The 71,791-nt window shown below is 41.1% G+C and overlaps 3 protein-coding genes across 4 annotated transcripts; 1 reads left to right on the top strand and 2 right to left on the bottom strand.

The window, feature by feature from the left end:
- Positions 1-15,473: 15,473 nt before the first annotated feature.
- Positions 15,474-36,361, top strand: sppl3 (signal peptide peptidase 3). Of its 2 annotated transcripts, none has more exons than XM_061067935.1 (11): positions 15,474-15,977; positions 26,287-26,364; positions 27,933-28,021; positions 28,183-28,302; positions 28,512-28,590; positions 29,461-29,573; positions 30,183-30,289; positions 30,973-31,136; positions 32,278-32,468; positions 32,662-32,771; positions 33,344-36,361. In XM_061067935.1, the coding sequence occupies exons 1-11, from the start codon at positions 15,952-15,954 to the stop codon at positions 33,413-33,415; spliced, it is 1,149 nt and encodes a 382-aa protein (XP_060923918.1). In that variant the 5' UTR covers positions 15,474-15,951; the 3' UTR covers positions 33,416-36,361. The 2 variants fall into 2 exon arrangements, with proteins under 2 accessions (XP_060923918.1, XP_060923909.1); XM_061067926.1 differs by having other exon boundaries at positions 27,933-28,027.
- A 14,966-nt stretch (positions 36,362-51,327) lies between these two features.
- nt5c2l1 (5'-nucleotidase, cytosolic II, like 1) lies at positions 51,328-58,134 on the bottom strand. The gene is made up of 18 exons (XM_061079830.1): positions 57,858-58,134; positions 56,719-56,792; positions 56,451-56,568; positions 56,034-56,129; positions 54,843-54,934; positions 54,570-54,627; positions 54,334-54,427; positions 54,199-54,252; positions 54,032-54,115; positions 53,912-53,947; positions 53,728-53,835; positions 53,573-53,639; positions 53,078-53,248; positions 52,933-52,984; positions 52,269-52,329; positions 51,942-52,118; positions 51,769-51,855; positions 51,328-51,679 (listed from the first exon to the last, which is right to left on the bottom strand). Exons 1-17 carry the CDS (start codon positions 57,947-57,949, stop codon positions 51,769-51,771), a joined length of 1,521 nt encoding a protein of 506 aa, XP_060935813.1. The 5' UTR covers positions 57,950-58,134; the 3' UTR covers positions 51,328-51,679.
- Positions 58,135-59,203: 1,069 nt separating this feature from the next.
- On the bottom strand, positions 59,204-64,403 carry slc2a11l (solute carrier family 2 member 11, like). Its single transcript, XM_061081673.1, has 12 exons — positions 64,380-64,403; positions 63,967-64,065; positions 63,359-63,519; positions 63,100-63,224; positions 62,781-62,910; positions 62,418-62,566; positions 62,123-62,310; positions 60,287-60,397; positions 59,944-60,045; positions 59,762-59,837; positions 59,522-59,649; positions 59,204-59,410 (listed from the first exon to the last, which is right to left on the bottom strand). Exons 1-12 carry the CDS (start codon positions 64,401-64,403, stop codon positions 59,204-59,206), a joined length of 1,500 nt encoding a protein of 499 aa, XP_060937656.1.
- Between the last annotated feature and the right edge of the window lie 7,388 nt (positions 64,404-71,791).

Here is a 71,791-nt window from a genome sequence, read left to right as displayed (position 1 = left end):
GCACCACTCAACCATTTGTACCACTTTGTGAAAGATTTACCATATAATCATAAGACAGCCATGAAAAACCATCACTCATTTTACTGTGATAAACCAGTCTATCGTCTAACATAAAAACCTGTCTCCTTGTATGTCATCTGTTCCTGAGGAAAAAGATTGGACTGTATAGCGAAAATTGAACAAGCAGCGGGCCTCGTCATTCAGGCCATAGAAGAGATGCTTAACCACATTTATGCAGTGAAGACACATTTAAATGGGCTGTCAGAGTCTCAAGACTGAGCTTGTCAGCGACCGTGTGTCTGAGATTGAAGAAAACTCCTGGGGGAGGTGTCTGAGAGCCTCGGATGGCAGAGAGCACCTTTTCTTTGAAATTATGAGTCATTGTATCTAATTGATTACGCAGGATTCTTATCACAATTTAAATTCATAGTGAGAACATCAGGGGATTTTTGTTCTTCGAAATTAGCTGTTAAACTCAGAATCCCCTTAACTCAGCAATGTGTATGATAAAGAAAACTACTTAAACTGCCTGAAAGAATACTTTTGATATGGATCACTCTGTGGTCACTCCTCTTTTAGTAAATTGTTGTTTTGCAGCCTCCGGGTTTTACGATAATTCAGTCTCTTCCGCTTATTAACACCACAAGCAGCTTCTTCCTGTCTCTAAAAAACCAGAGGAAAGGCAAAGTGTATCATGACGCAAACAGATCTAGAGACCATAATGGAGCTAAAAGGAAGTGGTTATAAGATTTATATTGATCAAGTGACCAGAAATATGACTCCCAAGTTTAAGTAAACACATAATTTTTCATTATATTATAGAAAAGTGTGTGAAGCTCGATGTGTAGCTTAAGTCCATTTTAGCTTTAACACACGATATGCAACTTTGACCACTAGGGGTCCCTCAAACAAAACAATCTAAAAGTACCTAGTTTGACTATGTCGTGAAGAAGTGTGGGATCATAGAAGTTTTAGTCTTTATCACCACCATTAGGCTGTGGATGAGGTAATGTATTTAAGTGTTATTCCTGTTGCGCAGCAAACGGTAATGAATAATCCTGATCCACTATGTGTGACTAATGCGCGACTGGCTAGCAGCCAATATGTAGGAATCAAAAGGACACCAAAATTAAATGTCCTGTTATCCTGAATAAAATTGGGGATTTTTGTAACATTGTTGAACTAATTTTGGTTAAGCACAAGTCCAAAAAAATGTTATAAAGTTCTAGTTGTTTTTAAACATTTGAAGAATGAAGAATCGTTCATATTATATCTTTAATTGTTCTTGTATCTGTACATATGTAACATGCAAAGACACATGTAAAAATTTGCTTTTTAAACTCTTAAATTAGCTCTTAAAATTGTTTGTTCAACATTTTGTACCGACATTCTGCACTGTACGCAGGCTTATGAGAAAGATGCCTGTACACATGTGAGGACACTACTCATTCATTACGGAAAACAATGATGGGCAGTGTTCTCCTCTCCACTCCCCCAAAACAGTGGGCTGTTTAGAGGGTGGAGATGGGGTGGGGGCAGAGCCTCTGTACGCGAGATGCTTTTTGGTGATAATGCTCTGTTTAACGTTCCTGATCTCGATGGCTGTGTTCCCCCTGCTCCAATCCAGCGGGTCACACTGAGTCACAAGGCCAGCCAGTGATGACAATGGCATGTTTGTGCGCAGGCCGAGCTATTGGTAGGCTGTCTGATGTGAAGGGAGAAGATGGCACAGGGTGGACATGCGTGTGTCAGCCTCTGGCTATCTGTCTGATACATTTGCTGCTGGTGAATACAGACGGTTTTTTCTGCTTTTAAAGAATGAACTTCTGTTGTACTGTGTATAATTTGTGAATTTCAAATATTCAGGTTAGTGCTATTATCATTCTATTCCACATTCAGAAATACTCCAGTTTGATCTTCGCTTTGGTCGTGATAAGATCAACTCTTTATGCAACACAGGGTAATTGTGGGTAATGGACACTTTCAGGCTTCAACCCACAGACGTGATGTGCAGTTGATTCGATAACTGGAACAGGAAAAGGAAAATATCTCATGCTCCAGCAGATGTAATTAACCCACTTGATCCATTATCACTAGTAACGTACAACGAACGATGAAATCATAGTCCAAAATACTGAATTAATCTATCTTTTAATCCAAACATGTATAATCTTGCCGTTGCCAATACCCCAACAGACAACAATGGTAGCACTGTATTCTGTTTACATAAGGACTGTGGGAGGGAAGGGGACAGATATGAGGGAAATTAGATATGAGAAAATGTCACCTGTTCAAACAGGAAAAGGCAATTTTACTTCTTGTGAAACACTGAAAATCAGAGTGGGCTCCTCTACAGGACGACAATACCCCAGACTTTTTCATGCTCTATTATTTATTGTTAATAAGGTAACAGCAGAAAGGAAGGACTGTAGAGGTCACTGACACACATGACCAACTTTCCAATGTAAAAAGCAGCGCTGCACACCTTCATCAGTACACAACTGTATTTTGGCTGTATTCCACAAAACCTGTATTATTATGACCGAATGCAATACACACTGCATGTTGGCATCCATGCACACACACACACACACACACACCTTCTTTCTCTTGTTTATTTCAGTTCAGACCAGTATCTCTCAGTGGGTAGTAGGCCGTTGCACTCCCTCATCAGCCCTCCTCCTCCTCCCTTCCCACCCGGCTACTCCACCACCTCCTTGTTGTCATATGACCGCTGTTATGTGTGTGCAGTGGAACACAAAGTTGCTCTGTTAGTCCCCTCTGCTCTGCCCTCTCTGATTTGAGTGCTGGAAGTAAGGCTGTCTCACTCGCTGGCCTCAGGAAAACAGACAGGCCCCTGTATGTCACTACCAGGAGAGATTGGAAAGGAGGCCAAAGAGGAAGGAGAGGGATGAATTGAGCTGAAGCTGTTTTATGTAACACCGAAAAAAGATAACTTAATCCTTACTCATTAACTGAGCCTCTCCCTAAGATTTGGTCTGAGCCTTCCTCGCTGTTGCTTTAAGTCCGCCTTTGTTAACTAATTATTATTAGTCTCCACATCAGCGCGTGTCTAAAAGGGGAGGCTGCCAAAAAGTGTCTCCTGCAGCCGTTTGTGTGGAGATGACACTTTGCCCCTGTACCTGCTGAGGATTAGTGACCCACAACAAACACAAATGCTGAGCCAGCTGAATAAGAGCAATGCCTTGTCTTAACACACAGTGACAAAGCAGTTGATAGATGCAGACTTAAAGGACACGTACTTGCTTGATAGGATATTTCATTGCCTTTGCATGACAATCAGTCTTGATGCTGATTCTCTCATCTACAGAAGTAAATGTGTAAGAATTCTGTGATATTTCTGTGTCTCCTTTTCCAGGAAATAAATGACATCTCAGATTAATCATCTTATTAACTAGGCTGCCGTGGGAGACTCACTTGGCCCCCTTGGTACTTAGCTGTAATAGAGCTCTGTCTAATTGTCCAAATCAGCCGTGTGCTCACCTACAAGGTTATGGATGGCTAAAAGTGCACCGGCTACATTGGCCTTCTGCCGTGCGAGAGCTGCTGCTTCGACAGCCACTGTCACTTTAAACCCAAGTCTGTCCCTGCCGTCCCTTGCCATTATGTCACCCGGTGGAGTGGATGTAGCAAGTAACAAAAGAGGTGGAAGGAGGTCAACTCAGCGTAGGTTTCGCCACACTACTGCTCTCGTTTTTTTACATGCTTAAAGGTTACTTGAGCGGGAGCATACGGCATGCTGCCATTTTAAAAACCGATGGGTGTCAGACACCTCAGAAAAATTTGGATCACTGCTGATATTTTACAGCTTAAACAAAGGCACGAATCAGATGTTAAGGCAGCTTGCAGGACTGATTGAAGCTGTTCTCTTGGCGCACGTGACCTTCGTTTGTTTTACTATGGTAACCAACCACTGAATGAGCCTGTAGTAGTTCATATTGAGAAGAGAACAAGATCTCAAGTGGGCCACTGTTGGTTTTTCTTTCAGTAAGTGACATGGCAGCAACTTGACATGTATTGTCTCTCGAGACTGCATCATGAAAAATTTAGTGTTTGCAGATTTTGGGTACCACTTTACCGCGACACAAGCTATAATGATAACAATATTACATTGACTAACTAACACTAATACACACAGAGTTTTTTCTGTAATATCCCTCTTGACTTTAATGAATTTGATTCATCGATATTGGTCATATAATCGGAGGAACTGATTTGGAAATAGAAATAAACGATAAAAGAAATGATGTACAGCATCTTTGCTCATAGCTAGTTTCTAAAATATGGTTTGTACTCTGTAAAAGCTACTTCATCTGAATTCCAAAATGTGATGCAATGTCTTGAGTAAGAGGAGTAAACCCAAATTCAATCTACCCCTAGAGGCTTATCCCGATCTGTCAGCATTTGGCCATGACAACGATCAATATTCCCGTCGGGCTTTAGCTTTCTGCTCACAAGCCCCAAAGGAGCAACATTACAGAAGATTCAGCAAAAGTATGACTCTAATATTCCTGATAGATTTTTTTTTCCTCTAGTGCTCAAGAGGAATTTATCCACCATCTTTGCCTTGATTCACAAATGTCTGAAGGCCTCGGTGTGAGCGGCTGCTGGTGGATCACAGACACATCCAGCATTCTTTCTATGCTCGGAAAAGCACCGTCTTCCTACACCCATGAAATCATCACGGCCTTTCCCCTTTTCCCTTTCATCCAATCTGTTCCAAATCTTCTCTTCTCCTTCTTTTCTCTCTCTTGCTCTCTGCTGCATCAACCTCCGCCCCTCTGCCCCATCTGCCTCCCTGTTAAACCCCCCAGCCCCTCGACCCCTCCCTGCACTGCTCCTCTTTCTCGCAAGCATGTAGCACAAACACACATACAGTACACACAAATACTCATGCCCTCCTGATGATACACAACCAATCCCAACCCCCCACCGGGGGAAAAAATCAATAATGCTCCGTTAGAAATATGAAATATTGTAGAGACAGAAAATGTCACAAATCATCCTGTTTAGGCTGCTGAGTAATGACCACGCTCTGCTCTCTTCCTCTTCCCTGCTCTCACCGTTAAGACATGAATTCACAAGCAGACACAAACAGCTGGACAAAAATGAATCGAACAAATCCCAGCTTTAGATTATTAATCATTGTCAATATAATTTCCCTCCCGTTGAACTGCCGACGACGAGCTCCGTTGGCAAAACCTACAACGTTCCTGTGCTGCTGTCGGGCCACAAATTTTGCCCGCTTACCCCAGTGCCTGCAGAGCCAGGCTCCGTGGGGTTTGTGCACCTCCCACTGCACATTCACATCCAGTGTCTCGTAAAGCCAGTTGTAAGTACTGAACACCTGATTGTGTGTGTGGTGGTGCTTTTTACGCTCTCATTTCCCCTTTCATAGATTATGGACACACACACATGCATGCATGCACATACACACACACACACACACACACACACACACACACACACACACACACACACACATACATGTGATGCATCCCCTGCATGTCCTACATACAGTAATTACATGAACGCAGCACTGCATTCAGAATCAAGAATCAAGGATGCTCTGGGGAGATGATGAGTCAAATTGCAAGATAGCAGCGTCCGTTGGCACAGAGCTAGGAGGGTGGAGGAGGGGACTGGACAGGCTGCCTTCCATGGTGCCATCTCTGAACATCACCTTCCCCATTTCATCAGGAAAACACACTCGCCCTCCACAGAGCTGCTGTAATGAAACATCTCGCCCCTCACAGGCAGGCCAGCCTTGTGGTGATTACAGGAAAATAAAATGAAAAATGTAAAAAATAAGCTGAGTGAGAGTAGTCAGGCTTACCGTGTTCACAAGCCAGCATCCATTTACAAAAGGATACTGCAGACAAGCCCTTGCAGGGAGAGAAAAGGCTGTATGCAATCCACCTTTAGTCCTGCTGCTTCATCTTCATTTCTTCCTCATATTCAGAGGAGATCTCTCTCACACACACACAGACACACAGACCCACGCATACATCTCTCTTCCAGCACCCCTCTTTTGCTGTCTTATTAACGTCTGTGTTCTATATCCTCTCTTGTTTGCTCCAAGGCAGTTGAGACACTGCAGCGATGGGGGTGGAGGGCGTGTATATATGTGTGCGTGTGTTTGAGTGTGCCAGAGACAGAGAGGCAGAGCTAGGGAGTGCAGGACAGAAATGGAGGGAGGAGTCAGCAGGGATAGAGAGCGAAGGGGGAAATGGTCAGGATTAAATCATGAGAGTAACAGAGAGAGAGGGAGAGAGGGAAAACAGGCTTTGATGGGTTTGCTACAGCATCCAGCGTATATTTATTTCATGCTGGAATGATAAAATATACATTGGCCATTAAGGAATCTGAGCCCAGCTGGCTAGAATGGAGGCGATACAGTGAAGGGATCTGTTTCTTGGGTTTTATCTGCTTGCTGACAGGCCAGCAGCAGGATTGGTTGTGATTTCATTGATGACTGAAAAAACATACAAGATAGGGAGAGAGTGAAGAGGAGGAGGGGACCGGAGAGGAGAGGAAAGGGAGGGGAGACATGACGACAAAGGAATGGGAGGGGGATTGGACGATGGTGTAATGTGCTGTTTCCGTGCCAACTGTTTCTGTGACAGTGGGACCACTTCCTTTATTGCTATTGGCTATAACCAAGAATTGATAAAGGATGGGGCAAATGAGGCAGCGTGCCATGGGGTGTGAATGGGTGGTTCTCTTTATGTGTTTCTTCCACTTCTTGTTAATCTCTGGGAAAACAACAGAAAGAGAAGGCGAGGGAGGAAAAAAGGAGAATGTGTTTTGCTTGACTGCGGCTCCAGAGAACACATGCTTGAACACACGGAAAAACATAATGGAGCATGACGTGAATTACTGTATGGTCATTATGGACGCCACCAGTGTGTAAAGAGACTCCTCCCTTTCCTCCAGACACAATCAAACATAAACACACACTGTCCAGCAGTAAAAATCCCCCAGATCAGGTTGCTCAGGGTGTGTAGTGTTATGTAATTGCCTGGACACCGAGCCTGGTGTCGTGAACTGTGAGATAATTAATTGGCTATTGACCAGCGCAAGTGCACATCTGGTGGGGGTGAACAACTTCTCCTCTCCCTGACCTTTCATCTGGGCCTTTTAATCCGACAGGCAGGTGGTGGGTTGTCTCCGTTCTTTCGCCCTGTAGCTTTCTCCCTCAGCGTGTCTCTTCGTCCCTCTTACCCCATTTAATGTTTATGATTAATTCTCTTTAACAGCAACTGAATCTCAACACACAGTTCCCTCCTCTTTCGCTGTCATTCAATACTGCGGATAAGTTCTCTCAATTCCGTTATCTGAACTTCTCCAAAGAAAAAAAGCAGGAAGTAGATACAATAGTGCAATAAACCACTGTATGTCAGGTGCAGAGAACTGATACCAGCCACCAAGAACCCACAATGGCACAGTTTGTATCCAGTTGAAAATCTATCTGACGGTCAACAGAACATCACTTTCAAAACCTAAGAAAACCTCACGTTCCATCGTCTCAGCTCTAAATTAGGTCAGTGTTTCCACTTAAGCTCAATCACTGTAGTTGATATTTAACATTCAGAAGTCAATTGTGTGACGACAACCTGACAACGTCGCAAAGGAGATGAATCGAAACATAAAGATTGTTTTGATGTCAAAGTGCAGTGCAGTGGTTAGCACAGTCACCTGGGTCGAATCTCAGTTCCTCCAGGATTTTTTCTGTGTGGAATTCAAATGTTCTTCCCGTAACTGTGTCTATTTATACACTGTTTTTCTCGTCTTAGTGTCAACTCAAAGCAATTTAACCACAGTTTTTCCATTCACCCAGATTCGTACAGTGCATCTGTGCATCTGTGCAGCCCTTGTTCGTATCAAACAGCACTTGTACTCTGTTGGCACAGTGGCCAAGGACACTTGGGCTTGTGTAAAGAGAGACCGGTATCAAACCGCCGACCTCCTGGTTCGTTGACGACGCGCTCTACCTGAGTCACAGCCGTTCATCTTTAGACGTTGGCTCTGTGATACACTGGCACCTCTCACCTAGTGTCATCAGGATTAGAGCTATAGATGACAGATGGATGTTTTGATGTATCTGAATATTCAATTTTACTCTCCGTCTGCAAAGATCTGATCAGCTGAACACAAAGCAGCCTCATGATCATAACGGATGATAATTTCATTTGACTATTTAGCCACTAGATTTCCTCTGAAAGGTTTTCAAAAACTTCTTCAGTCTAGAATAATGGGATTAGAATGTTTTTAATGATCTGTAACAACTGATGCCACAGTCAAGACGACTGGTAACATTTACTGCAACATTACGCCCATACAATCATTTGGATGTGACCTGATATTTGCTTGCGTGATGAATTGTTTCAGGCTTTGCTTCTTTCAAGTCCAAATCTATTTCAAAAGTGTCAACCTACAATCGTGTTATCCATGCCTTCATGTGGTTACATTCAGACTATTATAATTCAAGTCGGATTCCCTTTCCCTTTTGCAAAAACTGCAGCAGCAAGCCACCCCCGGCGCCTTTTTTTTTTTACTGTCACACTGTTGCCTGTTAGTATTACAATTGATTTCAAGATTTCACCACAAAAGCCGAGCATTGTCTCTCGGCTTCATATCAGACTTAACACTTCACAAGCTGCAGCACAAGCCTGGCCCTCTGGGAGAACTTGGTTTGTAATAGAAGGTGACCGAACTCAAACGATAAAGCAAAATCTTCCAAATGATTTCCTTTTTAATGCACTCTATGTTGTTCTGTCCCTATTCTCTGTCTTTTCTCAATATGGTCTCTGCCATTGTCGTATGACTCTTCCGTCTCCTTCACCCTCTCTCCATCCCTTTTACTCTCCATAACCTTCACTATCCCTTTTTTTGTCTCACCCAGATTGTCTCTGTGCCTCTCCCAGCTTCCTGTCTCCCTAATCCTTAATCCTGTGGAAATCGGTCAGGCAGAATGAGCCAGCTTTGATCAGGCTCTCATATCAGGCGTGCTAACAGTGTCAGCACACCCGGATCCCACAGAACCCTGGAGCCCAGAGGGAGAGCTTCAAACAGGCGTTCAGCCCCCGACTCTGCTTGATAGGAAGGGGAACTGGAGGCAGCGGCAGAGTTCCTGTCTCAACTGGCAGCCACAGACTCTGACATCAGTCTCTTGCCTTTTAGCTTCAGCAAATCATGATTTGACACCATTTATCTGAGATAACACATTTGCTTCAGGAAAGGCTTTTTCCGCATGAGGTGAACTTGCTGTGGGAATACAGCTCAGCAGCCACTTGTGGTTAGGAAAGTACACAGTACAGACATGTGAAAGCCAGTTCTGGTTTTGTCAGTGGTGTGTGTGACAGGAAGCGCGGAATCAATGTCACTGGAGTTAAGGTGTTGCAATTCATAATAAGGGGATATTTACTCCCTGACACCTGGTGATCCCGTGGGACACATTCACAATGCAGGACAGTTAGCATTCATTAAAGGTCAGCTTTGTACAGAGCATCTGAAACAAATACACAAACTGAATTGTGCCGAAGCGATTTCGACTATGTGCCCACATTTTTGTCCAAGCATCCAACCCTGAGGATATGTTTTGAAGGATCACTGCAATAGAGTAACTCAAACAAATCTGCTGCTCTCACTTCAGGTTCCGTGCAGGAAGAAAGAAACATTGGAATAACTGGGTAGTTTAAACCTGAATTCTTTTAGTAATTCATTGTTTCTGCTTCCATAGTCTGAGAGGGAAGTTAATCATACATCATTAGATTAGTATTGTATATTATGAGTAATTCACAAAGCATACGACTTTGCAGAACCACCAGAAATGGTACATTAAGTTTTTCTCCTTCTCACAACCACATGACCTGGAGGTTGGATCTTTCTGCAGATCTACAACAATACTGACAGTGTACTCCATCTCCCTGTTTAATCAGTTCAGAAGTGTAATCAGGTGCTTTAAATCAGCTCGAGAAACGAAGCATTTAGCAAGGCCGCGCTGCCGGATGAGCAACATCTGATGTGTGACCACCTGTTGGGAGGAAAGTGGCGAGGGTTAATAGATTCAAATGAATATCTTTTTAAATCATCACATTTTATAATCATGTAATTAATACTGATGTTATGTCGTCATCGTGCAGCTTTTTAAATGTGAAAGTGAGGTGAAGTGATGTGGTATCTGTATTAGGATAATGGTAATAAGATCATGCAAAGAAGACTGCATTTCTTAAAGTGTATATTCTGAATAAACTGTTATGCATCCTTTTTGTTGTTTTACAATTCACTCCCCCTGCATAAATGTTCTGAAATCTTTTGTCTGTCCTCCTTTCTTTGAGTAAACACTGACACCTACTGGACATAATTATGTTCTGCACTATTTTGTAGGGGATTTGAACAAGGTCAACCAAGAAATAACATGATTTAACTTTAATTTAAAACAAAAATATGACAGAAAGTACAAGTTTCAAATTCAATTGATTTAAAACGTGAAAGGATTTTACTTGTTGGCATTTCTTTCATTTAAATGGGACATTGCACGCAGTAATTTGTTCAGTCTATTTAATGTGGCTGGCTGTTCTGTTTCTCTTCTGCTAAATTATGTGGTCAACAAACTTTCCCTACTGGAGTCTTTGTAAAGATGTGATTGTTTTAAATATAAGTACGGACTTTTATCACAGACTATTCTTCTCAGTTCAGTTCACGGAATATCCACAAATGTTGAACTAAATTGTCTAAATTTGCGATGCTGTCATATCTGCGGTTTATTTGAGTCTCATGACGCTCGTTATATTACAGAACATTTAGCTGTTCGTCGGCCTGAACGCTGACTAAGTGTTGCTGATACCTCAGAATGATTGACACTCCAGTCTCAGGTGGCTAATTTCAGTAAGTGTTATTTTGTCTTTTCTCGTCTCCTGACAGAAAAATAAATCTCCCCTCTTGATGCCTATGAAGGTTGGATGTGGCGTGAGGTGTTTTCAATCTGACCCTGAAGCCGAATAAACTAAATGTTCCAAAAAAGTACACACGATCCTTTTCTTAAAGGCTGAACTGTCTCTAATAAACCGTAGGTAGCTCTAGTTTTGTGTAGCTGAGGAGAGGCTGGTGGATGCTGCCCAAAAGAAAACTTGGCCTAGCTTGAATTTTGGGTTAACGCTGCTCCTGTGTCTTGTGAATATGAGACTCTGCCACTGACAACAGATTGTACATAATCTGGAAGAAAAGAAGCTCTTTACAGACTTTGGTAATCCCCACACTCTTTGGCAAGAGGGAATCCCAATGACCCCTTTCTAAACCCCCAAAGCCATCTTTATCTACAGAAAAGACACTGTCTCATCAGCCTTTGGCTGAGCTTTAATCTGAACGTTTTTTGTTTTTATTATTGTGAAGCATGAAGTTCAATTTGTAGAAAATCTGATAATACACAAATTTAACAGTGGTTATGCTGACAATAAAAAAAACAAGTCTTTTCCCTCACATTCATTTGTGATTAAGACTTAATCAGGATGGGGGAATTAAAAGCTTTTGCAACCAACAGCCACGTGTAAAGCATCTACAGGGATTCATATACTGAACAAAATTAGAGTCCATTTACAGTAGATGTTGTACAGTATCTACAGTAGAAGTTTGCAAAGGTGTGGCAAGATATACAAGCTTGTATGTAGATTTCAAGTTGAGCACTGGGGCTTGTGTGCATATAACTTGAAATGCAAATGTGCTCACACATTTATAACTAGGCTACGTGATCAGATTTTTAAATAGTAGCTTGAGTTCTATTCAACTCTTTTTTTCGATGCTGCATGTGCATATCCGAAGGCAAAGGCTTGCTGCATTAATGTAAAATTATGCATTCTCAAATACACATCTTGTCTCTGTGCGTTGCACATTCATGAATGTCTTGTCAGTTCAGGTCCTGACCTTGTTGTTTGCTCAGCTATGCCTTTTCTTGTTTTAAAGGTGTTTGTAGTATAAGCTGTGTCATGTTGAACAACACCAGTCTTAACAATAGGTACAGGTTCACGCTCCAGTGCTGCCGAGCACAGACGACTCCACCAGACAACCTTGTCTCACACTTTAACAACGACTTAAGTAGATTAGTCAAAATTATTTAATCAGCATCTATGAGCTTTTGTCTGATTACCCTGTTAGTCAAAATGTCCCACAACCAACCCTTTCTTAAAATTAAATTCAATGACATTTGCTGTGGGTATTCATGGTCCTCAGAGAGTGAATCTTCAGTGTCACAATCAAAGTCATATTTCTTCTTGACCTCAAGAAATCTAAACTGGCAGATATCATGAAATGCATTGACCACATCCATCCTCCCCAAAGAACATAATGTGTCTGTGTTAGACACTCAACACTCATCCCCACCCTCGGGCCCTTTGACCTTTCCTCTCTCCACCCTCAAAATATCCACTAAGCCTAATGGGGAGATAACAATTCAATTTACTGAGCACAAATAGAATACTAATTTGTGTTCACTTGTGGGTAAAATGTCAACTTTGCACACAGTATCTTTTATAGTCTGATTAGTATACAGGCAGTTAAAAACCTCCAAGGACCATGAATAGCTGTTTAAAATGTGTACCAATTCATGTTGCAAAAGAAGAGATATAGATTATTGGGTATGTGAAATATTTTACCAACTAAAATAAAGGTCAGGGGACAAGTCACAGCAATCCATCCCATAGCTGTTGAGGCGTTTCACTCCCAACCCCCAAAGACAACATTATGACGGCACTAAAGGAAACAGCAGGGGATTCCCCAAATCTGTGGACGTTATCATCTGCAGACCATGAATGGCTGCACATAAACGTTCATGTTAATCTATCCAGTTGTTGTTGAAATGTTTCCCGATACTGCCGTCCTTAAAACCATCCTGCTAATGTGGCTCATAAAACTTGTATGCTGTTTGCTCCGTCAACCACTTTTAACTGCAGGGTGTACATTGTAGCCTGATGGAGATAATGGGGGCTGTGCTGCATTTGGACTAAATGGAGAATCACAATGTTTGTTGAATTATTTGTACACTTAAAAACTCTTGTAGCGCTGACAATAGTTTCATGACAGGGAAGGAAAAACTTAGATATGTACAAAATGCAGACAATAAGAATATCTTATTTTGCTTAAAGGAAGAGTTCAGCCAAAAATGAGAAATTCACTCATTATTATGTAATCAGTTACCATTTACTTCAATTGATTTGGATTTGGCTGCAACACTATTTACCCCTGAAACTCCGTAAGTATTTTGTGGACTCAAACACCCTCAAAAAACCACCCCTCCATCCACATAGTGGTGACTAGATAATGAGGGAATTGTCCCTTTAAGTTTGTCATGTATATGTAGATCAAATAAAATTAACACCAGCTCAGCTTCAGGGAAGTGATTGGCTACAAGAGCTCTGGTTCAAATGCTCAACCATCGTGTGAGATACTCATAGGTAAAGCCTCCCAAACTGGGAAAACTGAGAAATCCAAATATCATAAAACTACACTTAGTATCACAGGTGTCATTTTGAAATATCGCATAAAGAATAGCTCAGGTATTACTGAACACATTAACAATGGTTCTGTCTCACCTAAGACTTGTGTGTCAGAGAACCAGCACGTACAACATCCAGACCTAGACATCCGACATCCCTCATCCTGTACGTGTTTCTACAGTGACATTTCCAGAAGTCTGCTGTGAATAACATGACTCAAGAGACAGTGTGTCATCGCTCATTCTAGCAAGTTTAGCAATCAGTGCAAATGGCGATTACAACACTAACGAGAGCTCTGCTCTGCCTGATGAACAGCGGCCTTGCAACGCTTATTTAGCTTTCAATACATCATCTGCAAAATCCTGCTTGCAGTGGAGTTGAGTTTTTTACCAAACGCAGGGGACTGATTGCCAACAATGGATTCAGCATGTTTGTAATTAACCAAAAAATTTATTGAATTCCCTCACACCTACAGCAATCATATCAGAATCGGATTGTTGAAGGAGTGTTACTTCATGTATTGCCTTGTGTATTGCAGACTACGACTGAAATAACCTGTTACAGACGTAACACAATGTACGGTACAGACAACCCTGCAAACCATATTTTAGAGAGGCCCCTGGGCATGGGAGTGGGAAATATGGCTGAAAGGGAGATGAATATAAAGTCGATAAAGATAATCACCATGAATGTCACATTATTATTAAGTTTGAAGACAGATTTTGCTCCTAGTTTCTTTATAAACAGCAAAACATTGTAGATCAATTATGTGCAATACCTCCTCACTGTGCTTACACAATGCATTTATCAATATGTATAAAAGTATATTCACTCCTGTGATAATTATTGATATTATTTATTGCCCGGGGATTTCAGGGCACATCCATCGCTGTCTTTGCAAAAAAAAAAACACACAAAGCATAATATATTCATACATTTTGTTATTTTTTTATAAATGTTCCATGAGTCACAAACTTTTATTTCCATAACCTGTCCACAAGAGTGAAAGTTTTGTCAATTTTGTTTTTATTAGTTAGTTATTAGAAAATGTTTAAATGCCTAGAGCAATACAAATTAAGATTTTACACAGATTACATATTTCCCCTCACCGCAGGTCTTTCTTCAACCGCTCTCTCTCCCCTCTGTGTCTCAAGTGTAAAACTGATGTGGGAACTTTAACTCACTGTTTCTGGTCTTGCTATAAACTTCAAAGATATTGGGCTGAAGTTATAAGTGAAATGGAGAGAATTTTTCATATTAATATAGGAATGGATCCCATATCCCTGATTCTAGGTCTCCCAAGTGACTGTTTGAAAACAGCAGTCAACAAAAGATTGTATAATATTTTAAAATTTGCAGCTAGGAAAAATATTCTTGTGCAGTGGATTAGTGACAAGGTTCCTTCTGTCTGTGGTTGGCGCAAAATAATTTTTGAATTGATCCCTTTAGAATATCTCACCAACATCATACATCACAGTGTAGATCAGTTCTACAGAGTGTGGCGCCCATTTTTGGATAATATCGGTTTAGACCTTTCTTTCACCCTATTAAAAGGACTGCTGTGGACTTGAATGACATTCGTGCACTGTGAGATTCACCACCTCTTGTATCATGCCATATGTTTATCCTTAATGTAAGAGCTGTCATGTATGTTTTGTGCTTGTTCTGTGTCTAGTTTTGTAGACACTGTTTGTTTGTTGAATAGAAACAAAAAAATTCCAATAAAAACAATGAAAAAAAAAAAAGAAAATGTTTAAATGCGGTTTCACAATCGCACCACATGATTCAGCCATTAATTAAACATCCTCCCTTCCAACCACCGACAACCTCATATAATGGACGTGATGTATGTGTGTGTGCATGTGTGTGTGATTGGCTGCGATGCAATAAGCGAGCCGTGCACGCGCAAAAAGACATTTCAGTGCACGTCCTACTTGTAAACCTCTACAGCAGGGGCGAGTGTGCGCGCTCCCGAGACTCTCGCCATAGAAAACAAAGCTGATCGTCTTCCATAACAGCGAGGAGCTGCAGACCGGAGCAATCACCCAGTTCTCCCAGTTCACCCAGTGCTGAGCATGGATCCACAGCGGCTGTAGCCTCGCCAGAGACGGAGCCTTCCCGGGCAGGGGTGACGGCAGGACATCCGCGAGAACCATAACACCAGCAGTGTCTTTCTTCTTCTTCTTCCTCGGGGTGCTTTGTCTCGTCCACCTAACCGAGAGCGAGCCATCATCCCCCCGTTTCACTCGCACGATACCCAGCTAGTGATCGCTAGCTGCCGCCGCCGGGATGTGTCATCATGTTGTCACCTAAGAGGACCCGCTAAAGGACGTCGGACTGCGGGGGGAGAAGCACACCGAGCTCGCCGAGGTCCCAGCGGGTTGTCACCGGGACCTGATCCGCGTTAGCACCCGTCGCAGGACCCACTGTTTTCGGCGACATGGCGGAGCAGGGCTACTCATCCTGGTGAGTGCGCTGTGCCCGGCTAGCGGCGCTGAGCTAACGCTAGCCGATGCTAACGCCTAGCTTGATCGATATGGGTCACAAAAAACAATGGGTCGAGTCCCTGGCAATTAGCGGGGACACGTGGCCTCTTCACACGGTGTATTTGTGTGTATTTAACACTGTGTGAGGGACAATGTGTTTCCTCGGGTGTGTATCTGCCCCCCCCCCTGCAGCTGTGGTGCTGCTAGCCTCAGCTGGGTGTTCAGGCTAGCAAGCCTCACCAGCTGATGCTAATGCTAACGGCAGCGCTATTGTGAATGGTTGCTAACGAGCTAGCTGCCCCCCGATAAAGCCCATTGGAGGGGGGGGGGGGGGTGAGTCGTTTGGTGAATTGGCTTTATGACAACCGTAATAATGCACAGTGAATCCCGGGTTGCGTGATGGTGCGGGGCAGATTAGTGGACGTTTGGCCGTGTCAGCAATTTAGCGTTAGCATTCGCCGTCGAGCACACAATAACAAAGGTTCTGCCGTAGAGGTAAGCTAGCTGCCTGGCATCGCAGTCCCAGAGATGCTAGCTTCCAGGGTGAGCCTGGCATCGTGACACACCGCCGGCTGCCACGGTTCCTCTCCCGACAACAAGTCCCGGAGTTAATGTTAATGTTGTGGCTGCATTTTAATTCGTGTGGCGGAGAATCCATTGACACGATGTGATGGGTGAATGTCGGTATCACCATGAATGAGAAGGACCTGACTCCGTCGAGGCCTTGCTGGTTTCTGAAGGCTGGATTGTACCTGTCTGATCCCAGTGACACGGGTTCCTGTTAAATATGATGGGTTTTTAGTCCAACATCATCTTGTGTGTGACGAATGCAAACCAATGTCTCTCCAAGGCCACACTAGATTCACTGACTGGCAGAGGGTCACACTAATGTGGATCTTCTACATCTGTCTTTATATATTTGTTGATTTGATTGAGGTAAATAAATGTCAGTATTAAAACCCCAAAGTTTCCCACTTAAATGTTGGATTGCACCTCTTAAAACATCCATGTATTAATGTCTACAATGGACACAAGCTGGTCACATTTATTAAATATTAATCCGTCACCTCATTTAATAGGTGTCTTTATTTAATTATTTTAAATATGAAGTTCATTCTCCAATGCAATATTCAAAACCTATGTCAGAACTGATTTATTATTTAAGTGGCGTTCTAGGTTTGACAATATGAAAGTTAGTTTGGGACTTATTTCTTACGAGAGGACACAGGGTTCAGTGCGAGTCAGGCAAACTTGAAACATGGACATGCCGATCTGATTGCATTCCAAGTGTGGTTTATTACGTGTTCATCAACATAGTTTCTCGTCCGGAAATAGATGGGAAGTGGAACAGTGTGTGAAATGCAAGGGGTAAGCCAAGCGATACTCAAACTGAGCCAAACAACAGAAATACGCCGCCTGGCAGCTTCAGGATCATCTTGTATACACGACCCCTACACTCAAGTCTTTGCTTTAAGCTGGGCTAAATGTGAAGTGCGCCATTGTATGGAGCATGTTGATATTAACATTGGGACGGCAAATAATGGATATTGTCATGATCGCCTTGTCTGTTATTATTAATGTTGTTGACATCTTCAAATGTCAAATTTGTCTGACCAAAATCCAAAGATATTGAGTGTCTCGTGTGAGGAAGAAAAGCTTTGAATCCTCATATTTCAGAAAGCAGAAATAGCAACTGTTTGCTAAAGAAAACCCAACTAAAATGATCTTTGGATTAACAGCTGTCGTGTGATTTTTCAATTGACTCATTATTTGGCTGCTTATACTGGTCACTTCATCTTACCAACGTTATGATAACAAACGGATGTAGAATATTTGTTTCTTGTGTTTTCCTTTAAAACCACCCAAACCCACAATCTGAGAGAAACTCTGCCTGAATGGGGCTTGAATGTATATATGTTTGTGTTAATGTGCAAGCTAAGCAGTAAAATATTAAGGACAGTGGACATCTATTGTGCCAGAAAAAGCCTAAATGTCACCAAGGACCCTCACGGATGAATAATGAGCAATATAGTTGACATTAAATCGAAGTTGGTATTTTCACACTGGCAACATCTTTTGTTTTTGCAACCATAAAAATATCTGTTTTCCACATAGGTTCTCAACATATAGTCATCTGCGGATTTACAACATTGGCACATAACGGGTTACTTTTTCACGTATCTTTCTGTGTAAAATTTGCAGGCTGTAGAACAAAGCTGATGTTGAAATTATGAAAACACAACTAAAACCCTTAAATTAAGTAACCACAGTCCTAGATTGGCAGATATATGCCCTAGTATTGGTGGCATTTCACGAAAGCAAGTCTTTGAAGATCTGTAGTGAAAGTTTGTGGGTGTACAGACCCTGGGTTACGATACTGTACTCTGCAGCATTTGGAAATTTCGTTGTGAACAATTGGTTTCAAAGCTGCTGTATGTATGCCTGGATAAATTGCTGCTTACAAGCATATTTAATTTATATTAATCAACCGTTTTTAGTAACAAATGTGCTGTTGTATGTAGTGCGATGCTGGTTTGAACAGCCTTCCCTGTAGCAGATGGCTTTACAGCTTGGTTTGGATCCTAACAACTGGATAGTGGCTTTTTGTCACTGTCACACTGGTACTCTTCTGTGGTTTCTGTAGAGAGCAGTTTTGTCTAGTTTCATTTCCTATGTTTTAGAGCTTGTGCTTGTGGTTAGAACTTTTCAACCCCTCACATTGTAAGACTGTGAATGTGGAGCTTCCTGATGTGGACACAGCGATGTAGAGTACAGTCATATGGACATTTTAGGAAAGAGCTGACTAATGCAGTTGTCATATAGGATTTCATCTTACTTCTCCGTCCAGGCAATTGTCAAACACTGTGTCACCTCTTTGTGTTTTGGTCTGATAGACGCTGATTATTTGCTGCACTTGTTGGTGCCATCTTGTGAAAGCTTTTAATCTGTTCATTGTGAGATTAAAAAACAACTCCTTAAATCATAACCCATTACATTTTGCCAACACTTAGAGACCCAGTGTAAATAAAGAGAAATATTGGCCTCTGGTCTGTAATTTTCATTCATAAATTTAGGCCCAGCCATTGTTTTATTTTTAGCAAATTGTGCCTTTGCATCGAGCGATCCAGCCTCTCAGTTGAGCATAATATCAGACAGCCAAATGGATCAATCTGTGTTATCTTCGGGGGAGGTTGTACAAGTGTGATTATGTGGCAAGTGCCCAGCACAGAGCAGGTGTCTGGGTAAGATTAACGATGTGAGTGAGGGAGGAGTTTTGTGATGTGGAGAGTAATCTGTAAGAATGATAGTTGTCATGTCAACAATCAAAGGTTAATATGAGGAGGTGTTATTTTTGTGTTTGCAAGATCTTCCCAGCATTCATACACCTGAATTTGTCTCTTATTGAGAAATGTTTATAGACATGAAAAATAAAGAGTGACATAAGAAGAAAAAATGAAACCGTGTCAAAACAATGAGGAAGACCGAGACTGTCAGGAGAAATTGAAACCAATAGTGTGATCTTTTGTCCCTTTTGCTGTGAAGACTGTCTGTTTATATAAAGAATTACACTGAAAACTGTTTTAGTGCAGCTACATCTGTCTCATTTCTAATGCTACAAACCGTGGCAGCCACTTCAGTGCAGATGGTACACACTGGGTTTGATGAGATGTGAGCTGAAAGCTTTAAGCAGAAGTAAAGTAGCAGGTAGAATCTCTTTGTGACACATGGGTAAACAGAGGCGTCACCTGGCCTCATGAGCAAGCCTGCCGAATTTGTTTAATGTTGGTCTCACCCTCCTGGGCCTGGAGTAAAAAAAAGAAACGCATCAATGTTGATTTTCAAGTGGGTTAACTTCCGCAAGGTAGAGGACATGTGTAATCCTCCCAATCAAACGCTGAGCCTGTTGCTATAGTTTAGTGTCTTGGCCATGTCTTTTTTAGGCTGAATTCATTACTGCAGCTTGTCTTAACTCACTTTAAAAACAAAATTGGGAAATCATGGTTCTTACAAGTGTCTCTGAGGTTGTTGTGTATTGTGTTGTACGGTTGGTAAAGTTACCCGGGCGTATGTAGAAAAGCAACGTTTATTAGCTAACATGGGCCAAAGGCTTTACAATTTATGCGTTTTTCAACAGTTTTTCTTTTTTGCAATCCCTCAATTAACAAACCCTAGAGATTCCTGGTCCATAACAACTTTAGTTGTTCTTTAGCCTTTTTATTCATGAATCTACAAAAAACTCTTCTCAGGAAACATGGTTATTAAGATCTAATCCTAAAATCCTATTATTCAGTCTATCCACACTACGACCTAATTCAAGCTCGGCCTTTCTAGACACGGACCAATCAACTAATCATTCACTCAACTTACTAAGTAGGTAATGCTGAAAATGTTGACTTTTACACATTTTTACAATCCGACTTGATGAATTGCAATATTTATAGTTGTAATAAGCAGAAAATGATTTAGGTCTTTTGTTATAGATGTTACAATTTCATAGACCTGACTTAGATTTCAATATCTCAGGTTAAAGCACACACTGACCCGTTTGAACGTGATGGATTACTGAAACACCTGTTGCCTGCGTCCTGAACAGTAACAGCACTAACGATTTATATTCTTTAGAACGTTAAGGACTAAGTGGTTTTAATTAGGAAACACTCTAGACCAGCTCATCTCAAATTTTGAAGCTTATTCAACCAACCTGATTAGAACTGGGTGATGGGTATTACCAGCAGCTGCTAGAGACCTGCATTATCCCTAAAAAGATCTGTAGACGTTATGCTGCAGGCGATCCTTGTGACTCTTAGCTGAGGCATGCAGCCTACACCACAGACAAACCCAACTCAAGACCTCATGTGCTCCCTGTCATTCCAGCCCGTTTCCAAGTTGATCCCTTATCAACTCTCCGATCAATCCAACCGAAATAAAATCCCACTGAGGAGCGTTAACATGCACCAGAGCAGCAATGCAGGGCAGGTGTACATATTTTCCTGAAGGCAAAAAGGTCACAGCTGGTCACAAACTGCATTTGTTCCTGGAGGTTGTAGCTCAGTGCATTCACACTTCTATGAGTATGCACAGGCAGATAAATGTTAATCCTGAGCAAGATATAATTTTTGAAACCTCCTCTTAAATACCCTTGCTTCACAGGGGCAGCTTTTGCAAAAGTCTTCATTGTGGTCCGGTGACCTGGCCTTTAGTGGGCAAATCATGCATGCAACTGACTTGATGGAGGACAGTTTTGGAATTGTGTTATTGAAAACCAAGTCTGTCAGCGAACAAGGACGTCTTATGGCACTTTGGGCTGCCATCCAGCCTTCAACAGTCCGGGATTGTATTTTGTTTTTAAATGTTCCATTCATCTATCTCACCCATGTTCTACAGGCTTGTGTGCACAGAATTCAGACGAACCCGTGCGATGCTAGAATATGAATTAGGTCTGTGCTAGATGGGGGGGGGGAACTAGCTGTCTATCTGCTTGTAGTGTTGACAGCAAGGCAGTGACATCATTAGTGTCTGTGTGTGGAACAAGGTCAGTTTCTTAATCGCTTTCTTAATGCTTGAAGCCAAACTGCTGTGTAAGGCATTTAACCCGTTAAGGTTATAACTCAAAGACGGAGCACTTTCCTGAATACGGTGTCACATTTGCATCGGCCATATTGTCAGATGTTCATTAGAGCCTATGTCTTGGGTCAAGTATACAGGGCCCCATTGCAATTTGACATGTCGGTGAAGATGATGCCTGCTGAGTGTGTTCTTCAGTCATTAAGTCGAGGCCTGTATTGGACAAACAAGGCCAGGGCAGAGCTACACGATGCAGCATTGTCCTGGTGTCCTGTTTCTACACTGAACTACATGTTACCCCTCCCCTCCAAGACACATTGGAGTCATTCTACTAAATGAATGAACGAGACAGGGGGTTCTTGTTTTCTTTTTTCCTTTTCCCCACCATCCTATTGGAACCTGTGAATTCCTTTTTCACATGTGCACCAGAATGAACGATGATTTAAAGTGTTTTTCTCTATCAGGACTCTGTCAGAAAACTAGTAATGCAGTTCAGTAGCACTCACGCTGAAACAGTATTCCCTGCATGGCAGCAGGAAAACACATATTCCACTTGCAGAGCTTCATTGTGAAATAACACTTTAGCAGCTTGTGAGCAGAACTCTAAATTAATGATTTGACCCGTGCATTATCTCATGAGGCCAATTCCATGACGGTGTTCATTGTCTTCTGTTCATGCTCTTTAGTCAGGCTTTTCTATATGATTTATCAAATTCTCCTTGTGCAAATATATTGTTGATGAGCTAGACATTCAAACCTTTTCATCTCAATGTAATTCACAGAAGATATTTGCACCTGTTACACTCTAGTTTTGCTGGCATTGCCAACACAAGCTGATACAAAGCCTGCATAATACAGTATGTTGCAGAGGAAACCCATTTATATTCGCTGTATGTTGCTTCACAATAACCGAGACAGGATTGCGTGGCTGGCTATGGCTCGAGTGGGAGATGTTCTTGCCTCTTGAAAAGATGACCCACAGCTGCTTTAAGTAAGAAGTGAAATGGCGGCAAAAATCAAGGAAACTGACGAATTTTACTCCAAGTCAAGAGGTTTTATTTTTAGGTCCTGAGTTTGTTGTAGCAGATATCCTGTTTGGTGTCATCCAGTGAGCGTTGGTGCTGGTCAGCTCGCGATTAATGTTCCTCTAAGCTAATGTGGTTTTTCTGTGGGGAGCATCTGTCATCTTGTTTTTCAATACTTCCTCTCTGTCACTGAGTCGCCCACCAACACTGTGACCCTCTTTTCATTTACTGTTCTCTGAATAATTAAAACTCAGTATTTGACTCCACAGTGAGCACTAAATTCAGCCACATTTAGTGACTGTATATAGTGCCTGAGCGAATTTGATTCAAATATAAGTATTAAGACAAAATATATATATTATAGTAGATATATTATAAGTATCATGGGATTTTTTTTTGTGCTGACTGACATTTCACATTTAAAAAAAGCTTAAAACTCATTCATTAGCATTTCTGTACTGCAGTTTATTAGCTGATATATTCATTGATACTGATGTACTGTATTCCACATTTTCAGTTTAAATCATTAATCATTAGTATCATCTTTGTGGGAACAGGTGTAGGGTAACAACACAACTGCTTCTCAAAAGCGAAGCTTAATCGCCCCCTACTGGGTGGCTGCAGTATAGGTTAAAAACCTCCATGTTACCAGATGGGACATGGACACATCTAACACATTTCATTTTAGGTTGTTTTTTATCACACTTGTGTTTGTTCAAGTGCTTATTTTTGGATGAACTTTGGATTAAGGACAGCAAGATGGTGGAGGGTAAATGTGCACTAAGTAACAAAAGACAAAGCCTATTATGTTTGTGTTTGTGAATTTACCCAAGTTATTTTCTTCAGAATTTGACCTCAGTCTCTGAGTAAACTCTATATATATTTAGTTTTTTTTAATAGACCAGTGATGATGACATTGTTGGGCTCATAGGTTTTTCCATGCCTAACCCATGAGCAGGGACTTTGACAGGAGACAGCTGGGTCAAGATTAGGGTCAAATCTGCACATTTCACCTGAAGTCAGCACTTCACAATGCCAGCCTTGTCCTCTGCCCCAGAAAGAAGGCCTGCATTATGAGGGTGCATGCCGAGACTGCGCTGGGTCAAGGCCCCAGATCATTGATACGGGAACAATTTGGAGCTTGGACACAGCATCAGTGTGCAAACTAGAAGCGTGTTTACACATCTGTGTGAAAAAACAGAGCGTTTACTTAATGTTGAAATTAGAAGATTAATTGTTTGATGATTAGCAGACTTAAAAGACGCAGGTTGAGTGAAGTCATATTCATCCTTCATCAAGACAATGCTGCTCGTCTCTTCTGGAACGTAGTTAAAATGCCATCGTTATCAAACTGAAACATGTGGATCCTCTTTGAGCAGCATCCTTGAGCAGGCGACATCCTTAATATTGTCATTCATCAGGTTCTCCTTATTTTGTCAAGGTTGTCTCACACATCACAATAGCATTTACAAATGTTCTTGTCTATTTTTCCGACATATAATACCTGACATATTTCCTTTTGTGTGGAAAATACTTTGGAGCGAAGCCTCAAGTCTAGTCTGTCAAAATGCTTTTGCAGTGGAGATCCACAAAACACTTTGCACAGATGGATGGAGGTTAAAGCTGTTAAGACTGTTTTTGTCTTTCATATATCAAGAATGCAACAGGAGACTATTCGATTTAGGCTCATTCACAAAAACAGGACAATGTCTAGAACTTTCAGGTGAGGGCTGGCGTCTGGTTATACAGGAGGCAGGAAATAACGTATCGATTCTACTACATAAATCATGTGTTTTGGTTTACAGCTTAGCAGTGCTAACCCTTTCAACGTAGACATCTTCATCAGTGTCTTGTACTTGTATGGAACCTCTTTCATTCTGAGATATTTATATTCTTTGTCTTTTTCTCCTTTTGGCGTCCGTCAACACACCCTCTCTGAATTTTTCCACATTTTACTGGAAGGCTGGCAGGAAGGGATCCAGAAAGTGTCCTGAGCTCAGTGCATGTCTGAAAGTAGTTAATGCATTTTACAAGGTTAATAAAATATCAATTTATATAAGATTCATTGAAAGCAAGTAGCCAAACTTTTAAAAAACAAAAAAATATAATAGAGATAAAGCAGAAGGACAAAAAAATATAGATATACTAGGCTCATGACCCGATGAGTTTGTCATATGCACAAATTAAAATCAGTTGACCTATTCAAAATTTGGAGGAAACAAAGAAACCTAAACTTCCCGCTGCTGTGAGCAGAGACCCTCTTCACTGTAGACAGTTTCCAATGTGCCTGGGACTCTATAGATCCTATTTGCTTTATTGATTTTTAGAATCAATAACCTGTTTTCCACCCGTTATTTTTTAGAAACTCAACAAAATGTGCAATTCTTATTTTGCTATCGAATCGTTTCACTCTTTCCCCTCTGCTGCTTTGTTGTGGGTAATTACAAAGCCCAGCGACCTCAGGGGAACAGAATATGTTAATATGTGCTCTGTGAGACAGTTTCATGTCGCGTGCAGTCTCTCTGTGCTGTGATACAACATGCATTCAATATACTTTCACGTTCTATTAGATGTGCTCATAGACGATCACTGGAAAGAATTTTCGATTTCCCAACATCATAAACGATACTACTGTGACTATAATCAAACAGTAAAACTCAGCTGACCCAGTTCCCTTTAAGCATCCAATGCACAGTAGAGACTGGCTTTGTATTAAATGGATGGACAGTTCAATATGAGTATCATCTTAATTCTTGTTGCAACATCTGCCCTGCACATACATTTTGGGGTGTGTGTGCCTTGTGTGATGGTGATGAAATTGCCACCGACCAGTGTGAGATTGTCCGAGTGCAGAGTCTGACGCGATTGACTGAAATTACAGTTGCATACTTGTCTCCATTTTTGTTATTTTCCACAGTATGATGGTGTAAAAAAAGCCAAGAATTGTGCAACCGCGCTGTATTCTAATGTCAGTCTGACGGTTGGTATGTGTGTATATGGGTGTGCACTCTTAAGCTGAAATGATTATAGTGCCGAATCCAGTAGAAAAAGAACATCTTTATTCCAAGAGCAAAGGATACGTGCCCAATTCACCACAGTTAAACAACTCGGAGAGGAAGAATGGAGTTTACTGGTCCTGACATGTAGAAGTCATCTGTGACTCAAGTGGGCAGATTATATAAGATTATTCTTCTTTCTGCTCCTTTTCATTCAAGCTTTGAGATTCTATGTTGGCATTTAAAGTGATTTGTTTAGTCAGTTGACTGAAATACAACATTTTATTGTGTCTGTCTTGAAAGATCTTTACTAATTTTATTGTTTGATTTAAAGAGTATGTAAACACATCAAAGAGGCTTTTAAAGAAATTAATTACATATTGAAAATATGATCATTCTAACAGGTATCAGGAAATAGTGGAACGCTTGAGCTCAAACCCTTTGTGTGTTTTACTGACTTCATCATATAAGGAATAAACAATATGGTCAAAAATTAAACCATTGTAAAAGTCAACTCATTGGCTTTGGTACAACATGTGGTGTGTAAAAGATTTCAGTTCAGGCCAAGACAAATATTATTTTGTGTATGATAAGGGTGTATGTTTTCCTTCACATTAAACACAATGTGATATGTATTAACTGTTTTATTAAATAATTTGATGTCCATGGATTCTCACATTTGTATTTCTCTCTCCCTCTTCAGGGCGTACTCCCTAGTTGACTCCAGCCAGGTGTCCACCTTCCTCATCTCCATCCTGCTCATCGTCTATGGCAGCTTTAGGTGAGTATCATAACATTGGTCACTTCAGCTCTCTAGAGAACAGTGGAAATAGATTCTTAGATCAAGTCTAGTTTCTAGTTGTATAGCATTCTGTTCAGCCCTTAATTTCTTTTAGATAATAATTTATACCACAAGTTTTTTATTAACCATGATGTAGAGATATGGTCCTGGCTCATGGGGTTAAATCAGATCATACATAATCACGATAATAAAAAACACTTTCCTGCAAATATTTTATCATCCTTGTGGTTGATGGCAGATCCATGGTACAACCTCTTGTGTGACAGAGGAAATTATGTGCAGGTTGCACCTGAACCATAACACAACTAGAATAAGGAAAATGTTTAACCAGTTCAATTCATACCCTTACAGTGTTGTTAATATATAACCTAAATTATGTTTGCTGAATGAGCAATAGAATTTTTGTCCATAATTCAGTGCACATTAAGATGAAGTTGGCCTTGTGGCCTGAGTTCAGTTCAGTTTTAATTTCGATTTTGTTTTGATGTTTCACATCTTTTCTAAGTTGACATGTTTGCTGAGTTGTTGTTGCTGCACTCTGCAGCTCTCTTGCAGGCTAAGTGTGATAGTGGGGGGGGGGGGGTAATGATTTTTGGTGCATTATGTGCACCAAAAAACCTCTACACAGCTGCACCTAATGGTGTTTTTATTGCTGTAGTTGCAATTTTCAACACGCTCTTCCAGTTTGTGCATTTCCCTCTACATGGTTTAAAATGCATTGTCAATTTGTGCTTAAAAAACCCTGAGTAGGGAAAAATTTGCCAAAATTTAAAAAAAGTGACCCTAAATGTCATTGATGCTTCTGCTTCCCTGAAGAAACAGAAAATGGCAATAGATCAAAACTTTAGGTTTGTTTTGACCAAATAGATAAATAATACATTTGTTAATTAAATATATGAAACCGTCACTGTTCTTTTTCTCATAAATACTTCACTCTAAATACGTTTTTCCGAGCCATAAGCCTTTCTGACTGGCTATAATAATAAAACAACAGATGTTACTAATAAAATCATCAATGACTCCTCTACCAGTAAGCAATGAAAATGTGACCAACACCAAGCTACATTAAACTAGGACTGAAGTGATATTACTTGTTATGTTTCCACTAAAAGCCCCTTTTATGTAAAATAAAATGCCTGAATGTTTTCAGGACTGTCTGCAGGAAAATAAAACGCAACTTTATTTAAATTCATTTTAGAGACACAGTTCTGTCTAAGTTCACAGACTTGCACACTTAAGGAGAGGACAGATGTTTATTCTTTTTTTTATCTTTGAAATACTTTGAATCCAATTTCCCCCAAAGCAAAATTGACTCATCTTCCATTGACAGAGATATTTATATGCACTAAGAGCCACCGGGAGTCGGAGTCTCTGATTCATTCACTGTGAAAGCAGGCTGTGTTGTTGTGGTTGCTGTACAGCCTCTTCCTCCTGTTAACAGTCTACTTACTTTTGGGGTTTTTTGATTACTGATGCTTGTGTCCAACCACTCTCCTGCTCTCTCCCCTCTCCCCTGTCTCTCTCTATGTCCCCCCCCCCGACTGCAGGTCATTAAACATGGATTGTGAGAACCAGGAGAAGGATAAAGATGGTAACCCTATAGCAAATGGTGCTTTTAATGGCGGTTCCAACAACAGTGAGTGTTAGTAACTGCCAAGACCTGAAAACAGCGAAAACCTGTTTTCTTGTATTTTTCACACCTCACACTTTATCAGCTTCCTACACGGAACCACATTTGTTAAGTCATAGCATTTGTGTATGTTGTGTTTTCAACCCAGTTTTGGTTTTGTTTTGCAGGTATTCAGACTATAGACTCCACACAGGCCCTGTTTCTGCCCATAGGAGCCTCCGTGTCTCTGCTAGTTATGTTCTTCTTCTTTGACTCGGTACAGGTGGTCTTCACCATTTGCACTGCTGGTAAGTACCGCTCGTCAACATAACATAAGAGAGCCGCAGCTATAGAATTAACTGTAGTTACACTCTGGGGAGGACTTTTTCTCTGTGCTGATTATAGAAACTGTAAAGACCATTAACCGGCCCATTAAGCCGACGGAATACGGCTGGAACAAGCTGACTAGGTGTGCAAGGCCTCTGGTCTCACTGCTGTGTTCTCTTCTTCTCCTCAGTTCTTGCAACAATTGCATTTGCATTCCTCTTGTTGCCAATGTGCCAGTATCTGACCAGACCCTGCTCCCCGCAGAACAAGTAAGAAAACACAAACTGCTCCATGTGCTTGTGCATCTTTCACAAATGCACAGGAAGCGCTTTGATTCTGTCTATTAGTAGATAAGTGTCAATTCTGCAAAAGTGTAAATATGAAAATATCTGCAAGGTTTAGATGGTGTAAGTCAGAAATGTATGTTGTGATCTGAGGGAACTTGCTGTTTAACACCTGTCTTTTCACTTAATGCACACAAGTCATTTGAATGGCCTTTGGACTTGGGTATCATAAAGTGAGACATTTCAGTCTCAAGCACTAGTAAAGCACGAGGAATTAACAGCAGCGCAACCCACCTACTCAATAGCCAGCATGACCAGCTGCTCTCTGGTTACTCATTCAGAGCCTCTGATCGAGTTTCACCAAACCTTTGTCTGCTCAACAGACCCTGTGATAACTGAACCTCTCAACCAAAAGTATGTTCTGACATGTGTAGTTTATTTGTGTATCTTGACACCCTCCTAAAATGGCTGTATAGGCAAACATTTGCATTTTGATGAAATATGCATTTCATATATTGTCACTCGTATTGAGATAAAATCCAGATTAGATTACAGATAAATTAATTGAGATGTAACCATGTATTTATCAATCAGTCTTGCTTTATTAAGGCTATAGTAACACCAGTGTTTGTCCCACAACAGTCCACAAGGTGGTACTAATGTACCAGAAGTGCATGAATGAATCTTCAGTGGTCCTCACTTACTCAACCGACACACACACAGACAACCATCAGTTCTCTCTCTCTATCTATCTATCTATCTTGTTGTTCTAAGCAACTAAAGTAAACAAATGCAGTTTTTCTCCTAATAGTCCTCTGTGATTTATGCTCTTTATATTTTTCTTTCTTGATGCAGGATTTCATTCGGCTGCTGTGGGCGTTTCACTCTGGCCGAGCTCCTGTCCTTTTCCCTCTCTGTTTTGTTGGTGCTCATCTGGGTGCTGACTGGACACTGGCTTCTCATGGATGGTGCGTTGCTCTGTCGTGACTCAAGACGTTTGTTTCTAGGTTCACAGGAAATGATTGTGCTAGAAGTTGTTAAACCATTGGGACATTTATCTGAACGGTTAGGCAGTGGGTTTAGTTCACACTGATGCAGCGTTAAACAGTAGTGAGAGGTGTTTGTATCAGTAAAGACATTTTCAGGCTCTTGCTACAGTGTGCTACGTGCCAACACAGGGAGAATCTACTCCTGCTTGTCAGCTGCTTTGTAAAACACAACTGGCCTTTAACTCTGAGGGTGTGGTTGTTTGTGCAGCTTTTGTTTGACTAGGGTCACTACAAGAATACAGCTTACCGTAATTTTAATGACACAAATATTCAGCGTTTGAAAACCTTGACATGTTTAATCTCAACACCATCTCACGTTGTATCAGATCAGTTCAGGCCTCATGGAAGTAAACCGGGACAAGGATGGAGAATTCTCATCACATTAATCTAATTAATTAGTCCTACATCCACAGTGATTATAGTGTTTTAAATAAACTTGATAGAATCTGCTCCCATGTTTCTCTTTCACCCAATTTCCACTCAAATGTATGTGTTAATGGTCATGTGTGTTTTTCTTCCTCCCCTTAGCTTTAGCCATGGGCTTGTGTGTCGCCATGATCGCCTTCGTGCGGCTACCCAGTCTGAAGGTGTCTTGCCTGCTGCTGTCAGGACTGCTCATTTATGATGTGTTCTGGGTAAGAAACACTTCTATCTGCAAACCTTACCTTTAGCTAACATGCAAACCACTGTACGAGTTCCATCAAATAAATACCATAATATTCACTATCAGTGAGGTGAGCTGTTCTTAAAACACTAGGATGGACTTCAATATTTTCTTTTGGAGAAATCCTGCACTGGTTGTTGTGAATTCAGATTCTGATTTATTAGCCACTGTTGAATTGTCACCACATTGGAAGTCAAAAGAACGTGTGTCTCATGAACAATCGTTTTATTGCGATGGTTGTTTCAGTCGTGTGTGTGATGAAAGATTTTATGACTCTATTTAAGGGCATTTTCCACATTTTCATTATACCACGGAGCCTAATAAAGGGTTTATAGTTCAGGTTGAGTTTAGCGGAGTACAGGATCAAGAGCAGTACATAGAAGCTTCAGATTTATTTTCTCCTCTGGTCATGTTATATGTTTGTTGGCCGTTCTACTGCTTCTCAGGAAGGAATAAAGATGAGTTTTAATGTCACAGAAATGTTTCACTTCACTGCTAGACTTTTTATTACAAACATTAGCATTTGATTTATAATCTGGATTTGAAACTATTGATGGGAAAATTTTAATGTCACAGCCTCTCAAAAGGGACAATTGGTGATCAGCATTGTCAACATGACTAGAGGCTAAACTGTCTTCCTCCATTTCGTTGCAGGTGTTTTTCTCAGCCTACATCTTTAATAGTAATGTGATGGTCAAAGTTGCCACCCAACCTGCTGAAAACCCCATAGATGTTCTGTCCAGGAAGCTCCACTTGGGGCCAGGGATGGGCCGCGACGTCCCGCGCCTCTCACTACCGGGCAAACTCGTCTTTCCCAGGTAGGACTGAAGTAACCAGGGGAACAAAGTGGTCTGTGTTATTTTTTTTTTTTAATTTATTTATTTTATTTTAACTGATAATAGGAATTTCGACTGATTAACACAGTCAGTTCATCTGTTAAAAAAAAATCATTGGATATTGGTACCATCAACAGACTGTAACAGGTGGCCTTTTATTGTTGGTTGGTTATTGTGATTTCCCACTGAACATGTACACAGTTTACTCTCATGTGCATCATGGTGACTGTACGTCCGTCACGGCTGCAGGAACACGCACAGCTAAGGCAGAAAGTTATGCTGGTGTCGGTCTGCCCTACAAAGTAAAAAATTAGAGCTGTGGTGTTTTGAGGAGCCACTGAAGTGTCTGATTTCCCCTGACTGGGACAGATAGGTGTGAATGAGAGAGAAGAGCACTACAGCGCTGCAAGTGTGTGATGTATGAATCCTCATTTTTTATGTTTATGCTGCTTTTTGCATCTGTAAAAAATAAATACTTGTTCAAATGCACCAGACACTCATCCATTATAACATTTTAATGTTGTCTGGTGGTTGTTATGGTTTGTTGTCCGTTAGAGGAAACATTTTAAATTGTTGATTAAGACCAAACATTCGTTACATTTAAATTCTCAATTATAAGGATTTCCTCTTACTTATTAGTAAATATATATGGTTTTTATTTAATTTCAACATATCAAGACAGATGAAAAGCTGCAGCAGCACAGCTGGTCCTACAGTTCACATGCATCTTTATTTACAGAACGTGTAGATACAGTGTAGAACTTTCACAAAATGGTCACTATTCAGTTGCTAACCAGTGTCTGTCATTAAGCTGTCTTTTCTTTGGCGCCACCCTGAGGCCAAACATTTTGTGCCTGGCCACTGGTAAAAACATAAGAATCCCCAAATTCTCTGTAATTTTCCCCTTCATTCAAAAATGTAGTTTATAACCTTATGATACAGCTACTGTTACTGTCGCCTTCTGTCTGGTGCAGGGATGAGTCTTGGTTGGATTTCAGAAGGAAGTGAAGACGCACTAATGATACACTTGGGATTTGGGGTTATACAGCCGCTGTGATCCTGGTGCTTTTGCGTTCTAGTATTTACACCCCTCTCTAAAGCTCTTTACTTTCCATCCTTGCAGTTCCAGCGGAAGTCACTTCTCGATGCTGGGAATCGGAGACATCGTGATGCCCGGGCTGCTGTTATGTTTCGTCCTGCGGTATGACAACTACAAGAAGCAAGCGTCAGGTGAAGTCCCGGGGGTCGGTAACACACCCGGACGCATGCAGCGCGTCTCCTATTTCCACTGCACTCTCATCGGATACTTTGTGGGTAAGCAAGTGATCAATGTCCTGATAAATGTAAAAGATCAAGAGATTTATTTTGTCAGTGTTATGGAGGTGATAGTTATTAATTGTTGGGCCTCTTTTTGAGAAATTCTTTCAGCGGGTTAAATCGGGGTCTCGTATATAGAACATTTTGAATTGATGATGTGATTGATGTGCGACTCTGTGAATGTCCTCAGGTCTGCTGACGGCCACCGTGGCCTCCAGGATCCATCGTGCTGCTCAGCCCGCTCTGCTCTACCTGGTGCCCTTCACCCTGCTGCCTCTGCTAACTATGGCCTACCTGAAGGTACACTGATGGGACATTATCAGTCTTTACATCATAAAAATAATCCTGTAATTTGGAAGGAAGATTTATACATTTACACCTGCTAACTGCTTTTGTGAATAATCCAGATTGAGTGGTTGAGTTTTTCTGGTGCTATCCACTCACAGATCTTTCTACCTTGTAGCTCAGTCTATTGAGGTTTATTTCTTTTAACCTATTAAGACCTAAAGCGCTGAATTAAAATGCAGTATAACACCTAAGCATGGTTTTAAGGTGGTTGTTTTCAAACAGAGGGTTTTCTGAAGAGCTGACTGATTTGCCAATGTTTCAAAAAACTTTCTCTGGCTCTAAAGCAGATATACATGTAATTAAAGAAAAAAAACCATTGCATAGCTGAAACATTTGGCTTTCAATCATTCTATTTTCACTAAAGTTCTTTTTTTAAGAAACCGTTAAAGCTGGTAAGTTTGCCGATTTGAGAGTGATTGTTAAAGTGGAATCATTGTTGTTCTTGGCTGACCCGGCATCGACCAAGTATCAGGAAACATTGAAGACTCGATACTGGTGTTTGAAGCAGTGTTTGTGGCCCACAGGGGGATTTGCGGCGCATGTGGTCCGAGCCCTTCCATACCAAGAACAGCGGCTCCCGCTTCCTGGAGGTATGATGCACCCTGGGATGAACCACCAGCGCGGGGAGGACTACGGATCCTTTCCCTCCATTAGAGGGACGGAGAGAGGGTACACTCACAGTGAGGCCATGTTGTCATCACTTGTTCATGCTTTCCGCCAATCTTCTGTGAAAACCCTCAGAAGGACACCAGTGTGTGGATCACAACGCCCCAACACGACTCATCTCTGGTCCCCACATCCTCCTCGTTTCATCTCCGCTTCCTCTTCTCTGTTTATTTCCTCTTCATTATAGCACATCCTGCCTGTGCTGTTTTTTGTTCTGCCCCCTACCCCTCTCTCTTTCCCGTTTTCCTCTTCTACAGTCGGTCTCATTCTCCACCTCCTTCCCATGGCCCGCTCCATTCAACAGGCCTCGTCTCTCCTTCCCCTGCATCTTAAATTTCCTCTGCGTCTGTTCTTCGCCGACTCAGATGAACTCGAGGGCCAGACCTCTCCCCCCTTTTTGTGGACTTACGGATGTGAGACATGGCTGGGGTTTATATATATTTTTTTAGCATTGTCGTGGTCATTATTATTATTAATATTATTATTCTGGAACGATTAAAACAAACAGGGAAGAGGCAGAGTGTTGCAGTGGCACAGGACAGTGCTCGGGAGCAGCGACAGTGAAGGAGAAGAGTCTTCCCCCTCCATCCGTCTCCCCCGTTTCCCCCCCCCCGCTTCTCTTCGTCTGTTCTCGTCGTCACTCGTCAAACGATGGCTTCTCCCCGGCACTACCGCCCTCCTCAGACACTGCAAGCCCCGCCCTCCTCCTCCTCTCTGTTCATCTGCTGTCCCCATTCCTCACCCCACCAGATAACTATGTATTTTATTTAGTAAAGTTTTATTCTTGGCATATACAGAAATTATGCATTATAAATTCTTAAGCTGCCCCCCGGTGTTTGAGGGGCCGCTTCTATTTGTATATATGTGTACACATGTATTTGCAGTATCATGAGTTTGTATTTGTGATCGGGAGCATGTCGTGTGGAGTGGGAAACTGACGCCAGCCGACAGCCCAGTTTTGGTAAAGTCTCGGCTGCCAGTTGATTTGAGCCTCCGCAATTCGGAGACTGTTTTCTAAAGTTTGTTGGCTTGTGCGATCGAAACGTAGCTGATGGATTTTTGAAAGAAAAACACAAAAAAAAAAATCTTCATCAGTGGCTGGTTGATAAAAAGTTTCCTGCTCTAGTGTTAAAGTATGTGTGTGTGTGAGTGCGAGCGTGTCTGAGTGAGCGAAACAGATGAGTGTTTGTTTTACTCGGTTTTAATTTGAAATCATAAACGGTGACAATAGTCAGGTTTCCAGTGAGCTGGGCGCGTTTGATCAAACACATGACTTCTCCGATGGAAACAGTTTGTGTTTCATCTTGTAAAGATTTACTGAAAACTTCTCAACAGGGGTCATTTTTATTTTTTATCAGTCTCTTTGCAGACAGGTGAAAATGTAAACATTTTTTTTTTTTTTTTTTTCCAAATAAATGAATGTTGAATTAATTTTTAAGTATGTTTTCATCGTGAAACCTCACCATGCATCATGCTGGGTTTTTTTTGTACTGAGCTTCTTTTGTGCACATCCTAAATTTTCCACATTTATGGTCATGGAAACACTAAGCGTATCTTATGTCGGCTTATACGAGTCTTTAAACGTCTGAGCATGATTCTATCCGATCAATTTTTTATATGTTTTGACAAACGAGAAGCACATCGTATCTGAACTTTGTAAATGTCAGTGTTTCACCTCAGTCGATGAAGACCTGACTATTGTGAAAGTTCTGACTGGAGATGAGTCAGTGGGTGATGAAGACGTTCTGTGGTTGGATTCTTATGTAGTTACAGATACATGTTTTTCTGGGTGGACAGTTAAATATGTGTGTGTGTGTGTGAGAGTGAGAGTGAGAGAGTGTGCCTGATATCATTAGGTCTGTTTGGACCTATAGGAAAGAGGGAAAATCAGTGGTGCCCTTCAGAAATCGGAAATAAAAATTAGAAATGAAATCTAACCCATAGGATGTTTTTTTAATTTCAACATTTTTGTACCAGAGAGTCTTACGTTTTTTTTGTTTGTTTTTGGTCCTTCCACTGTTTCGTGGTGCTTGTCAGTTAATATCTAATGTAAACTGGAAAGAAAACGTGCAAGAGGGCACACGGAAGTAAGGACGATGCAGTGTGCTGGCTTTTTTCCGTTCTTCTTTTCTTTTTTAAAAAACTTTTCTAATGTATCTGGCCGTGCATGTGACGTGTACAGTGTATCATTTCTCAGACTGTGTTGACAGGGCTCCTGCAGTTTTGAGTCTCTCCTGGCCGACAAAACAAGGCACTGGACCTATGAGCGTCTGTGAGACGCAAAGGCCACTGGGTCGGACAGACTGCGATTAGTCAGCTCTGACTGACTCTCACAGGCAGAATATTAGGACCTGGATGCCGTCAGGTCGGGACCCCCGGCCTGCTGCTCAATGCAGTTCTCAACTCGGACGCTATAGAACCACAAACCCTCCCTTCACCTCCTCATAGACATGGAAAGAAAATATATAGATTTATATACATATATATACATAAATGTGTGTGTGTATATATACATATATAAATAACAGATGGTGATAATGACAGTTTCTTTTTGATAGAAAATGGATTTCTTTTTACCCCCCCTTAGGTTTTTTTCTTTTTCTTTAGTGCTTTAGTTATTTTTTTATTTGACTTCCCACCTCTTCTCCCCTCCGGCAGAGGACTCCAGCTCTGTTGGTGCGTTGATATTTCGGCTGAATGGATTCTGTATAGAAAACTGGTGAATAAAATAAATTAAGAACTGTGTAGTGAAATATGAATCCTGAAGTGCTCGATCTAAAACACTTTGTCTCCTTTTAACCTCCCTCCCTCCGCCCTTCTCTCCCTCCCTGTTCAGGATTCTGCTGTAAATAAACATGACTCTAACTGTAACACTGTGTTCGCCTCTGAGTCTGTTATTCAAAGTAGTATTTGCATTCATTCAGGAGGTCCCTTTTATAAACAATACCAGCTTTATGCTGCAGGAGAAGAAGACTCCTGAGGAACGTGTAACTGCCTGAACTGGAGCTCGCTGAAGAAAAGATTATTCTTTTTGCAAATTTAGTTTTCTCTCACAAATACACAACAGCTACACTTTCTCAAATTCGTTATTACACGTGCTGCACAAATTTATGTTACAAATAAAAAAACTCACATTTTTCCCTACAGTTGCTGTAGTAAATCTCCAAAGCGTGTGCACACACTTGTAACAAGGAATGTGAAGCCAAGGACAAAAAGTAGTGTACGTCACATTTTTTATTATACTTTTCCAATTGGATCAATGCATTTGAAATTTGTTGCAGTGTTTTTAATCTGCAGCGTTTGTGTGGAGTCAGTCAGCAGCTGCCATTCTGATATTTTGTGGTTTTAAAGAAACTGATGGGAGATTGTCAAATGTATTTTACATTTTCTCCAGCAGATGGCGACACAGTCTAATAATATGCACACAGAGAAGTCAGTATTAGAGGAGTTAGAACTCATCATGCTTAATTTGTTTTTTACTTACTGCATGAACAAGTATATCTATACATGTATACGTGCATATGTATGTATAGCCATCTTCATGCAGCATAACAGAATCATAGATTTGAATTTACCAGAAACACAGACAAACCAAAACTGTATGGAGTTTCCACAGTGATTCTTTAATGAGACACGAGAAGCAGCAGAATCGGAGCAATAAAGGGAATAAATCAGTGAGTGAACTGAAATGAGAAGCTCGTCCTCATCAGGGTGAGATAATTGATTCCTGCAGGGCGCTGGGAACAGGTCCTGTGAGGCTTCATGGGAAAATGGCTGCTGCTTCAATGACAAACCAAAGACGCTGAGTCAAGAATTTACAGAACGGCTGCAGCAGAATGAGAATAACGACCAGAAGAGATGATTTGTTTCTCTCAGACTTTCTGTTCTTGTATCCACGGGGATATAAACCCATTTTTTGTGTCTGTCTGGTTAACTTCAGCTGCTCAGCGATTACATGTCTGTAGAGGATCGGTGTGTTAATATGACAAATGCAGGATAGATGGTTTTCAGCAGAGTAGGAAGAGAATAAAAGACAATTTTTCTGGAAAATGTGATTACACTCACTGAGCAAATCCATTTATCCTCCTGTGAACCTTCAGTTTAATGATATGAAAAGACTTAATTAATTGTGATCTTAATTCTGACGATGCTGAGGGGGAATGTGGCTGTGAATTTGAATATTATGAGCAGAAATACATTTAAACCTGCAGACAGATGGACAGCCCGGCCCACTGACTGGCTGGGTGGGTAGATGGATGGGACGGGGGGATGAGGAGCAGGACACTGGGTGGGTGGTTGGTTGGGGGAGGTTGGAGAAGGTCGGTGAGGTCAAGGCAGGCAGGGTCCACCCCTCTTCACCTATTGGCCAGGCCGCCCAGCGGGTCCTGTGCAGCTTTGAAGCCCTGAAGTGGACAGAATTCCACCACGGCCATGGGGATTGTAGCATGTCATTTGTACGAAATTTTGGCGAGATGGTCCTAAAAATGGAGAATGTTGGCCCAAGGCTGGAATGCAGGGTTTTGTATTTACAGGCACTCGCAGATTCCTCTCTCCGATTGATCCTGACATTTACAGATGGGCAGGTGATCAGGCAGCGACCAATTAGAGAACAACCAGTGCAGGAATCATCCAGGTATCAACTGAAAAGTCCAAAATGTGCAGTTTGAGCACAAGTCGTCTGATTTGCAGTTGACAAAATGTGCATTCAATCCTTTTGTGTGTGGTCTTTTAATCTATAATGGATTTGTCATTCACAGACAAGATCTCAGAGATGCCAAACATTTGTTTTAAGGAAGGAAATGCATTTAAAACTGTGTAAAGGCTTAAAAAACACCCCATTCTATAGGTTTGTGTGGTTTCACAATATAAACCTACAATTTAAACCTTATAGCTTCCAGTCCAAGCTGCAATAAAGGCAACATACAGAATCTTTACAATAGAGTGTGGAAAACGAGGATTTGTCAAACTTTAAAGCTTCACAGGGAGGAAAAGAGGAAAAAGTGTAAGTTTAAAAGTTGACCTCACTTCTTTGATCCTGCTCAACACATTTCACACATTTCCAGTGAGTTCACCTCAGCAGCACACACCTTTTCCGCGTCTGACTGGAGAGATATATGAGTGGGAAAAGCTCATAATAAATTTCAGAGTCAGTAGCACATGAAGTCAACCAGTGCCGGTGATTTAAAAACCGCTGGTATTTATTGGCGGTGCCCCCCTGCTCATGTTAATGGCTGAGAGGTTCCTTCCCCTTCTCCTTCTTCTCCGCTCCTCCAACCAGGCATTCCTGGCTTGTTTAAATAAGGCCTGCCTGCCTGGGCGCGGGTGGATTCCCCTCTGGCCCTTTGCCCTTTGACCTAAAGTGCATTCCATATGTAAAGTGAGGAATTCCTCTGAAGTTCAGTTAATGGGGTTGAGTTTTTTTCATCTTTTGGACTCTGCTCCCGCACTCGGGCGGTGGAAGATGTGAAAAACAAGCTCAATGTACAGGTTTACCGGGGGCTGCTGAGAGTTTACATGAAGTTTACTGTTTGTCTGTGGTGGTGAAATAAAAATAGAAGTAAAACAGTATCCGGCAGCAGCAGATCACAACATGGAGGCTTCAGCAAACCTCCCTGATAATCCTGTGGGATCATGACCAATTGATTTAATGGGGGTTGTTGTAGAGTGGAAGTGTGAAGGCTTGAGGAAGTGGAGTTTGATTAGCTCTTCCGTTGGCTGCTGCCTCGGCTGGTGGACGGAAATGGCTGCTTTAATATCAATTAAATAATCACTGAGACATATAAAGACAATAGGTTTTTCTGCCCTATACAAACTACACCTGAGGTTAAAGTGTGTTGTATGTGCTGCGGGTTGTTATCTCCTCCATTCATGCAAATGTGTGATCTAAAGCTGAACAATTCAAATGTTCTCGACTTCGAAACAGGACAAACCTAAACAAGTTTTAAACACGTTTGACTGATAAATAGTAAAGTGTTGAAAGGCTGGTACTCGACAGGTGGAGAAGAAACGTATGTAAAACAGGTTCACTACTAAATGAGGACACAGCCACACCTCAACAATTCACAGAAGTACAAAAAAGACGTTTTAGCTTTGCATTAAAACGTTAAACATTCATTTTGTTTGCTAAAAAATAACAAAGTTATACAGAGAAAACAACCCTGTGATGTTCTTTACCAGAGGTTGGATTCCCTGTTTCACCTCGTATGAACAAACCAAGAATCCAAATGTGCGTTCAACAATCAAACATTTGCAATAGAGGAAATTCTGTTGTATTTAAATGTGTTTTATAGCAGAAGTAAAGTTTATTTTCAATTGAAGCATATTTTAAGAGCATTAACTAAAGCACTTCTTTGTTCAATTTTGAGGAACTTGAAAATTAAAACATTAACAACTTTCTACTTCACTACTGACAGTTGGAATAAGTCGTTTCTTTGCAGATCCAAATAGAGTATGATGCACTGTTATAGGCTAAACTAATAGCATAGAAAGTATTTTAAAATGAGCCCAAGCTTGACCCCACACAACATTAGATGCAGTTTACATTTAAATGAATAGACCATAAAATATCCAGTGGTGGAAAGTGTCAAACTGGCCACTCTGCGTAAATCCTGCTTTACCTTTGATGCATTTTAATTATTTTTCATGATAAAACTTGACTCTTACTTAAATGAAAATCTGAATGGATGCAGAACTATTATTGTGAGTGAGTATTTTTGTACTGGAGGTGTTATTGCTTCCTTTTTATAGGATCCCAGTGCTTCTTTTGTTAGGATACATGAAGTATGAAGGTATTAAAAATAGCTGAATGTTTATTAGCTGTTTACGAGGCTTCTGGGGTCTAAAAAAACAGATTGTTGGATGGTTTAAGACAAAAAGGGCAAAGACACGTTGTTTGAAACATCCTGCTCTACAGGAACCTCTGAGCCTTTTACTAGCAAACCGTCAACATTTCTCGCTGCACTCTCCCAGGTGAGATCAGGGAGACAGGCGAGGACACCCGAGCCCCGGAGCCAAGTGTATCTGGGGATGGATCATGGGTCGAGGCTCCTCCGCTGCTGTGCTTTAGGAGCCCTGTGTACTGTTGGAGACGCTGTAAAATGCTGTGCCACCCACACAGCTGGAATGTCATGCATGCAGTCTATAGAGTCTGTTTCAAGAGGGAGGCAGAGGGGGAGGAGTGGTGGGGAAGGGGAACCCTCTTTGGAAGAGACAGGGTGCACAGGGGCTCGGAGCTCGAGGTGGGGTCTGCTACCTCTGCTGCCACGGCTTCATGGAAAAGATGAAGCAGGAAAGCCACTTCCCATCCTCCACCAAAATAACTTCCCCATTAACATTTTTCCTCTCTTTCTTCTCTTTACCCTTTTTTTTGGGGGGGGGGAGGTGGGAAATTATCAATGACGATCCATCAAAGTTGTTTGGTCTTGGGCCGATGAGAGGAGAGGGGAAATGTGGAGGGAGAGAGAGAGAGAGAGAGAGACGTGAGATGGAGGGATGGGGGTTGGGAGAGGTTAAAGGGCAGAGGAAGAAAGGAGGTACATTTTCGGAGGATGGGAGGTTGGAAAAAAAAGAGGGAACAATAACTCCCATGTTTAAAAGGCTTTTCTCAGCCCCCATGATACCTCACACAGGCAGCAGTTTGAAGTCAGGCCGTTCAGCAGGGAGTGGTAGTTTCAGGCTCTTTCCCCTCAGGCCCATTTTCAGAAGAAACATTTTCCAACACATGAAGCTCGTTCTTTTGTCTCTGTTTGTTCTCTTTTCTTTTCTTTGTATTTTCTTTCATTTAAAATTCCCACCCTCTGCTTTTTCTTTTAAAGGAAACCCTTAAATTAAAGTTAGGTTACCGACTTCTCTTTTTTTTTTAACAAGATCTTTCATAAAAGCTTTTTAAAAATTAAACCAAACAAGATATTTATCTAATGAAGGAAAAATAAAAGGTAAATATCTTCCCTAGGTTTTTATACATTTGTTTAAATTTCTACATTTTGAGAGATCTCATTAGTTCTTTGTGTTTTTGGAATAAATATAAAATGTACTAAGTCAACATTTATAGAACAATCACACAGCCTATGTAAAGAATTGTAAAGCCACTTAAATGAATTAGGCTCCTGACATTAGGCCTGTTGTCAGAGGAAGTTTTCAGCAGCAGTCAAATATATTTACTGTATCTACTTTGAAAGGACTCTTTTAATTAAATGTAATTTTTTGAATTGTTAAAGTTGTGAAGTATGTTTTCTTTTCAGAAACCTTGTAAAAATAAACCAAATGTGACGTGAAAACCTGAACACACGCGTTTGAAACAAACGTTTGAAATAGTTTTAGTCTTCCCACAAAACGCACATTTAAAAAAGTCATCATTATTAATTTTCATTATTTTGCAATAAATTCATTTCTTGTTATTCAATAGCAGGATTTTCTTTATTTGAAAAACTTCAAAAAGGTTAAAGTTTGATTAAATTCAACTGATTGTCAGGGTTCAACGTAACAAGGTTCAACAAAAACTGCTTTGAGGAGTTTCGGTTTTTGAAGAACTAAAAATTGGTAAATGAATAAATAACATTTAAGTACATTTTTATCTGGGTGATTTTTGATTTAAATGGTAAAGAGATATTTTGTTTATATAAATCTGGAGTAAAATCTCACAGGATCTTTATTTAAATCCTAAGTTTGTTCATTTTACTTTAACAAAGTAGAGGAACAAACGTCTGTGGATGAACTTTCACTGAGTTTCTTTTGCTTTAAAGCCACAAAAACATATTAACAAACAAACATTTCTACAAATCAATTGTACACATTACAACTAGATATGTTGTCTAATGTGTTCTGTTTAAGTGGAATGATTTTACCAAGTATGTGATCGAGAAAGGAAAAGTGATTATAGAAATACTAGACCTGTAAAACCTTTAAAATACTTTTAAATCTCCACTTAAACATTTAGACAGTTAATCTCAGCAGATTGTGATTGTTGTTACTCCATGAAACTAGATTTCAGATCTTTAATAAATCCAACATCATCTCTGAATCATTTCATTTATTTTAACCGCTCTCTGAAATTGTTGTATCTCAGAAATGAATCAAATCCAAGGTTGCAAACAGTTGAGCTTTTTTATTTTCACACAGTATTAACATCTCATTCTACTTTTTAACACAAATTATCATGATCAGTGTCTGGAAATGTGTATGATTTGTATTTTCAGACAAATTAACGACTGCATCTGTTGGGCTTTTAGACAAGGGTAGCCTTTCTGTCTGTTAGTGGAATAGGAAAGTGAGTAAAGACAAATATCAGCAGCAAGTCATTAAATCATTATTTTAATGTTATGATTTGATCAATAACTAAATGTCTCATGTTCCCTTTCAGAGGCTGAACTTTGCTTCGGGCTGGTAAACTTTGCCGGGACCCTGTGAGTCCTGGGTTTGAGGAGAGTCCAGAGACAGAGGGCTCATCCCTGCTGCTGCTGCAGACCTGCACCGGATCCATCACGCCTGCCCCGCCTTACATCAAACCTGTTTTGCCGACTGGCTGCACAATCAGATCCCTTCCGAGTGGGCTGGGGTCGGGTGGGTGTGTGGGGAGTGGAAAGTGGGCCCTCTCCCACTGGATAATGCCATTATTTCAGCTCCTCTGGCCAGGAATGCCAAATTTCACAGCCCGCTACTCCTCTCTGTGCGTCAATCAAAGCTTCGCAAGGGGCCGAGCTGCCACACGGATCCGCCTCCAGCGCCGTGTGAGTCCGATCCCTCCCGAACTATAACATACAATACAACATATTCTCCATATATTAACTCGCACCGGCAGCTTTAACAGCCGCTTATCTTCATTCATGAACTTTATTTGTGTTTTTAAATTCAATTCGCCTGTGATGCTCCAATCGAAGGCTCAAATGTATGCCTGTGTTTCCATATTCACATCGAAATCCCTTATTTTTAATCGATCAATATTTCCTGGAGCTGATCCCTGCTGCCTGTGGGACACGATAAGCCGAGCTTAGTCCATATTTGAACTAATGAACAGCATTACTCTCCCTCCAGAGGCCAATTAAAGGCTCATTATAACTTCCTTTGTTGCTGCACAAAGCCTTTTTTTTTTTAGCTCAAAAAAAGTAAATACAATAATTAGTGATCAAGGATCCAGATACAGTGCTTGGGGGGGGGAGAGAGAATATGAGAAATTTTGTGAATGGGAGTCGAATCATCAGGTATTCGTTGCGCGCTGTGACGCGGCTCAGCACGCAGCCAATCCCGTGCGCGCTGGGAATGTGGAACACGCCGAACCCAAACCAATGGCTCGTCACATAGCAAAGACTAGCGCAGGGAGAGGCCAATCAGTGGGAGGCATGCAAACCAGGAATCTGCTCCGGCAGGCTCTGAATGTCAAGTAGTCAAAGATGGAGTCCGGATCTGCGAGGCCGTGTGCGTGGAAAGACTTGGAGGGTTTTTTCTCCCCCTTACTCCCGCAGCTCCACGCTCGCCCCCCGCACACGCAGCTTTATTCCCCTGGGACGACGCCGCAACCCCCCGACGCAGCGGAGCGTGAAGTGCGGGTTTGTGGAGAGGGTTCTTCTCTTTGTTTTATGGACAACTTTTTTTTTTTTTTCCTCCTTCTCTCTCTCTCTCTTTGCCTATAACGGATTGTCCCTCCCTTGGCCAGATACTATTCATGCTTTTGGAGGAGGGGGTGGTGGAGGAGGAGGAGAAGGAGGTGGTGGTGGAGGCAGAGGAGGAGGAGAGGGAGGAGGGCGGGGGTGTCCACTGTGTGAGTTGTAGCCGATTTCTTGTTTTTTCTCTGTTTCTCTCCCATTTCTTCTTTTGCGCAAATTGGCCAGGGAGCTCGGCGCAAACTTGGGAGTTGCAAACGTCGAGGTGTGAGGATCGTGCGTGTGTTTACGACACTTGGGGGGGGAGAGGGATCGAAAAGAACACGCAGCAGCAGCAGGAGGTGAAGGAGGGGAGGGGGGGGGGCTGATTGAATCCTGCGCATCTGGACGCTCGCTGCAAAAAAACTTAACCCCAGGACAATATTCGGACGCAGAATATAAATCCGCGTCCTGCCTCCTCGTCGGTCGCGTTGCCGTCGTGTAGTGTGAACGGGCTCTCCCGATATTTCACCCCCGCCCCCCCCCCTCCTCCTCCTACCGTGCAGCCTATAGGCGGTTGTGCAATCTAACAAGTCGTCAGTGTTGTAGCGAGGGGGGTTCGTTCGTGAGCTGGCACAGCGGATCCGCCGCTTCACAGGCCGCTGCTCTGTGAGATGGATGTGCTGGAGGAACCGTAGAGCTTCCACACGAAAAGGTAAAAAACCCAAAAGACAAGGAAACCACTGCATGTGCTTTACTGGTCGGACTGGTCAGGCTACACGGTGTCCTCGAGGCTCCCAGCGCCCTCATGCTATAGATTCTATACGTTGTGTAACCACGCGTTGTGTGTGTGTGCTAAGTTGCAGGGACCCACTCTTCGTGTTAGATTGAGGCTGCTGCACTTTATTCCTTCCTAATTTCACCCTTAGCCGTTATAGCAACTTTTCTCTAAAGTTTTTTTTTATGGTTTTCCAATGAAAGAAGAAGCCAGTTAATTTCTTATCTCGCGTTTATTCCCAGCGACCATCTGCAGCCATGAGGACAGAGTTTAAACTGGAATTATTCAAAGGAAAATGTATTTGATAGTTGTATTTAAAGAGGGGTGACGCCTGTAGTTGAGTGGGAGTGTGTCTCCCCCCTTCTCTTGTCTCCCAGCCTCCCATTTCTCCCCCAAAATTAGAATGCATGTCATTCACAGGAGAGAAAAGTATGGGCCCACATGCTGGGAAATTCCCCTTCTCCCAGGGTGAGAGAAACCAATGCTGTTTAATTTGGGAAGCTCGTTTTGACTCATTATACTGAGAAAAGCTGCATTGTTAAAACTGTTAACTCTGTAATTATACTGAACCAAAAGTATTTCTCCTCATAATGTGTGATTTTTGTGCAGAGAAGAAACTCCACAGAAGAAATGTCAGCAGTTTGAAACCCTTTTCCTGCTTTTTATTGTTTTGTGATGCTTAACTTCTTTTTTAAATGTGGATTTAAAGTATTTAAGGTAAAAAAAAAAATGTAATTTTTTTTAATGAGATAAAAGGTGGATAGTTGAGTCAGTATCTGCAGTGGAGGCTGCTGGTGTCCATGTTGTTGTCCACTGCCCTTTTTCTGTTGCACTACTGGACATTGAAATGAGCAGTGCAATATTAAAAGGGCATTGGCTGATGAAACACAGACCCACACCTCCCTTTACTGCCTTAACTCTAAACCTACACATGCAGCTGTAAATGTGATTGTGTGTTGGAGAAACTAAAAGTCTTCATGTCCTAAAAAACAATCATCCCCTGTGCTTTATTTTGGAGGTGGAAAGATGCAGAATTTATCACCATTTGTCCCACATTTAACAGCCATTATCACTTTTACACAAAACAAACCATCTAAATTCAAATTTCAGCACAATCTGAACATTTCAGCATTATTCTTGTCTGTTTTATTTTCATCTTTTTAAAGAACAGCCCTCCAGGCACACAGCATTGTTCCTTATTTAAATGAAATAGGAGTTTGGCAGTGAAGAATGGCTGTCCCCATGTCCACGTGCTGACACATGCTGAGGTCAGCTGCTTTGACAATGTTGCACTACTGTACCATCCATTCTAGCAGTGCAATAGTATTGTCATAGCATTTGGCCCCAGCTCAGACTAAACTGGTGCTAAAGAGCTCGTCTCAAATTAATTTGTGTGAAAAGAAGGTGAGGAAGTGATGAAGGTAGCAGGTGGTGGAGCAGGGAAACATCTCTTCAGCTGCTTAAACCCAAATGTAGAATTACATGAGCACATGTGACGTAAAAAAATAATTAACAAGTAGCAGTAAAGTGATTTATGGCTAAGAATAAGTTATTATGAGGGAAATAAATTATATTAAGTGGTTTCCAAAGCTTTAATGATTTTTTCTCATTATGAGATGGGACCTGGATTAGAAATTGCCATTTACCCAACTTTTAGTTTACGTCACAGCTCGTGCATGAATACTATTAATCTATAAATAAAGAATTTAAAAGCCAATAGGTGAGATTTAAATGGTAAACACAATTATAATCCTGAAGCCTCTAAATACCTAATTTATCACTGCTCAATCTAAATCTGACTTTGTAGTGTTCACAAATTTTTACACTGAAAACAGTTATCTGTTAAATCCACAGTTTTTCCCCTCATAAAGTTGACTCTTGTGTGTTTGTCTTCACCTGTATGTTGTGTTGTTGTCACACCAAACAATGTGACCGTGTGTATCGGTGATGGTTAAATAAGCAGATGGGGGGAGGAAGGAGGGTGGGTGAGTGAGTGAGCTGGGGGGGGGGGGGGGGTTGATGTGTGTTTTTGAGCATCCTCGGTGGTAGCAGGTCGATGGGGGGAGGGGAGGTTTGGGAGGGAGGAATGTAGGGAGCAAGGCCCTCTCTTTCTCTCTCTTCCTCCCCCCCTACCCACCCCTCGTTTTTTTTCCTCCTTCTCTTCCTTTCTTTCTGTGTTGAGATTAGGTGTCACTGCTCCTGTGTGTGTGCGCGCCTCGTGTTTGAACCCTGAAGTAAGAGAGTAAAGAGGTTTGTTTGTTTTGATGACTGTCGGCAGACCTCTCGGGGTGGAAATGTTTAACCACAGTCCAGTTGCTGTTACAAGCTGCTGCAGAAGGACACGAGTAATTATTAAAGAGCAGAGAGGAAGCACACGTCCGGGGCACAGATTCCACGCTGCAGTGTTTAAAAACAGATTGTTCAGCCCGTGTAGGAAAAAACAGTTTGTAATGTCAAAGAGAAACGGTGTTGGATTTTGCATAAAAGTGGCTCAGGTGTGAAAGTGTGTTTAGCGGTTGCCCTGTGAAAGGAAAGCAAAAGGAGACCTCAGTCACTTGACTGTGTGAAATTCTCTCGGAGTAAAGAACGTGACTTGTTTAGGCTTGCTTGCAATGCTTGCTGGGAAATCCTGGAATGTGTGGAATGGGGGACGGTGGTGCTTCTGCAGTTATCTGACTGCATAGAGGCAGCAAGTATCCTGCACTGAAACCCAACATGTCAGAGCAGCTTTGAATGTAAATGAGAGAAGCCACAGTGCAGAATAAACTGCCCAGAATTAAAAGATAATGACATCTGCTTTTCACCACACACATAAAACAGAACCTTCTCAAACCGCCTTGTGTAAAACTAATGTTTATTTTCTTCTCCCCTCTTGTTTGAGTCTGCTTTTCAGGAGTGGTTTTCATCCCACTGCTGCCAATTCATTTATTCAACATAATTTAAATCACTATTAAATATTTAGCAGGGAAGAAATGTGAATGTATATCTTTATTTGTTTTGGTCACTTGTGTTGTATTTGTCTCTGTCGCCTTTTCTCTGAATAAAGATGATTAAATTCATGTTTTGAGTTGTGTTTTTCTTGAAAAAAAATTATTTAAAAAGCTAAATAAGATGTTTAAAAGGAATCATCTGAGAGGTTATTAGATGTGGCTGAAGACTTCAAGTAGCCACTCTGACACCTTTTATATCAGACTCACTGTATTAAAGACAAATAGAATAAATACTCAATTAATAAAAAACCTTTCTCTCTAAATGAAATGTTTATGAAACTCTTGTACTGAAATCTCAGACCTGGTAATGGTCTTGTTTGCTTGCTAATGTAAAGATTGTAAAACAGTGTAAATATGACTTGTCTGAGTTTTTAATAATTTTATGTTAACAGTTTTTACTAAGTAAAAAACTAATATATTTTTATAACCGCAATCAAGTCAATTTTTTTAAGTATTATAACCCCACAATTTGAAGCAAAGCCTTGTTCAAACACAACTTCATTTTAAAATATTATGCTTAGATGGGCCTGTTTTATGATGGCTAACATGTATAATAATAAAACAAATGTAGTGTCTGATGTTTAATGTTTAAATTAGTGGGAAAAAGCTGAAACTTACAATGTAAAGGAAATTGAAAGGGAAAATTAAACTTTGAGTTGCTTAAATATTGGGGTGTGAAAATCTATTGGTTTCAAATTTGAACAGATGAACAAAATGTAAATAATATAAACAAGGCTGAAAATCCAAATTTGGTTTTGAAGGCCTCAGCAAAGATATTTAACAAGATATGAAACTGCACAGAAAACCACTGATTTAAAGGTTTTGTATGATTCTCTCTGATGTTCACAGGATTATTAAAGGTGTCATTAGCTCCCTGGTTGCTTTAAGGTCAACAGATATTTGTGCAGTGTCATGAGGGTGAAACTGGAAACAACAGCACACAGAAACTGATACTTTTCACACCTCGGCTGTACAGGTGCGTGGTGACGAGGAGCCGGCTCTTGTGTCACCGTGCGGTGCAGTGTACATTGTGTTGTGTGTGGGGGGTGGATGGTGTCACAGAGCAAGTGTGACAAGGTGTGCATGTGTCCTGACAAGGGTGTGATCTAAGATTTAACTCCCACTGGAGACACAGACCAAGAAGAACCAAGAAGGAAATAACAGTTTTATACTGAGGGCTGAAGTCCTGGCTGAGTTTTAATTTACATTCAGAGATTTTTTGAAGCATGATTAACTACACATGCATGAGTGTGAGATATGTATTTAACACAATTTCATAAAGGTTGTCTCAAACACTTATTCTGTTAATAAATAAATACAGATAACGTTCATGCTTTAGTCTGGTGTCACACATCAGTCAGCTTTTTAAATCAAGAGTGTTTATGTGCAGAGTCGACCACACGACAGGAGAATTACAAATCTGGCTTCATTTTTCATATCTCTGACATTGACATTAATTAATCACATGAAACATAAATTAATGTTTTCGTCAGGATCATTGTGTAGAAATGCTGATGGGGATTATTTATATGTATCTTAAAATGTAAGAGATATGGTTAATTTATGTGCACAAGGACAAAACGTATTAGTCTAAAAAAAAAGTGGATTAAAAAGCAGCCGGGACAGTTGAACTCTGAGGATTTGTTCAGGTGAGAAAATAAAAGACAACTGATCGAGTAGAGAAGAAAAAAAAAAAAACAGAACAACAATGAATACAGGTGACAGGCAGACAATGACAAGGGAAATCCAAATAAACTGAAATAGCTCTCATTCAGGAAATGAAATCATCTGGGGAACGCATGTGCGTGAGTGTGTGCGTGTGTGTTTGTGTGGGTGTGTGTGTATAAGGAGGAGGAGGTGCCAATAAAATGCAGTGGGTGTTTCCTAATTTGGACTTCCTCTCAAGTTTTATTTGAAAGAGCAAAGCTGTGCAGAAGCAAGTGTCTTAAAATCCAAACTGAAAAAGAATAATTAAGTTGGACTATGAATTAATTCTTTAACAGTTGCATGAATTACATAAACACGTCATTGAATTATCTGAAATGTTATTTTTAAAAGCAGTTGTTGGAAGCTTCTCAGGAAATGCACAAATGTCACATTTCACATAAATAAAATGATGCTTCTTCTTTTTTTAAGCTAAACTTAAACCTTGTTGTCAACTTCCTTCTGATCCCTGCAGTTTTCTTCTTGGTCTCCTCCTCCTCTTTTTCACCTGTGAAGATCTTCCACAGAGTTTAATACATGTGACAGAAAAGTGTGATTCTCGTCACACCTCAGCCCTGCAAGGACAATGTGTATTTCCTGTTCAAAGAACACAACTATAGATAAACGCATGTGAGTGCTGATATCATAGTGTGTGTGTGGGTGTGTGTGTGGAGAAAGAGAGAGAGAGAGAGAGAGAGAGAGAGAGAGAGAGAGAGAGAGAGGGAGGGAGAGAGAGAAAGACAACACATTCCTCTGAGCTATCTCTTGATAAAGCCTCAGTCTTGTGGGAGCAGGATTGTCTGATCCACAGACAGAACAAGGGGCAAATACACACTGTGTGAACTACAACAATTCACAGGTTTGTGTGTGTTTCCGTGTGTGTGTGCGAGTGCATTCCAGGGTTCACGTGTTAGAAGCAGCACAAATATCACATCTGGGTTATTTCACTGCTTTTGTTGATGAGTGAAGACACTAGTTTAGTCCCCTGATACCAGGAGATGCTTCAAGGAGCCAAATTAGATTTAGAGAAATACAAAAACACACACTGGTGTAAATCCTGTCAGAGACGAGCTGCTGTATTTACAGTGTTTTACTGTCCCCATGACGATTCATGGGAGATTTGATCTTTTTTTGCAGTGAATAAAAATAATCTTGACTCTTGAGGTAATTTCACAGACATGGATGCAGAGGTGATTCGCTGCCATCCAGTGGACAACCAATGTAATGGCAACGGGAACTTTAAAGGCATAGTTCACACAAAAGAGTGAAACTAAATTCTCCAACTTGCCTCTGGCACTTTCTAGCTTTTGTTTCTCTGATTTTGTGAACCCAGGCTGGAGAGGTGTGGATTTGTGTGTCTGGCACTCAGAGAGAACTTATAACAGCAACAGGTATTTTCCAGAAACAGTGTCCTGGTGTCCCTAAATAATCCATAAAACACATTCATTTTCAATGGAGCGCACAGTGGGGCAGTGGTCAGCAGTTGCCTCACAGCATGACAGTTTGCGGTTTGAATATTGGCTTTGCTGGGGTCTCTCTGTGAGAACTTTGCTTGTTCTCCCTGTGTCTGTGTGGGTTTTCTCCAGTTACTCCAAAGACATTCAGAATGAAGTTAGGTTTATTGTCTGTAGGTGTGAATATGAGTTATTGTTTGTCTCTGTACATCCGGCCTATACCCCTGGTGATATTTATTTTCTGCCAATAGATCCCTTTCGACTAAATCTTCAACACTGGACCTTTAATATCAGCTGAGATCCTCTAACCACAAATGCACCTTAGTAAAAGTTATTGTCCTTCAAAGACGATTTATTGGAATAATTTAACAGAAGTTGCTCAAACAACAAATACACATCACTTCTTAAACATCACATCAAAAGTTCACAATAAAGAAGTTGTCACTCTTATATACTATAACTCTGTAAAATAAAATATCATCACAGCTTCGTTCATCGATTCGTCTGGCAAATGTTGCACGGGAATGTATTTCATGTCCAGTGGGTGGAGCAGGAGGTGAGTTGTTTGTTTAAGGAGACGCGTCCTAGCTGCAACAAACTCCACATGCAAAAGTCACCTACAAAAATGGGGACTGTAACATGTAGAAGGTCGTTTGAAGATTTCTGTAGAATAATCTTCTGTCTCATCTCAGTCCTACAAGAGAGGAACATGTTAACAAAAGATCCTTGTGGTACAAACAAACGTCAGTAAAGAAGAGGTAAAGTGCTACAATCAATACTAACCTAAGGTTTGACGATGTTTTTGGTGACGGCAGTGAGGTCCGATGAAGCAAAGTCGGCCGAGTTTTGAGCTGCTACCTCGTGGGGCATCTGAAACAGTGAGAGTGAGAGATGAAGAACGACCGCCAGGACCACGATGAGCTGCAGATTTATAACAGTGCACAGAGGTGACTGACCAGGACAGGGGGAGCCATGAAGAGGTAATTGAAGGGGTAGTACAGCAGGTTGATGAAGGAGGATGAGTAAAGGTCTGCGTAGCGAATCAGCTGGCTGGCGAACAGCGTCTGTCGGGAGCCGCTGCGCAGGAGGCTGCCCATCTGACCGTAGGACATGTCCATCCTGTGGGTCAACAACTGAGAGCACGAAAAAGAGACATCAGAAACGGCAGAAACCTCTTGGCAACAGAAGTTAAAATAAAAACACTGCAGTACTTGTTATATCAAGTGTAAAGCCTTGTGTATGACTACAGCTTGATAAATGAAATGATGAAATGTGGAGCTCACCTTCATTCGTGACCGAATATCACTGATGTCGGGACATTCTCGACTGCCGCTGTCCAGGTGCCTTCGAACCACAAACACAGCGAATTAGCAACTTGCGGGTTTGTGTCAGGCAACAGTGTTGAAATATAAAATGTTCAATTCCCGGCAGCAGTTGTTCGATTTCACTGAATGCTAAATCACATTTTAAAGGTTATATATGTCATGTAAAGATGTAAATATGGGTGGACATGCTAATTTGAGTTGCTAAGTTGACTTCACATATCTGTGCTGCTCATTGAGCCTTCACACACCTTGCTGAGAACACAAGGGTGTGGCCTGAGACGCTGGTGCTAGTGCGACATCTAGTGGCAACGAATATCTTGTAACCTTGAAATCAGGAGCTGTGAATATGAATAAATATGTGAACGATTTTTACCATCCTCACAAATATTTTAGAGGCCAAATTGATTGATTAATTGACAATTTAGATATGAACTAGTGATGATGAATAAGTTATTTGTTAAACAATCGTATGTGATCTAAAATAGTTTACATGTAATAGCAGATAAATCAGGGAAACAATTAGATAAATTATACATGAACCTGTTATCAACTCATCATTAAATCCAACTGTTTACTTAGGGCTTATAAAAATGTACGATAAATGAAGAGGACAAAAACTCACTTGTAAAATTCAGCTAAGAAGACGTCGAGCCGTTTCAGCTCCTCAAACAGATCTGAGAAACAAACAAAAACAACCCCAGCAAACATCACAACTCTGAAATCAGCTGAAAAAGATCACGACGACACCACGTCATGTATATTCTCACTTTTCTTCTCCTCCCAAACGTGCAGCTCCTTTGAGAGCTCTGGCACAACCAGGAAGGTTTTCCAGCCCTGACGCTTCTTAGATTTGAGGATGTCGCCAAAGATGTGATCTCCAACGTAGAGAATGTCTTTGCCTTTGACGTCCAGCAGGTCACACACAATGTCCGAGGATCCTACAGCCGAGAAATACATGTCAGGCCTTTCTGTTCTTCCATGCATCACTTTGTTTATCTTGTCCTGTGAAGAGTAGACTTGAGCTTTTGAGTGCTTAATTAAGAATAAGCTTATTGCCCAATCCCCAAACTTAAATAACACCCAAACCTCAATAATAGGCCTGTAGGAGTCAAACCTTCTGCCTGGTGATCAAAATAGCCCATAATGAATTTGCCAATAAGGTTTAAATCTCAAAACTTCACAGAGCAGGCAAAGAAGAAGTACGAGTTCTTTGTTGCTGCTTCTAATCCTCAGAAAACAAACGTCTATACTCTGAATCTCACCTCCAGAGTAGACAGTGCCGTGCTGGAGGTCGCCTGTGTACGTCCCGATCCGAAGCTTTCCTGTGTTCTGCGTTAGAAATACAGCTCATTATTAGAAGCTGCTGTCGGTCACTACTGTCATTAGTATGTAAATCTGCAGAGAGACTCTTTGGTACCGTGTCCACTTGTCTCAGCACCGTCCCCTCAGCGAAGAACAGAGGTTTCCTGGTGTCCACGACCACAAGGTCAAAGAAGGAGCGCCAGGACTTTTTGGGATTTCCAGTCTAGTTTGAAAAATGATGTTAAATACACATAAACATATTTTCCAAAGAGTTCAAATCTAAATTAAGATTGCCTTACCTTGATATAATCATCAAGCAGGTATTTCATAATGGCCTTGATGAAAAAAGACAAAAAAAAGGTCAGAATGATTTGTTTACTTTTAATTTCCGTTGTTTTATCAGTTTTTGTATTCCTCACCTCAGTGTAGCCGTAGTCACTGTTGGTGGCAAGAAAAACCTTGGCTACTTCTTTAATCCGAGACAAGAGAACACGAATATTTGGCTGAAAAAAATGAATTTGAAACTTCAGCCATTTGTTTTCAAAATAAAAGACATTTTGGTGCGTAACGCTCACAGTTTACTCACATCTTTGACTACGTACTTCTCCAAATTCTTGATAGTTCGGTCCTTCAGGGTTCCCTATGCAGCACACGGATTTTACATTTAAAATATGGACATGATTTTCATCAGCTGAATGTCTTACGTGTTGCGTTGATTCACCGTTTCGTGAATGAAGTCCATGGCGTCTCGAACGTCCTGGAACATGCTCCTGTAGGACATGAACAAGTCTCCGTGCTGGTAACCTTTCAGGAGGCTGCAGGAGGTTTAACAGCAGAGAAAGAGGGGTGGCAGGTTAAAAAACAAATAGATCATCAGCTTATTTATAATAGTCCAAATCTGAGAGGTAACCGAAGAAGCAAGAAACCTGACAAGCTCATGGGGGCGATAAAACTCACTTTGTGTATCTGGTGCATCTGGTGAAGAAGTCGGCAAGGCAGGCGTAGATATACGTCTCTGCACGGCGCAAAAAGAAAACACCAGCCAATCACATGACAGATTCAGGTTAACCTACTTTAGTTTTTTTGAGTTAGTTTAAAATTCTAGCAAACAAAATATTAATTTAATAGTGTAAAAATGGCACACAACAAATAATTAATTACACTGAAAAATAAACATTTCTGATTCTATTGGAAATAATATACAAAAATAAAAATTCATAAAAAACAAACCTGACAGATTGAAGAGTGTGTTGAGGATGTAAAAGCGATCTGTGTCATCTCTCTGAATGAATTTGTTGGGGTAGTACTTGTGAATGTCTTCTCTGTGGAACACACACACATTATACAATCTGACATTTGAACACACACAAAGTCCAACACACTCAAATGATAAATATGTTGTGATTATCTATTAAAAACATAACTGAGAAACACTTATGTGTATCTGCAGCTGATATCAGTGGGGTGTGTGCTTGTCTGCGTGTCTGCTTATGTGGGTGTGTTTGTGTGTGTGTATGTGGGTGTGTGTGTGGTAGTGTGTGTGTGCGTGCGATTGTGCGTATGTGTAACCACCAGTAAAACAAGTGTAATCACCCTCAGTCAGCTCCTCTCTGACCGTCGCGCTACCTGCGGCTGTTTGTGTTTCCCTTCTCATTAAATAACTAACTGGCTGAGTCAGATTTCAATAAAACTGTAGGTTGATAATTTTTAATCCAATTATATAATTACCACTTTTTAAAAGATAATTACAAGCTTCATTTACAGAATATATTTTTGTTTCAGGAATAAAAGTCTGCAAACTGATAAATGTGTTAATCTTTCAGTCAATATTATTAACTTTACTGAATCAAATTTGATTAAACACTTGAATTTATGTCGTAGAGGTTGAGGAATCCATAGAATATATATCAATAATAAAAGTACTCAGTATGTAGAACGCTACATTGTTATATTTTATTAAACAAACACATGAACTGCCTAATTGTTGAGTAGAAAGAATGAATATAGATTTATACATGCACCTTTAATACATATTTGATCTATTCCAACTAAAATAGAGACTTTTCCTCTCTCACTCACAGGGCAGCTGTGAACATCTGGAGCGGAGGCTGAGTCCGACGGATGTTGCATCTGAGACCTCGAAGTTTTACTCAAGTAAAAGTAGCAACACCGTGTGGTAAAGATACTCCATTACAACTAAAAGTAAAATTAATAGTACATAAATATTATCAGCACATTATACATTAAGTATAAAAGTTAAAGTTCTCATGCAGAAAACGGTCTATTAAACTATTTGATTGTTATTTCTGCTGCATTAACACATGCAAACGTTTTAATGTCATATCTGTCTTTAATGGAGATGATTGTAAAAGTTTTATAAACTCAAGTATTACTATATTCTCAAAAAAAGTTTAACCTTACCCCTTAAGGAAGCAGAAGCCGTGACTGCAAACTAAAATGTTCCCGTTGGAGTCGACCTTCAGGAGGTTCCCATACGTGGTGTCGATCACTAAACCTCTAAAGACGGAGGAGAAAAGAGGGAGGAGGAGAACGATTCTAATTCTTATTTTCTATCTATTCTTCTAATTCTGGCTTTATCCTTGAATTTAGAAACATAATCATTGTTGATTTCATCACTAGTAAGACATAATAGCATACATTTCACAAATTGTGTTCCCTAGGCAACAAAAACAGGCAAAATGAAAGATAAGGTATGAACACGAAACCTATCAAATATATTTTCACTCCACTGAGCATCAGTTTGACTTTTATTTGGTATTCCCATTTACCTAATTGAGATTTTGAGCTTCAGGTAAAGAGGAGGAGTTACGAACTGACCGTGTGGGGAAGCTGGGGTCGTATGTGTAACGTAGGAGCTCATGAGGATATCCAATAGACACCATTCTGTCTCTTATCAGCTCAAAGCCCAGGCTCTCGTAGTCAGGGGACTTGTAAACTGGAAATAAATACAAACAGACACACACACACACACACAGTTTCAACATTTACAAAAATCCGGAGAATCTTGAGCGGCCTGTTCATCCATCGGCCTGAGAGAATCCAGAATAAATTCAGCACTTTAGAGATGACCTTTGACTTCACGTACCCGCCAGCGTGTAGTCCATGTCGAAGCCGTAGCATTTGATGTTTTCCAGCGTCAGACTTCTGTTGACGAACACCCTGCGATCACACAACACAAGAAGCACAGCTGAAGTCTGCGGCCATAAGACCAGGAGAACACATGGCCCGAGGAAAGAGGAGGGGACCTCAGACGTGTGGATTTTTGGGCTAAGTGGACAATCCAACCCGGCTCGAGGTGGAATTGTGTGAATGTGGTTTGTTGAGATGCACCATGTTGCAGCGCCTCTGAGCTTATGAGCTTGTTTGCACTAATCCTACCAGAGGCTGTTTTCACATAGTATCTGAGTTTTTTAACGACCCAATTCTGTCACAGAAACTTGAAGGAACTTGCAGACTTCCAATTGAGTTACCTTGTTAAAGGGAGTGGAGCAGGGTGGAGGCTGGAGATCTTATCATGGCCCTCGACTATCTCTACCACCAATTAGAGTCTGAGCATCATAAAAGCCCGAAAGATGTGTGATATGGTTTTTGACTCACTGTCGTGTTCGGCGGTGCAACAGAACATGGTTTCCTGTGTCACCCACTCCTGTCATGCTCCTCTTTATCAGTGACACCCTGACAGAGATGGGGAGGCCTCTATCTGCAGCAGGTCCCGGGCAGGCCGGGCCCCCCCGTCTCAACACTCCCTGACAGCTCATCCATATAGGGTTGCTGTAAATAATTTACCTGCAGGCTCTTGTTTATGTCAGCGCGTTGCTGATGAGCAGATTTTCCTCCTGAGATCAATCTAGCAAATAAAAGCTGGCGAGCAGTGTGGGTGAAGCTGAGGATGGGAGGGGGGGGGGAGACGGGTTTCAGTATCTACTGGTTTAAATATTCATTCGATAGGGTTTAAACTTGCAGAGGCTAGAAGCAGGTGAGGAGAGACTGATGGAGATTATTAACGTTGTGTAAATTGTAATTGTGGCATCAGATAAAATACTGCATGAGTAATATGTTTAATAATGTAGGAATAAGCCATTTATTCACCAGGAAGACATAAGGAGGATGGATTTGAATACAAACACACAAATTATTATCCCAGCTTTCACCTGACAGGATGGCCAGTTCCTGTCAGTTCCTCAGTTGCCTGTGTGATATTAGACCAGAAATAAATGAACTCACTTTTGGTCAAAGCCTCTCTTCACCCTGGCTTCATCCGGGGAGCTGCTGGCATCAGTCTTCATCGCGTCCATCGTGAACAGTGAAGGACGCATCCAGCTGCAGTGGAGGGATGTTCTCTTTAAACCCTACACTTCACTGGAGGAGGCATTTAAACGAAACAAGATGTTTTATGGAGGCGTGGACCCGAGTATTGTGAGCAGTAAGTTTCGTTTTGATGCTGGAACTCCTCCCTGTGACTTTTAAACTCCTCTGGGATGTCAGAGCCGACGTGACGCATGCAGCCCTCTGACCCTGCACGTTTGTGACATATTCGCCTGCACAACTTTCAGCTTTGCAGAGCAGATTGTGTTATCAGAGGCGTGCACATGTGCCGCGGCTGCTCGCCTGCGCAATGGGAAGGAGTTTCCCCCGAGGTGCCTCAGTCCTGCTGAGACCCGCAGCTCAGCCAAAACAAGAAGATCTCACACACCTCAAGGATTCACGACTCAGAGCACAACCTCAGATTTTCTCTTTCATCCTACTAGTTTGTTATTCAGGTTGTTGAGTCTGCTCATTTATGAAACAATTAAATATTCTTATTGTGAAGTTGTGTTTGTTATTGTTGAGTTTGTTGTGTTTGTGCTCTGGTTTAATTGTTGTGACCGTGCTTATAATGTGTCTGATGTCTAAAATAAGATATTTTGTCTCATAAGACCTTTACTTCCATAATATACCCATACTAATATATATAGTTATACAAAAGCAGAAACACTTCTGTCAGAGCTAAATTAATCACAGTAGATGAAATGAGCAGTATTTCAATGAAGCACATGCTTTTTACTACTTCACTGTACTGTATGTACTTTAATTCATCATATTTTATAAGATCAGGATACAGTTGTTGAAATAATGCACTGCAGCAAAAAGCACAACAATATTCGTGTCAGAAGAAATATCAAGTCCCTCAGAAAAAGTAAATGTTCACCACACACGTTTCTTGTAGATAAACACGCACAATGCAAAAAGTGCCCCCCCACCCCCACCCTGTGCAGCATGTTACTGGTCAGTAGATGTTCTGATGCCTGACGTCAAACACACACAGACACACACAGACACACAGACACACACACACACACACACACACACACACACACACACACACACACACACACACACACACACACACACCACTGATAATGTCCAGGGCCAAAGCTGAAGCTGCTTTTAACTCAAAGGACAAAGATGAAAAATCTCTACACCAATGTCCACTTTTCAAAGTATCACTTATATAACAACACACACTCTCTTAAACACACATGTAAAAACTCAAGAATGCAATTTAAAAAGTTTATGCTTGGTGAATAGGATCAGAATCTGGTCTGGTGGGATCCGTTGAGGTCCTGCTCGGTGGATTGTTTCTTTGATTCCCCAGATTTGCGGTGCATCTTATCGAAGTCTGCGGCGATTTCCAACGCTGTCTTGTGCCGGGTCTCGGGGACGTTGAACCACACAAACAGACCACAGCCAGTGCAGAAGAACAGGAAGATGAGGAAGCAAAAGTAACTCATATGCTCCTGGAGAGGAAAGATGTTGAACAGGACATTTGTGAGTGAAGCATTTGATCTCAATTCACCTCTTCCAGTGAAAAGGTATACGAATTTCTACCAGGAAAAGAAAGTGCCTACCACTAAGACAGGGAAGAGCATCCCCAGCAGAAACAGGCCTGTCCAGTTGAGAGTGCAGGCGAGGGTGTATGCAGCTGATTTAAATGGCTGGGTGAAGAGTTCCCCTGGAAGAGGAGCTATTATTCCAGCTGGAGGACAAGAACATTAGAGAGATTTATGCAGCTCATTGTTGATTCAAAGGGGAAATGCTTAAAAATGAAACCCTTGATAAATAGCTGAGAGCTCCAGTGGTAAACGCACATGGTCCACTGGCGAAGCAAAAGATGAAGAGGAAAAGGAGGAGCATGCTGCAGTACGGCATCCAGGAGATGCAAGTCTGAGGGGAAAAGAAAGACATTCATGAGTAATGTCAGTGGCTGTCAGTCGTCATCAACCTCTGCAGAGATGAGCTGCGAACAGGGGCTGATTTAGAGGCGACTCACTTTCAGGAACAGAGTGATGGTGAGGAGAACCAGCGTCACTGACATCGCCATGTATCCTCTGAACAGCAGCACTTTCTTCCCGGTGCTCTCAATAATCATGAACTGCAACATCAAACACAATTTCACCAGACGACCACACGAGGAAGCTATAACTGCACATTGGGACAGGTGGTCACAGAGGAGTCGCATTACGGGAGAGCCCGGAGAGAGCAGAGGAACGGGCCTTTTCATAGAACAATTCCCCTAAATCACTGAAGCATCCATGTCATGACGTGAGAAGGATATTTCATAGACCATAAAACTAATGTGGGACATGATGTGAGATCAGAGAACTGAGACTCACGCAGAAGATGGAGGTGACCACCTCGCACAGCCCCGTTCCCAAAGCAGCGTAACGTAACTGCCCTTCTTCAATTCCTGCTGCACGGAACACCTCAAAAGAATAAAAGTAGACCTGGAGAATAAAATCAAGAAAATAAAGATATTTAAGAGGTCAGATCTGCACATGGTCTTTGTTTGGTTTTAGCAAGCCAGGTAAGAGATTCTCTAGTTTTGAAAGTTAATCAGTACGAAGCTCTGGAAACTGAGGATGGTCATTTAAAAATATATGAAAATGTTAATTCACTCTGCTTTGTATTTTTTTACTTATTAATCGCCCTGCTTGTTTGCATTTGTGAAGGTTTCTTTTTTATGTTTTCTTGATTTCAAGTGTTTTCCCTTGTTCCTTGAAGCGTTGCATGCGTTTGGCCTGAAAAAAATAAATAATGACTGAGGAAATATTGACATATAGAGCTGTTCAGGCTTGGACTCTGATCATGAGACAGAAGTTTGGTGGTGATAGGACAATGTACAGTGGAGTTGTGACAACATCGTCTCCTTTGGCGAAGGATGAACCTTCGCCGTACCTCAATGTTTACAAGGTTTGAGGAAATGTCCCAATTTCTGAGAGAGAGAAAGAGACGTCACCTTTGCAAGACATAAAGATTCCTTTGATATTTGACCACTGTCACTGGAGGAGTGGAGTTGTTTGTTTATGGCTCAGCATCAAAGGATCATCGTCCATGTATGTCCGCAATACAGAATCCTGTGTTTTAATGGCGTGCAATCAAACTTTGACGCCACGCGACGGTCACTCCATGAAACGAAAAAATCGATCTTTGAATAGTTTGTATCTCCATCTTGTTGAGATGACACTCATCTCAATTTGAAGTCAATCCGATGAAAGCCCTGGTACAAGTACCTCAAAGTAAAAATGTGGAATATGGCCAAAATGGCCACTAAATGCAAAATATCAGGCTTCTTGTTGCGTTTTTCAAATTGCACCAGGAGATTTTTTTTGTTTGTCTGGTCATGATACACCTATGTATCGATTTTTGTGAAGATCGGTCAATGTGAACGCGTTCAAGGGGTCTCGGGGGGCACCGTTGAGCAATTTTTGCGACACCCATTGAAAATTATTCCAGAATACGTAAATTTTCACCACTTTTTAATTTTCTGCAAATTTTGGTAAAGATTTTAGCATGTTAAAGCCCTCAAAAAGCCAATTCATTTGCCTGAATAATAATAATAATCCTTACAATTTCAATAGGGCCTCACTGTCTGTCAGTGACTGTCAGTGCTCGGGCCCTAATAATGCTTACAAATGTAATTACTGTGAAAAAATAATTTGAAAATTGAAAATTATTCCAGAATACGTAAATTTTCACCACTTTTTAATTTTCTGCAAATTTTGGTAAAGATTTTAGCATGCTAAAGCCCTCAAAAAGCCAATTCATTTGCTTGAATAATAATAATAATCCTTACAATTTCAATAGGGCCTCACTGTCTGTCAGTGACTATCAGTGCTCGGGCCCTAATAATGCTTACAAATGTAATTACTGTGAAAAAATAATTTCAGTCGACATCTGTGATCAAACATGGATCAACAAGTTCTGTCAGAGGCTTCTTTCGACATGTCTCAACTAAATATATCAAATAACTTAATCAAAAAAAATGAATATCAAAAGATACTGTATGTTCAGCCTCAACATTTGAACTAAGTCAGAAGGAAAAAAACACAAAAGTTATTATGAATACTTCACGCCACATTTCCTTGAATAGGGGGTCTAATGTCCAACAGTGCAGAGGGATGCTGTAAGTGCATGTTATCATCTACATCTGTATATTACATGTAACTCACTGCATTGATGCCACAGAGCTGCAGTCCAATGAAGGTAACGAGGATGGTGATCAGCTGCCAGCGGATATTTTTGTTCTGAATCAGCTCCATTACTGAGTGGTTGCGGACGCCCTGGATAGCAGCTTTCTCCTTCATCATCTCGTCCACCTCCCAGGTGTAGTCCTTATTGCCCCACAGCCTCTTTAAAGCTGAGGGGGGAAAACAAAGATTTAGTTGGTGATAACACAACAAACGTGAAAAAGCTTTTATTTGTAGAAAGGATCCTCGTGAGGGAAAATAAAATGCTTTCTCACACCTTTGTCGCAGGCCTCGCGGTCGCCTCTGTTCAGGAGCAGGAAGCTGGGAGACTCCGGCAGGAAGGGCAGGGTGGCGAGCTGGAGTAACGCAGTGAAACCGTTGAAACCGAGCAGCCAGGGCCAATTCTGCTCTGTTCCAAGTAACTCGCTGCAAGAAAGACATCAGCTCATGTCTTCTGCATTTATTGTTCATCAACTAGGATATCTGAACACATTTTCAAAGAAATCTATGATATACAGTAGTTGACCAATCTGACCACGGCCTATGAATTGGGAGTCCTATCTTAACCCATCCATTAATTAAGACCCCTGAGCTGTAATCTAAACTGACCACCACCTGCTCCCATGGTGATGGACCTCACCTGATCCCCAGCAGCTGACCACTGAACTTGCCGAAGGAGACGAAGGTGGAGATGGTCACTCCCACCATCCCTCGCAGCTTCTTGGGGGCGCATTCAACAAGGTACATGGTGTGAGCCGAGAGACTCACTCCTGGAGGCGTTCGCGAGGGAATCATACATTTCAGGGGGAGTCAATACCGATCAATAACTGGATAACAAATGGCTGAGAGAAATTCGAAATATAACAGTCGCAGGTATGAATAGAAATGGATTGTTTGAGAGTTATGGAGAGAAGAAGAAAGAAAGAGAGTTAATGGCTTTCCCCACAGAGTAGATTTACCTGCATTGATGCCGTAGAGTAATCGTCCCACCATGATCATCTCAAAGGACAAGGCTTTCTGGCTGAGGAGCATCAACAGGGCTCCGGAAATAGCCGTAAAATTGTTGAACAGGAGGCATTGTTTTCTGATGGATGAGGAGACAGAGACGTCTGCGTTTGAGCCAAAAATATCAGGAAAACAAAGCTAAAAACAGAATTTTGTTCATTCTTCGATGTGACATTAGCAAAAGTTTGGTCTTTTCTGCTTGTCTCCACTAACCTGCCGTACTTCGACATCAACGGCCCGGCCATCAGTGCCCCCAGTAACCCCCCAATGCAGAAAATAGAGACAATGAAGGACCAGATGAGTGACACCTGCCCCTTGTCCAGCGAGACGCCATATCTCTGCAGACACGTCTGGTTCACCAGCTCCTTTATAAACTGAACAAACCACAAGTGCATTAAATATCACTTTGCTTCAAAAGCAGCATTTATCAGGTTTTCTTTCCACAGAGGTGCAATGCAGTTGTGTTTAAGGGTCCAGTGTGTGAGGATAAGGTGAAAGGGATCTATTGGCAGAAATTGAATATTCAATAATCCTACTGATGTTTGTACGAATTGGTCCTCTCTATGCAGGCTGCCATGCTTTTTACAGTAGCCCAGACTGGACAAACTAAACCTTTTGAGTTTTTATGGCAACTGAAGGCTCTCTCTCATGTTTGAAAGGGGAGGGGGAGGTGAGGGGTATTCAGCTGCAACACACACCTTCAACACTAGATGTCACTAGATTCTACACAACGATCCTTTAAAACCTTTTTCTCACTTCTTGTATGTCTCTTAATTTGTTGACATTAAATCGTGATTCTTAAAAATAATAGTTCTACTTACCTCAGAGGGGGAGGTCAACACAGAAACACTGAATCCATACTGGAATGTTCCTCCAATGCCAGTGATAAAAATGGCAGCAATCACCACAGGGCAGTCCAGCTGCAGAGATGGAGCGTGCGTACAGTATGTTCAGAAATGACAAAGCTTCGTACATTCGTGTTCGATGTAAAACAACAAGTTTTACCTTTCTATTAACACATTGCCCAAAGCTTAAACACTCGTCAGCACTGGTGTTAAATTATTCAATGTTGATTCTGCAAGCTGCACTACAGCAATCACTCAGAGCATTTAATTTTAATTAGGTGTATTTTTTGCTATTTGTCTACATAATGAAGAGTTCTCCAAACCTGGGCTTTCACAAAGTAAACAAATGCAATGTTGAGTCCCAAAAAAACATTTTAAAGGCGACTTACCAGGAGCGATAAGTATTGTGACATAGCTGGAGTCTGGTCGTTGTGATCTTTGGAGTGTTTTCAAATCCTTCACACTTTAAACAGACGCACAGGAATTATTAACTTTCTGCATAGACCACATGCAATGGAAGGGAGGAAGGCAACCGCCTGGTCCTGACTCATGTCACCATGAGTGGACACTGCTTTTTTGAGAGTCAAGCTTTGATTTCAGGTTTAGAATTAGGGATTGGTTAACATAAAGCATTATGTCATTGTACTTGTACTTCTATCTGTGTGAGGACCAGTTTGACCTTTTGTTTGACTTGAGTTGAGGTTAGGGTCTGGGTTAGGCGTTTAGTTGTATTGCTTAAGCTTAGATTGAGGGGCTAGGAAGTATATTACGTCAATTAGCAAAAGTATCTGTGGATCTGGGGATCTGGGATCTGTTTGCCGAGGGATTTTGCCAGAGACTTTGGACCGGCTGTACTAAAAGAAAGTTATTTATTGTCATGCAATTTATCTAAAAGCTTGGGAAACCAACAAACAGTAACTACACCCTGCTGGAAAACTCAAATTACCAAGACAACGTCCTCCCAAAACCCTTCCTTAAAATCTAACAGCCTTTCAAAAGTTAACTGATCTCTAGGTCTACAGATGAGAATAATCAGGAGTTTGTAATTTTGCGTAGATTACAAGAGGAAGGAGATGATGGATCCAATCGTTCTACATCTATTATAAACTACGTCTATTATACAAAATGTCAAACTGCTCCTTTAAGATGCACGAATTCCCCTGATAACCTTGCACATGTCACCATTGGCTAGAAACCTTTGTTGGAGTTTGTCCTTGTATAAGTTGATGCAACCCTGATTCTAATGAGTTTTACTGAACTAAAAACAGAAACTTGCAGAGGTTTATTTCTGCATCAAGCAGACTGCACCCTGTCACAGAGCTGACCTCCAGGAAGGAGCTGGTGATTGCTGTCCTGCATCGTTCCGCGGGAGGTGGCGGCTTTAAATGACAACATGCCCCAGATACTGAGACACTGAGAAACTGAAAGATCTAAAAAGCCAGCAGGGGGAATGTTTCCTGCAGGAGACGAAAGTCCTTGCAGGTGCCAGAGTAATCGCTGATGTATCCACAAAGGCATCACTGACAAGAAACCTAACCAATATCATTATGTATCAAAATCACATTGCTATATTGTGAAAATATGGTAAAGTTATATTGTTAAGGTAAAATACAACACAATAATCACCAGACAAACAGTTATAATCATTGAGGATGAAAACATGACAAAGCAAATAGCTTATTTCAATAGCTCTCTGCTGTAAACGCGTGAATAATTTATTGTCATTAAGAATCAGAGGAAGACCAATTGTGCATCGTCCTTTACTAAGGAGACAATCAATCTTTAATCTGACGGGATATCGAAGACATCCTGGAGAACGAGTGTCACCCTGTTCCTGCAGAGAAAACAAGAGATGAGGAAGAGAGAAAATACGGGCACTGCGATAGAAATGCACCTCATTGTGTTTAATGATGGAAAAGTGGCCTCAGATAGTGTGTTATGAATTGGAGCTGGTGGGTATATTGAACCTGATAAAGGCAGAGGAGCAGGGGGACTGGTTTAGAGCCACTGAGATCAGATAAGAGATAGAAAAGCCTGAAATTGTATCAGAAAAGAAACAAACTAAATCCTATGGCTGTAAAACTCCAATCATATCTTTGAAAGACAAAAACAGATGAAGTACGTCTGCTAACTGCAGGATGACATCACAGCTCTGGTATCAAACTTCTTACTCTGCACATGTTACGAAGGTCAGGGTCTCTTCAGCAACACCAACGCACACCAGCTGTTCTACTGCAAACCAGCTGAACGCTGTGGACTTTATTGCTGGATAGAAGTTATTTTGAGCAGCTGTGAGTCTATTTGTCAGACCGCACACTGTGAGGCGGGTGTGCTCCCCTCTCGAACCCGCTGATTGAAGCTTCAGCCACAAAACAAACGACGCTGTGTGGAAGACACTGAGAGCTGTGAAGATCACTGCATTTAAAGCTAAAGTACACAACACAACCAATACTTTTCATGTAAAAAGAGTGAAAGGCTTTGCGGCTACAGTCTTATTTGATCTGATGGGATTGCAGGGGAACTGGGGCTGTGTGTAACTTTCGGTATGAACCCTGCTCATACTTGGCATTAACGTGCATTACCAGTATCATGTGAAGAATGAACAAGGCCTGACATCACTGAGTCACCTACTAAGTTTAATACTGTACCTGTGCTACTGTTACACATTTACTACAGTAGAATACACGCTGAGTCATGAGCAACTTTGCCTTTTGCTCTAATTATAGTAACTGTGGTAAACATTTAGACTGCTAAGCTTAATATTGCCACTTTGACCATGTTAGCATGTTGACTTTAGAAAAATCTATGGCTCCCAAAGGATGATCCTTCATGACTTTGATAACTTCAATGAAAGTTCCTCTACCCTCACAAGAATATTTGTAAAAACTATTATCCTTTCCTGTATTTTATGTTAACTGATAATTAGTAAATGTTAGCATGCTTATATGCTACTGATAGATGGTGGATACAATTATAATAAACATGTCTAATAAGCAACAGAATGTTACACTATCATTTAGATTTTTTAGTAACAACAATAATACTACTACTACTACCACTAATATATATTGTTATGATATTTACTGCTACTTCACCACTAATCTTTTGCAAACTTGCAAAATACTGCAAGTGGCTGTGGGTCAGGGGTTAGAGGGGGTTGTCCACTGATAAGAAGGTCAGGGGTTTAACCTGTGTTAACGGTCCTTGGGGCAAGATACTGTGTGAGCGGGTGAATGTGACTTGTCCTGTAAAGACCTTTGAGTCATCAACAACAGTGGAATAGCATTGTATGTAAAATACAATCCACTAAAGAATAATATAAAACCGTTTTAATTTGTCTTTATCACAGTGGCATTTCAAAAGTATTTTATCCACACCAGTATTTATATCCAGCACAGTTTAATAAGATTTGGTAAAGGTTAACAACACCTGGGAAACCATTCAATATATGATATTTGAATAGCTTACATGTTGTGTTGTCATTTAGCTTTTAAAGGTTCAGTGTGTAGAATGAAGTGCCACCTAGTGGTGAAGTTGCGTATTGCAGCTGAACACTCCTCACCTCGCCCTCCCCTTCCATGAAAGAGAACCTGTGGAAACGTTCAGTTGTCATAAAAACTCACAAGGTGTTACAGTCTGGGCTACTGTAAAGAACATGGCAGCCTCCGTAGAGAGGACCCGCTCCCGATGTATATATAAAGTTTTTAAATATAAAGGGCTCATTCTAGGGTAAAGGAAACAAAAATTTGTACAATTTTAGATGAAACACACTAGTGAAAACATCTCTAGGATTATATTATATTCATTTTCTGCCAATAGATCCCTTTCACCCAACTCTTACACAGTGAACATTTAACTACTCTGTGAACTATGATGAAGTTCTGCATGAAGAACCCCCCAAAATGGAGCTTTGAGTAATGACTGAATCAAATAATTGACCTTGCGACATCGTCGCTCTGATGAATTAACGTTAAATTTGCCATGAGGCAGCAGTAACAGTTGCATGTATCCTCTAACAAACGCTGCATGTATCTCTGAGTCTGGACTCTCTGTTACAGGCCATCAAACACTTGGCAGCAGAAACAGACACTTAAGGACCCGAGCCAAACTCCTAAGGTCCTCCCAAGCAGACAGAGAGTCATGGTAACGCTTTATCACCATGAATAATGAATGGCTCACAGGTTCACTTTACAAGGAGCTTTTCATGCTCAGACACATACTCACTACATTCTCATTATCTGAGTGGGGGCTGCAGTCCGGCAGCAACTGACGAGTTTACAACTTCTACTCTGATGATTGTGTCCAGTAAGACTATAGAAGCCACCCTGCATGCTCAGGACATTAGAAATGCAGGTGAAGGTCAATATAGATAGAAATGAAGAAATTGTGTATTTTCCGAATCAAGAAAGGCCCATTTTAACAATTATTTCTATTCAATTCAATTTGTATTTGTATAGCGTCAGATCATAATAAATATTATCTCACGGCTATTTACATAGAAGGTCAAGACCTTAAAAATAATAGAGAAACCCACAGTTTCCACAATGAACAGCACTTTGTCTACTGTGGAGAGAAGAAACTGGTGAGCAGAGAAAAGAGGGGGGGATAGGGGGAGGGGATGAGAGGGGGAGGGAGAGGAGAGATGAATTACCGATTAAAACTGTGTATTTTCTGTTTTTACACCAGGAGAACTGAGCATGATCCACTGGACAGGCCTGAAACAAAATGTGAACCTGTACTCAAACTGATCTACTTTTATCTGGAGCGGCAGAAATGTTTGAAAGTAAGACTCTCTTCCTAAATACAAAGCTAGAGCCAGCTGGTCATTAGCTTAGTTTAGCAATAAGAAACAGGCGGGGAGAAACAGCTTGCCTATAAAACTGGAAACAAGCACGAAACCAGGGTTGTTGAGATGGGATGGGAAAGATGATGGATGTGGAGGGAAAGGGAACAGGAAGTCAGGGAAAAGGGCGGAGTCTATAAAGGGGGGTGGGGAGCTCACCTCGGCCTAACTTCCTGCATTGAGTCCCACCTTAGAGAGCAGGAGGCAAACTTTAGTTTGGTGGTTGATTTGTTAGGATCCCTTTCATTTGTTTAAAAGTATGGCTTCTATACTGAAACTGTGGAGCGTGAAATACATATTTAATCTGATTGCATCAAATTATAGTTTTGTTAAGTTATTGAAATGTGATCTGTTAGATTCTTCAGGTTTCGTGCGGCACTGAGACTTGAAGTGAAAGCTGAGGCCAACAAGGAAATGCTTGCAAATAGATTTAAGACGTTTTAAGATAATACTAACATGACTTTAAATAAAAATGACTTTTAGTAAACTGCATGTGTCATATTGTTTAGCAAGTAAAATTATTTAGTTTTACATACAAAGTGTTTTTTTGGTAAAATGGTTGTAACCTTTTCCTTTGTATATCAATGTGATTCGGTTCCTTTTATCTTTCAAACAAAAAAGCATCAGAGGAGCCAACCACTGTTCTCTTGTGTTCCCTTCTCTGCGGTGTTAAAGGGGGAAATGAGTTGTAGAGCAGCCATCTTGTATGTGTGTTATAGTGCTTGTGCTTTAAGTCAAACAAACTTGCTGTGAACAAGAAAATATCAATGTTGCAGAACAGTTTTAATCTATTGTCTATCTAAGTTTTTTGTGTGTATTGGTGGTTCAATTGTAATTTGCCTCTATAGTTTTCTTCTACCTCTACCCCAGCCTTCCTGATGTAGTCTGTTATCACACGGTTTATTATGGGGGGGTTCATTTAAGATATATTTAGATTTTTGTGTTGCTTGTGTAACTCTAGTTCAATGGAAGTCTTTTATTTCATGCATTGTAAATTAAATCTGTGTATTGTGGTACAGCCGTCTCTGGTTTCAGTTTATTCTCGGTCTTGTGAATTTAGTATCACCTGGGGTCACAGAGAGAAAACGAATATTGATGTTGCCTGAGACAGCTTAGTGAGTAAAGAGATGAAATTTGATGCATAAACTCGAAACTTTATCACATTCATGTTTCCCTTTGAAACTCGATGATCCCTTCACTTTTCATCTTGCACCATTTGGCCAGGTTTGTCCTGTACTTCTGTTTATGATCAACTTGCAAAACTAACGACATTCCCAGCAGCTCTACCTTTAGATAATTAACAAATGTGAGCAAGCTAAAATGTTAAAATGAGATTGTCAACACTGCAAACATTACACAGTGAGTGCATTGTGTATGCTGATGGTTCAATAGCTAGTTTGTAGTTTGTGTATGATCATATTTACATGCTTCACCATTTCAGCCAAACAGAGCAAGAAGCATTGTCTGTGCACCTGTTGTTTTGTTATCTTACATAAGCTCAGTCACCATGACCAGCTTAATTTAACAGTCTTTGTTGTGTCTGACTCTTGTGACAGATGCTGGAGGAATTCTCTTATTTCACCAAACTGCATCCGGCTGCAGGAGTCAAGAGATCAAACGGGAGCTGAGGTGAGTGATGCAGCTGGTGTCAGACGTGGGGATAAGCAGTCGTCGGTGTAGATTCACTCAAGGCAGCACAGTGCCAGAGCAAAGCTATATTTTGTGATTTGTTTTTATCTAGAATGTCAGACTCCTGGGTTCAAGTTCTCTTTGTTAGACGCACACACAACGTATAAGGATGAAACATGCAGAGCTCATCAAAGTGCCATATACCAGGGTTACGTTTTCTAATCTCCAGTGGCAGGAAACTGGTGCCGCTAAAAACAAAACAAGTTTAATGTAAGAAGTTTGCAAGCCTTGATGTCAAAGAGGTTTTTGTGAAATAGCCAGTTATTCTTGACTTTGGAAAGGGATACCAGTTTGAAAACGCACTCCTGACTTCGTTCATCCAGAGTCTGAGACTAACGCATGTATAAGGTAACAAGAGGGAGAGACGGAGCAATTACACTGTGAATTCCTGCCACGGCACGCCAGCGTGTTGCACATGCTTCGTGTTACAAATGACAGATTTACAAATGAACCAACGCAGCAGAAGTCTATCACTCCGCCTGTGGAAATTGGAAACCGAGAGTCAAAATCTCACATTGTATATCGTGCCATCATGCCCTTGAGCGTGGCACTTAAACCAGATTGCCAGTAAATCTCCAGCTCAACACAAATGGCTCCTCTGTCAGGTGAGATGCTGCTTAAAAGCCTCCTGGATTCAGGTATCAGGGACATGAGAGGAGGAATTGGAGTAAAAAAACGGGCACGGAATTCTGCTCGAGGGCAAGTTTCTAACTAAAGTCCGATGTCCTCAGTCCCTATGACTCAGATAAATCATGTTCAGTTGATTTTCAGCACAATAGACACAGTTGACCTTGGATTTTTTGGTGAAACCTGTAGGAAATGATGGATCTCAAAATGCAATTTCGCAGTTTTACTGAACTTTTGATAGAATTTTGTATTATTTTCTCTTTTTGGATATTTCATTTCTTTTGTAGCATTTTTGCCATTGCTGTCCTTGTCTGGTGTTTCTTTTTTTTAAGGGTGAATTAATTTCTCAACAATCTTTCTATGTCAAAGGACTAATGAACAGATATTGATCTCAGCAGACTCATTAATGCATATTGTATGAAGTGCTGAAGCATTATGAATAACATGAAAACCTTTCACGGTAGACATTCCAGGTCACTTAGCCTTGAGGTTCTTGATCTCACTCATTGTTTTGATCTGCTCCTGCGGAGTCTCATCTGTGCCCTCAGTCACCCGAGGCTTTTAAGTTATTAAAAAGTACTTGAACAAAATGAGACCTCTGCGTATCACAATATAACAAAAGCAATTTCACACCTTCATGGG

Source organism: Limanda limanda, chromosome 1 (genome assembly GCF_963576545.1).
Source record: "Limanda limanda chromosome 1, fLimLim1.1, whole genome shotgun sequence".
In the NCBI taxonomy this organism is placed as follows: domain Eukaryota; kingdom Metazoa; phylum Chordata; class Actinopteri; order Pleuronectiformes; family Pleuronectidae; genus Limanda; species Limanda limanda.
Note: the sequence above shows the minus strand (reverse complement) of the source record. Positions and strands in the feature narration are given on the sequence as shown.

Excerpts from the sequence above, each read along its gene's own strand:
- sppl3 (XM_061067926.1), top strand. The coding sequence starts at position 15,952 with ATGGCGGAGCAGGGCTACTCATCCTG. Across the intron at positions 28,028-28,182 it reads CGGTTCCAACAACAGTGAGT|GTATTCAGACTATAGACTCC; the intron begins GTTAGTAACTGC and ends TTTGTTTTGCAG. Across the intron at positions 29,574-30,182 it reads ACACTGGCTTCTCATGGATG|CTTTAGCCATGGGCTTGTGT; the intron begins GTGCGTTGCTCT and ends TCCTCCCCTTAG.
- nt5c2l1 (XM_061079830.1), bottom strand. The coding sequence starts at position 57,949 with ATGCGTCCTTCACTGTTCACGATGGACGCGATGAAGACTGATGCCAGC. Across the intron at positions 54,935-56,033 it reads GGCTTCTGCTTCCTTAAGGG|AGAAGACATTCACAAGTACT; the intron begins GTAAGGTTAAAC and ends TGTGTTCCACAG. Across the intron at positions 54,628-54,842 it reads CACACTCTTCAATCTGTCAG|AGACGTATATCTACGCCTGC; the intron begins GTTTGTTTTTTA and ends TGCGCCGTGCAG.
- slc2a11l (XM_061081673.1), bottom strand. The coding sequence starts at position 64,403 with ATGTCACAATACTTATCGCTCCTG. Across the intron at positions 59,650-59,761 it reads TTGCTTCGCCAGTGGACCAT|CTGGAATAATAGCTCCTCTT; the intron begins GTGCGTTTACCA and ends CTTGTCCTCCAG. Across the intron at positions 59,411-59,521 it reads TGCTCTTCCCTGTCTTAGTG|GAGCATATGAGTTACTTTTG; the intron begins GTAGGCACTTTC and ends TTTCCTCTCCAG.